The sequence below is a fragment of the Opisthocomus hoazin genome, chromosome 1 (genome assembly GCF_030867145.1).
Source record: "Opisthocomus hoazin isolate bOpiHoa1 chromosome 1, bOpiHoa1.hap1, whole genome shotgun sequence".
In the NCBI taxonomy this organism is placed as follows: Eukaryota; Metazoa; Chordata; class Aves; order Opisthocomiformes; family Opisthocomidae; genus Opisthocomus; species Opisthocomus hoazin.
In genome coordinates this window covers 110640357-110712445 of record NC_134414.1, presented here as the reverse complement: position 1 = coordinate 110712445, position 72089 = coordinate 110640357, and positions in this window count along the sequence as shown.

Below are 72089 nucleotides of genomic sequence, written 5' to 3'. Positions count from 1 at the left end.
GAATGGGTACCTGAATGTGACTTGAAATAATCTCTGCACTAAGGTGCTGTTTGGACTCTAAATCACCTGTCCTGAAGTATCATTCCAAGTAAAAGGAAAAAAGTCAGCGTAAACACTTGTTAGGTGGGTGGCTTATTTGTTGTTTTGTTTCTTCTGTCCTTATACTCACATGAAACCACCACAGCTGCAATCTTTTTGGTAAACATTATATCAGACCTTTATCTTGCTCCTTTAGCTATCTCTGTGCTAGAGATCAGGAAAGAGGATTTAAAACCTTATTTCAGAGGTGTATGAAAGCCTTATGCATAGAAAGAAAACCTACTATATGGGATTAATTAGCCAGTAACCCAGAGTTTGAAGCCAGCTAAATTCATGTGCATATGTGACATGACAGGCTGTTGTACAGAAGCTGATCTAATTATTGAAGAATCAAAGAGTTATTAGGAAGGCAAGTATTATTCAACACTTTATTCCATCTTGGTTTGGAAATGTTGGATATGCTGATTCAAAGCTCACATACAGTGAGGTATACTTACAAATTTGTTTTCTACAGTCACTGAGTTCAAAAGTAATGCGCAGCTGGTCAAAATTTTTAGCTCACAAGAAACAGTTTATCTGAAGCGGGCTGGGAGAGAAACTTTAATAACTGATTATACAATTTCAGTAAACACCACGGAATATTTCAACGGATTTTTTTCAGATAAAATAATGGAATTTCTCCCCTCATTTAGTAAAAAGTTATGTTGATAAGAAATATCAACAAACTTTTGAATGAAATACTTGTGAAATAGTAAATCCATCCAATGTATTAATGAGAGAGTGTGTGTTTGTGTCTATGTGCATAAATGCTTGTTCTGAACTGGGGTATAGGGACAATAAGTTTCAGGATTATACATATATATTCAGGATAATATGTTTTCATTTTTCAGAGTGTGAAAACAATGAAATAAACACCTTTTGCAATGTAAGCAAGCACTATGTATTTTGCTCCAACTTCACGTGTTATGTATTTTAGCACTTTGTCCTGAAATATGCCACATGTTTAGCAATAAGCAGAAAAACTGCAAACCAAAACCTGAAATTTTCTAATATTAAGCAGGCCTGAAGTTTACAATTTCTATCTACTAAACAGTAACAATTTTCTTGGTTATAACTTTTCAATAATAACATATTTATTCTAAGGTATTCAGCAATAAAGAAGAGGCACTGTTGTTTAAAATTTCTGTCTCAGCATTTTTCTCTTAAGTGCATAACATTTTGATTAGCTATGCAATATTTTATGATTATATCTGTTTATTCTTTCAAGTTTATTTTCTTTGTTGGTTATGCACAAATAGCCTTTGTCTTTTCCATTTTGCTTTTTCCCCTGCATCAAGAAGAATCTTTGCAGTTTGTGTCATAAGTGGAACTGTTAAAGCATTCTTGCACTGAGAATGCTCAATTCCTAACCCACTAATTTAAGGGTGGAACTATTTCTGGAAATGTTATGAGCCTGTATGCTGAAGAACCGCTTACTCTGTGAGTGCAAAGGCACTAATGCTTTGATACAAATGGTCTGTGCTCAGATGTTTTCCATATACTTGGTGAGTTGGCTTTATTAAAATTCTTCTAAAAAATACATATCTTTTATTAAGTTTGTGTGCTGATTTTGACATCCAGTTTTCAAATGCAGTCAAGGAGAAGTGTATAAAAATGCTTTACCTTTTTAAGTATTATTCGAGGATGGATACTACCTATTTCTTCAAGCCTGCAAGCAGTGTAAATGTCAGAGAACTTTGTCCATTTTACTATCACTTGAAGTCATTTAAAGGGAAAGAACAGAGCAGTGGGAAAAAGTTTGGGGTCTACGAAGCAGCATGTGCCATTTTCTGTCTCCTCCAGAGCTGGAACAGAACAGCACAATTGTAGAAAGAAATGATGCTACTGGAAAGCACATAAACCAGGACAAAGGGGCAGGTCACTGAGCAGGCATTTTCTCTGAAACACTGAGAAAAGAGAAGAGGAAATGAGGTAGAAACTGCAGGTAAAGTGTTCCTATGGAAATGGATTTTATTTGCTGCTGTCAGATTGCTTTTTCTGTAGAAGGATTTTCATCACTTTCATCCTACTCTAACATGGTTCAGAAAGACAAAGAGAGTGGCTGAGCAGAGCAGAATTCAGTCAGCAAAAAGAAATATAAGTGGTCTTTGGACAATATTTCACCTCGTTTGCAATACTCTGATAACAGAGATTATCAGAAAAAATATCCCAAACTTGTTTTTTGTTTAAAGTTTTATGTAATATAAAGTAAGAGACAGGGACACATATTGGTAAAACAGCTGAGCAGCACAATCTCCTCTCAGTTCTTGTCTGACAGTGCTTGTCATCTGGATGTTATCCTCTATATCTTGGCTTTCCACATTTCAAATGAGGATTTAATGCCTGTGAAAGGTGCTAGACTGACAGCCCAAGAAACAGAGAAATAACCTCAAATTGTGGCTGCATCACACCCTTTGTAAAAATATCACAGCACACAGTAAAATTAAATTAGAGTCCTTGTTTTGCCCACAGATCAAATACACCACAAGACAGAAGAATGCAGGGGATTTTTTCTCCACTAGCTTGAAAAAGTGCTTTGACATCAACTCACAAGACTTCCTCAAAGACTGTGGTTAATCCCATTCCATCTCCAGACCTCTTTAATTAAGACTGAAAAAAGTCATGTGTGGTCATAGCTAGTACAAGTTATGCTGGTGTTTTCTGTGATGTAAACATCTGATGGGAATTGGTCTGTACCAGTTTTTCCTCTCAAAGCTGAGGAGTCATCCAAATGGTAGTACAAAGCGTGCGTGATTCAAAGGTTGTTGCATTTGAATCAGAGATTTAAAAGAGGGGAAAGGCACCACAATAGAAAACCAGTGGCCTAATCCGAAGAGTCACAGTCAGGTTCACTCTAAGGAAAATATTTAGGCAATTTTTATGTTCTCCAGAGCTCCAGATGTAATTATAAGAGAAGAAGAGTAACATGAGCAAGCAATGCTTTTTTTGGGGGTTATTTTTCTAGAAGAACAATTAAATGTAATGTACAACACTTTAGTTTACACTGAAAAACAGAAAAGCCACTGGTGAATAGGACAAACTATTAGTTAGGACTAAAAAGTCAAAACTATCAGATTCCAGAGGTGATCACTATGGAGGAAGAATTGGCTACAGCTACAGCTTAGTAACTGCCCAGATTAAAACATCTGTGCTCCTATTAAAACATTCACGCTCCTATTTTTGTTTATAGACTTTAAGTATATTTTTGTGCTCTGGCAATACCCTCACAGGGAGGTAAAGAAGGTAGAAACCTTAAAACACGCTGTGGTCTAACCCTAACCAGGAATATAACTTTACACACTAATATCCTTGCCAATTCTCACCTGGCATCTCACCCACCTTTTCCTGGAACAAGGTTTTACGTCCTCAGATTCCTTGGGCTCCAATCAGTCAGACCACAGACTGGGGCAGATCACGGAAACAGCACTGTTCACTTTCATCTACAAGTTCCCCGGGGCAAAGAGAAAGAGAGCAAGGTGTTTTGAAGGTACTGCTTGGCTTTGTGCTGACCTTCCATTCCAGCCCATTGCTATTGACTCAACAGTGCAGTTTCCTCTGGCCGAACAGGAATGACCACTGGGTGGATCTCCTTCGTGCTCTGAGGAGGAGCCAAGCGGCCAGAACTGAGTCCTGGGACTCCGGGTGCCCCAGGGCTGTCAGCTGCTATGACCAAGATGGGCTCAGCGCCCAGCTCTCCTTACCTCCAAGATCAGCTGCACTGTGTCCTTGGGGAGAGCCTTGGAGGCAGTGCTGTGCATTCGTTCCTACCACCTCCATTTTCTTAGACCCAGATATATCAGACCCAGACATATGGAATGTTGTATTTTCCCCATTGGCTGTCTGAGATTAGTTGCTGAGTTTAATCTTTTAAGACTCTCATCAGTCTAAATAAAAGTGACATTCTCTGGCAGGAAGAAGTCTTCTAGATGCCTATTTGGTTGACCGTTGGACATTTGATGGCAGATATATCTTCAGCTGTTGTCCAAAAGGTGTGTTGGCGCTCTCATCAGTGAGTTTCAAAATGAAATACTGGTCCACAATTGAAAATTTTTGCTCATGACTTTAGCACAGCCAAAACAATATTAAATATACATCACTGAGTAAAAGCACTTTTATTTTTTGTTTGACAGAGAGTTTGTAACACTACTGACTTATGCAAGTTTGGGTATTCGTTGCCTTTGTACTTTTTAACTAGACTACCCGAGTTCAATCATGACCTTGGAGTCCCTGCTAATGAACACCACTATTACATGCTGAATTGCTTAAATTAATGAAAGAGAGCATATTCTGTGAAACAGAAAGGAAAGCAAAAGACAATAGTTTTCAGTAAAGAAATATTAAAGGTTTGATTGAAAAGAAAAGCTTCAACTTTTATTATATTAGGAATCCTTGTAGTTTTCTCCTGACTTTTTTCCACCAGAAAAGAGCCGGAAGAAAGAAGGAAGAAGAAAAGGAAAAAAATACAGAATGAAATAAAATAAAAGTTTTTTGTTTGAATCTAACTGAACACATATTATTTAGGTGTACAAATATGAAAAGGAAGACAAACACATAAACAAAGTATGAAGACTTTTCTTTTTGAACAAAACATTGGAAATGTTTTGATTAGCTCTACATAAAATTATTTGTGTGATTCAAGGGCATGTAACAATTATCAAGAACAACATATCTAGACTATTAACAGACACATATGTCTCTACTGAAACAAACTGAGTGTGTTGAACATGTACTTACAAAGTAACTGATCTAGAGAGACAACCGTGTTGTCAACGCAGCTAACCAAAGTACAGAGTTGTGTAAATAAAATGACAGCTACTCACATGTATTTATTAAATCAGCATATTCATGCATTTCAGTCTTCCTGCATCTTGTCTAATTTACACAGCAATTAGACAACCTGCAGATGATGATTGAAAAAATATGGAATCCATTATGTCATGCTTTATGAGTTGCAGAATGGCCTGTTTAATCTGGTTATTGCCCAATGAAATAAACTTTTTGTGAAATCCATCCAAGATGCAGATGGCTTTTTCACATGAGCTCAAAATTATTTTACTGTTGCAAGCAGGCAACCTAATTCCTAGTGAGGGGAGAGGTCTGAAAAGCAATATGGAAATAAGCCTTTCCCGTTTGGGGAGCCAGTGATCACATTCTCCTAATAAGAAGAAACCTGTAGTTGTCGTGGAAAAGACATTTTATAGGAGAAAGTTGCTTAAGTAAAAAAGTACAAGTTGTGTTGCTCTGTATGTATTTTGATGTCAGAATTTCATACTGACTCAGCAGAAATTAAAAGATAAGACTTCTCTTTTTACATTATGAAAAAATTTCTTCATTAACAAGTCAGCTACATCAGCTATGCTATTTTATATCAGCACAGAGTTTCCATTCCTGCAAACAGTTCTCTGAGCACAGGTAAGCACATGGAAAAGTAGTTAGCAAGACCAGAGATACAGCTGGAGATCTATATTTTCAGGCATCAATCTTCTAAGGATATACATACCCTAAATTTTAATTTGTTTCAGAAACACCGCTGATGTGAGAGGGATGGCTAGTGTGCCTAAAATTAAAACACTCATATGAAATGTTGGGTCTAACTTCTTTTTTTAAATGATCTATTTTCCAGTTTTATGCTAGAAGTATGTCAAAATCAGGGGAACAGAGTAGGAAGAACTCTCATTTTAATTGTAGTGAATATTATAGATGAAACCAAATTGCCTGGGAGTGTCGATCTGCTTGAGGGTAGGCAGGCTCTGCACAGGAGTCTGGACAGGCTGGATCAATGGGCCAAGGCCAATTGTATGAATTTCAACAAGGCCAGATGCCGGGTCCTGCACTTGGGTCACAACAACCCCATACAATACTACAGGCTTGGGGAGGAGTGGCTGGTGGAAAGCTCCTGACAGAAAAGGACCTTGGGGTGCTGGTCGACAGCTGGCTGAACATGAGCCAACAGTGTGCCCAGGTGGCCAAGAAGGCCAATGGCATCCTGGCTACCACTGCCTGAAAGGAGGTTGTAGTGAGGTGTGTGTTGGTCTCTTCTTCCAGGTAACCAGGATGAGAGGCAATGGCCTCAAGTTGTGCCAAGGGAGGCTTAGATTGGATATTAGGAAAAATTTCTTTACTGAAAGAATGGTCAGGCATTTGAACAGGCTGCCCAGGGAAGTGGTGGAGTCACCGTCCCTGGAGGTGTTTAAAGAACATGCAGAGGTGGCACTTCAGGACATGGTTTAACAGGCATGGTGGTGTTGGGTTGATGGTTGGGTCTGATGATCTTAAAGGTCTTTTCCAATCTTAATGATTCTATGATTCTATGATTCCGTATAAGAAATACAAATGACTGACTGGAAAGCATTGTTACTGTTGGTGTCTTTCTAACCAGATTCAGTGATAAGGAAGCACATGACATTTCTCCCACCAAAGGGTTAAAATTAATCAATATTAAAAGAAAAAATGGATAGGAAGACAAAAAAAATTAATGCTAACTACAAGCCAAACAGAAATTATATAAATGTCACTCCTTACTGTAGCTATAAAAAGTGTGGTTGTCTAGGGGAAATCACAGGAAAATCAACCACCATTATTAATATAGGAACCATGTAGTTTAAATATGTCAAGGAAAAAAAAAGATATAATAGACTTTCTATTTTATATTGAAGCACATGAAACGCAGTCCAAACCTCCTGCAGGTGAGAAAGCAGTATGGCATTTGCGTCTTCAGCACCAGGTTTTCATTCTGACCAAACTTGCCAAATGCACGAGACAGTGGATGATACCAGCACTTCTCACCATGTTAGGCCACTCTTATTTAAAGAAGGCACTTAGTTTCAAAAAGAAGATAACATGCTAAAACATTTTATGGACCATAAACTTGTAAATGAACCAGTATAAGCTACAGAACTTCAGCTTAATTTGTAACCTATTGGTTACTATCCTGTTGTAACATTAGACATCTTTGTTGAAATTGAAGTGAAAAAAAGGCTATTTTAAGGAATTCAAATTTTACAGGTTTTGAGGGAGGAAAGAAAACACATAGAATATTTCAATGCAGGAAATGCTGAGTTTCTAGAAGGTTAAAGAAGTAGGAAATTAATGGGACTTCAGTCATCAAGATAATCTTATTTGCAAAAAGATGTTTCATCTGGCAAAAGAGGAAGGTAAAAATGCCTAGCACTGGATCTTGATTTTTTCAAGTCAGAGGAGTCTTCCTGTAAATTTCAGTGGAAGTTCAATGAAGTTGTATGTTTTTTATGAGCAAGCAAACAACCCGCCATGTATACTATCCCTGCAGATCTTCTGTGAAAAGAAGAGACCCTGATGCTCCACTGGCTAAGGAGTGTTTTGGAAAAAAATATTTTTATTATGAAAATACTGGATAATCGCAAGAAAAAAACTGCCATGGATGCTGTCTTCTACCTTGATCCTTTACAATCATTTAAACCAGAGAATCACAGATGTGAAATATCCAATCAGAGCAGTCTTTTGCCCTGACTTTGAAAAGGTCAGATAGATGAACTAAAAACCCCAACTCAGATCCTTGCATTCTCATTTCAAATAAATCACATTCATGATTTTTTTTCAGTTATGGCTATAGTACTAATTCTTTTCCTCTTTATATTTGGAAAAGCTGATTTAGCAAATTCTCTTTTTTTTCTTAGGTTGGTAGAATTAATTTTAAGCAAATGCTAAAACATTTTGCTACATTTGGGTTAAGCACAGTAGTACTTTTAACAAATTATTGAAGGAAAAACAAAAAAGATGTTTCCAAGACACGGCTTGAGCAATCCCAGTAAATGCAGAGCACATTGCTGGAAGGCTAAAGGCTTAAATTTTTTGGAGGGTAGGGACTCATAAAGAAAGAGCATCAGTGATAAGGAATGCAGTTCCTTTGTGAATTAATGTTAATAATTACAAGTCATGCCAATATACATTTAGCATGGTAAAATTTTTCAGGTACTGCAAGTGAGCTGTGCTATCAGAAAATACTAACAATTTATAAAGATTAACACCACATATTTATCGTAAGTAGCTAAACTATAGATCAGATATTGTAGAAGGGAACTATAATACGTTTTTCAAAACTGAGTTGTATTTTGGAGAAAATCCACTGTCTAGTCTCAAGAGCTGAAACATGCTTTAGCAGGTCAGTAGTTTATACATACATATTTGGTCCCTTTCAGAACAACACAATATTCCTTCCTACCCCTACCACTGCAATTAAAAAAAAGTCATTAAAATAGCCGCTATTTATTAAAGAGATACATTGTTTGACCTTGTCTACAAAGAAGGAGAAGGTCTCATGTGGTTTTTGGTTGGTACTTTCTGATTTGCTTTCCCAAGCTGTGACTTCGGTGAACATGTCCCAAGCCATAGGTGTACACATGGCTAGAGAGGTGGATGAGTTCAGTCTCCACACCTTCTAACATTATAAAAACACAAATGGATTAAAAAAAAAAAAAAATGTTCCCCAGCTTAGAAAGACACTTTTTTCAAGGGAAGCCTAGAAGGTTAGTAAGTGAAGCTCTCACTGTCCGTCAGCTGGACTATGGTCTGTCAAGTGCTGGCTGTGGGAAGGGAAATGTTTCTCTTGCCATGGGCCAGGTCAGGTTGCTGGATGGGACTTGGTGTTCCTCTTCCCTTCAGGTGCTGTGTCAGGAGAGCCCAGGATGGGGATGAGCTTCTAGGGGGGAAGGAACATTCCCCATCTCTACTGTGATCTCTGAGGGGTGGGAGGCGTGCTCTGCTCCACGCTTCCAGGCTTTGCACAGACAACAGGGCTGAACACTTTGGCAGAAGAACAACTTACTACTTAATGTTCCTTTCAAAACATTTTGTCTTTGCCTGAATATAACAGCTGTCCATAAAATATGTTCATACATCAGTTCACAATTAATTAAAAAAATCTGGGTTTGCTGATCTTAATCTGGGTGCGGAGAACCTTGAAAACACAGAATTTACCACAGTTTTGCAGCATGGAGGTAGGTAGCAGAGGAAGTATTAAACACTGATTTCTGTCCATTTTCTGCAAGTGTTTTCACAGAATCACAGAATGGTAGGGGTTGGAAGGGACCTCTGTGGGTCATCTACTTCAACCCTCCTGCCGAAGCAGGGTCACTTACAGCAGGCTGCACAGGACCTTGTCCAGGCGGGTCTTGAATATCTCCAGAGAAGGAGACTCCACAACCTCCCTGGGCAGCCTGTTCCAGTGCTCCGTCACCCTCAGAGGGAAGTTCTTCCTCATGTTCAGACGGAACTTCCTCTGCTTCAGTTTGTGCCCATTGCCCCTTGTCCTGTCACTGGGCACTACTGAAAAGAGTTTGGCCCCATCCTCCTGACACTCATCCTTCAGATATTTATAAATATTTATTAGGTCCCCTCTCAGCCTTCTCTTCTTCAGGCTGAACAAGCCCAGCTCCCTCAGCCTCTGGAGAGATGCTACAGCCTCCTCATCATCTTTGTAGCCCTCCGCTGGACTCTCTCCAGTAGCTCCTCATCTTTCTTGAACTGGGGAGCCCAGAACTGGACAGAGTAGTCCAGATGGGGTCTCACTAGGGCAGTGTAGAGGGGAAGGAAAACCTCCCTCGACCTACTGAAGGTGGCTAGCAGGCACCAGGGTCAACAGTTAAGTGACCACACAAATCCATCTTCTTCTAGAGGATGTTCAGCAGGGTAATTTCACCATCAGTTCGTAGCACAGGAAAAAGATAACCCACCTCACTGTATTTCTCTCACTTGTCACATATTACTTACAGGAGCCTGAAACAAGTGTCAGAATTGAAGTTATAACATAGAACACATCACAAAGTTGTGTGAGTATGGCCCTAGAAAGTTAAGTTATACTAAATGGCACTTTATGAACAAACTTACTAAAGGGAAAAAGAAAAGCAGTTTTCCTTAGAGCTGCTGAATTTTCCAGATTAATAGATTTTTCTACTGGCAATCACAAATGAGAATAATTTGCTTTTATAAATGATCTGGCTATGCATTATAATGTCTAATTTCTGTTATTGGCAAATAGTTCCTTTCCTCCTGAAACAGTTTGACTCTTTCACTTGTTTCCTCTGTTTTGAGGGAAAAAAAGGAATATTTTTGTAGCTTAATAACACTGAGCGTTTACTTGGCCCTTGTGAGTTAGTGTGAAATATGAAAAGGGAGGCACTCGTGTGCGAATTGCTTCAGAGGTCCCTTGTTGAGCTTGCATGTGAGTATATTGTGCTCAGGCAGCCATGCGATTCTGCTGGTAAAGAAACGGTGGACAAGATGCTTGTTGAAGAACAAATCTGAGTCCAGGCAAGTGCCTGAAAACTTCGCTCCCCAACATACTCTAAAATATTACACACAGAAAAGGCAGTTGGCCAAAGCTTCTCTAGTTAATCCAAAACACTACCGGAGAAGACCATTGGAGAATTGTTATCTGGCTATTATACCAAATGCTGGTTTGGTAAGAAATTCACCTGCTTCCTTGTACAGACTGCAGTTTCATCGCAAAAGATTCTTTAACACAGAGGCCTATACATACACAGCAAATCAGGCTCCAAAAAAATGTAACAGGTGTTTATCTTAATCTGCTATATTTATCACAGAATCATAGAATCACAGAATGCTTGGGCTGGAAGGGACCTTTAGAGGCCATCTAGCCCCTGCAGTGAGCAGGAACATCTTCCATTTGAGCTTGCTCAGAGCCCCGTCCAACCTGGCCTTGAATGGTTCCGGGGATGGGACCTCCACTGCCTCTCTGGGAAACTTGTTCCAGTGTTTCACCACCCTCATGGTAAAATATTTCTTTCTTGTGTCTAGTCTAAATTTACCCTCCCTTAGTTTAAAGCCATTACGCCTTGTTATATCACAACAAGCCCTGCTGAAAATATTTTCCCCATCTTTCCTATATGTGTCTTGAACAGATGACTTGGGCACCATCATTTGTGTTTTTGTTAGCCTTCCCAGCAGCAGTTGGAGGCAGTCATCATATTGAACTATCTATCTCAACTTCTAAGCCTTCAAGGCAGTGAATGTAAAGGGGATTGCAAAACACGAAACTATGTAGTAGAGTTTTGACGTGACAACAACAAAAGCTGCTGAAATATTCTGTTTCCCTCTTTGCACCAAATTCTTACAGAGCTCCTTCCAGCACATGCTGTGCATCTGTAAGCCATGGGAGAGCGTGTGAAGAAAAGACTTAGCACAGGAGGCATCTGCAGCTCAGTCCCAGTTTTCCCAACCAGCAAAGTCCTTTTATTTGAATATCTACACCCTTCATAACATAAATTAAAGATTATAGATGCTGCTGAGCAGTTTGGGAGGTCTGGTTCCAGGTGTGGCAGAGGACACCAAATTTGGCCAATGTGCTACCATTTGACCAATATAACCATTCTCTCTGGTCGTTTTCTGGTGGCTGTTGGAGATGCCACAGTTTAGGCACGAGGGTTTCAGAGCTGTTTGTGGAGGCACTCCAGGGTACAGAAAGGCCGGTGTTATTGCGATGGATATGTCAGTAAGTGCTGTGCTGGCTGCATGGGCTGTGAGGCGTGCGGAAAGGGCCTTAGTGGAGGAGTTGGAAGTGACTGCAGCAGGCATCCCGAACTCCAGCTTAAGTTTCACACAGTCACTGCAGCTCATGTGGGTACTACAGGTGAATTATCTACCACAACTCAGAGACCCTTCAGTGGTGTCCAAAGACATGCACAAACTTTTTCTAGGTATTTAAAGACTATCACATGGGCGTAGAGAAAGGACTTGGACTACTGGAATGCATCTCCTTGACCTGTTAATCTCTGTGGCATGCCAGCTGTGAAGGACTTGTATAGCTATATTGTCCTTATTTTATCGACTACAGGGAGGAGAATACTTTTCCTTAATACCACGAGGAGTTAATTAGCAGGGCAAAAATCACTACTTTAGTCTTTGCCCTGGAAGCTTCTGCATGGTTTCCATCTCCCACTGCACACAACTCTGCACCTCACCCAGCCTCACTAGCAATTCATACTTTATTTCTGGAAATATTCTGTACTTTGTATGGGGTGCAGTGATTTAAAAGTAAACAACAGTTTAGTGAGAAGATATGCTAGAGCATCCAGAAACCAAATGTCTCAGGGTACTGCCTTTAAGTGGTAGACAGTGAAGGCTTTAAAAGGTTGTAGCATTGTTTCCTGATTATGTCAGCCTCCTACATGGAAGAGGGCAATGGCTGCAGCACTCCGTGACTGCTGTGCAGTGAAAGGGGACACTTACCATTTGCATCATTGATTAGTTTTTTGCCATAACAACTGCATTGGATTGACATGTAGAGATGGAATGTCTGTTAGCCACACTGTGTGTGCCTCTGTATCTCAGAGAAAACTGTTTGAGAGAAAGCTGAAATTTTCTGCAACTAACTTTAATCTCCGAATGGTTGTACCTCACTCACAAGATGGTTAAGTCTTCCTTAGTGCCTTGCATATTCCTATTCAGTCTTCCTTAGTTCCCTGCATTTTCCTGTTGTCCATGTAATCCAATTGGAATAGTTGGAGCAGCCCTGAGACTGCTCCAAGTCCATCTGACTGAAAGGGTTCCTTGGGATTTTTGCACAGAGCTGCATCCCAGGAGAACTAAACGTTTTGGTCATGCTTATTATCTCATCCACTCCTCCTGAGATGGCTGAGTGCCTGCAGGGGGGAGCTTTGCAGTGGGTGGTGAGAAGTCCACATAAAGCTGTACGATGCTGCAGCAGCATCCAGACTATTTGGAAAGACTGAAGAGCAATTTCTATTTTTTTGTATTTGCAGGTTCATAAATAAACATTAATAAAACGACTGTACTGAAAAGTCAAAGAAGGCAAATCTCACTTGCTGGTATACCCTAATGAAGCTGAGAATACAGAAATCACAGCATATGTTTTCTCTCTTCTTAAAGACTGTAGGTTATTACAGGCAGACTTTATTGTGGTCTATAATTTTGGTTTTCTGCTTCTGACTACGCCAAACAGCATTTTTTGTTTTGTTCAAACAGCAATCAAGAATGGTATGTTATCAAGCCAAAGTGCTGTGACCTGTGGATTTAAAGTGAATATTCTAGGTACTTGGAGCCAACACATATATTAAATTCTAAGGTTGGAGGAAGGGTGAAAAACAGATTACATGTTTTTAAGATGTCTTGCAACCCTGAAGCTCAGTTCTTAATTTCTCCTCAAGATTTATTGATCTTGGTGCATGACTACAGATTTTACAGAGATGTTATATCTAGGTCATTCCATTTATTTTGGTCAACAGCCAGACAGTTAAATTTCTAAACAGCTGCCTGGAACTGGATGAACACATGGACTCAACATGTCTTAAAATAAAGATATAAGAATGATTTTAATGCTGTTTCTTCTAGGATAGGTATGGCATAAATAAATAGTTTAAATATTTTTTGTTTTTACATACATAAGGAAGAAAGAGAGAAACTGTGAATGAAGCGCATTCCTGAAACAGAATAGTAAGTCCTACCTTCAGGATAATTAAATGCTTCAGTTTACTAATTAATTTCCTTCCCAGGAGAATGCTTAACAATGTTGAAGAACTTTCATGCAAAATGTCCAATCAGTTTTTTTAAGTAAACAAAAAAAGCCCACAGGGAAACAAATCGTTGATTCCTAAATATGCTGTAATCTGCTATCCTCGCAACATTTACTTTTGTCAGTCGCTTTCCCGTTCAGTCTCTTACACTGAAAGAAAAAAGTAACATCCAGTTTCTTTGTCTCCCAAAACAGACTCTGTTGACCTAACTGCATTAGGTAGAGGCTAGATATCTCATTAGGTTAGGTACATGGCATTCTTTTTTTCTGTTATGCACCTTGGAAGCAATGTATCTGGGAAGTACTGCTTGCATCAGTATGTAGCCTTCAGTTCTTCATATCCTGATAGCACTAAAGGTTAGGGAAGCACTGAAAATCTTTGAGCTATTAGCAAACAATGAAAAATTCAAAGGGAGCAGAGACCAGTGCACTTTTCCACACTAAGTAGCTGAATACCAGGCCCACAAGTACTGTATTAAAGGTAGACTAGAATGGGCTTTCATCCAAGCAGGCAGAGGAAGTTATTGAACAAGTATTTTTGGTGACAGCATGGGCATATGCAGTCAGTATCTCTCTAACTCTTGCTATCTATGTTGTGGCATCACAGTAATTTGTTTTCTTTTTTTGAGGAGGAGGAAAGGAGGAAATAGATTGAACTATATTTCAGTCAGATTAGTTTCCCATTACATCCCTCTGTGTACCACTACAAGCATTTGCTGCAGAATAATCTGAGGGATAATGCAGGAAAGAATACGTGGGTGGAAAAAGGGAGATTGCTTAAACAGGAGTCCAAGGACCACAAAAAACCCAGGTCAATAAAGACTTTACAGATTCCTGTACAAACACTCCTAATCTGGACCAGAGAAGAAGCAATGTTACAATTAAAAAAACAAAACCCAAACTTCGAACTCAATTTATTCTTATGAGTAGTGCTGACTGCATGTCTCTGTGAAGTTTGACAGCCACCAACTCTATTACATAGAGACGCGTCCGAAGAACAAAGCGAAAGTTTTCCCCTTTAGAACGACATAACCAAATGCTTCTGATTCTTTCTGTAGTTAATATGTATAGAGGCACCTCCCAAAGGTGGATTTTGAAGACCTAAGGTTTAAATTGCCACCTCTAGTTGCTTATTAAAAGGCAGTTTTTTAAAAGGTTACATTTTGTAGCCTTTTAAAGCATTCACTAGACTTTGATACTGTTCCTAAATTACGTACAATGTACAAACCAAACCAGATAATTCCAGACTACAACTTTGTTCCTGTTCATGATGATAGCAAAATGCCCTGAAGAATATTTATTGTCCTTTTCTCCCAAGTTCAGTTCACTCATTAGAACACTGTACAGTACTGAAGGACCTAGGCCTACAATGAGAGATAAGCAAGAAGACAGCTTCATCAAGGTCATACAAATTTTTATAGTAGCGAAATTTAGGCAGCTAACTCATCCTTCGGGCTTAAACAAGCTTTTGAACTGTTCCTACGTGGATTTGTTGCCTTTCCTTGTGCTGGCTGTTGAGACTAGTCAAAAAAGAAAGGTTTCATTTAGTGCCATTTGTGATAGGGGCTTTGGGAAGCATGATTATAATGAGTATTTATATGAGTCTGTGTGTAGATTCACTCCTTCTAATGAGAAGATCAGATTTTCAGATGTGAAGCGAGCTTTAGCCTGTATTCTTATCTGATTTTAGTTTAAGACTGAAATCGGTGGATGTGAAACTGAAATGCTTGGAAATTAAAATGCAGCTGTCTGTACTATAATCATAGAACTATACAGAGAAATGTTTTCATTAATTCCCGATCTGCCTGTTTTGACAGAAGCTTAGTTGTCTGATAACACAACTAGACAAATTAAATCCTGCTTCAGGCAGTACACAGACCACATTACTCAAAAAGAGAAATTAAAAACTGTTGAACATCTGTTATTACTGTGAATTTAATCTGTAGAACAGCTTCATTATTTTTCTTCACATATTTAACTTTATTATTGAGGAAAAAGAGAACGCCTTGTGGTTAGAACATTGCTTTTGGGAAAAAAATCTGTTATTTATTCTCCTATTTGCCATTGATTCCTGAGTGACTTTATGCAAACAAATTAGTCTTTTTGTACCTTACCGATCCCATCAGCACAATGGGAATCTTATTACTATTCACTTCATGAGGTGCTGGGAATATTAATTTGTTTCAAATTTGCCCCATCTGGTAATGGCACAAACTACTTCCCACTCTGAGAAGGACTCTGAGACTAATGAATGAAGAGTACTGTATATGGAGCCAAACATAAAGTTTTTGATGGTAGAGAGAACAGTTATAGCAGAACCTTCAAATGTGACAGAAAGAGTATCATGTATTTCACTGGCCTTGATTCTGTCCTTTTTAACTATAAGATATTTAGGCACAAACTTACTTTAAATAATGCAAATAATACAAAATTCCTTAGCTTTACTGAATATTTTCAAGATGGATTGCCATCATGTTCATTGATGAGACACTGGAACATCATTTCTGCAGTATTACTTGTCGTTTACTTTTCTGGATAGATAGTATTCATAACAAAAACTGGTAGTGGCACAACACAAAGAAATTCAGCACACCTCTCGACATCTATTTTGTAGTTTGCAGTCTTGCTCACACAAAGGTCTGAGGGTGAGTGAAACTCACAGAAGAACAAGGCTTATTAGCATGGGTATAGCACTGTAGTGATGCTCTATTGCTGTCAGAGCTTGCTCTACCGTGTTTACACAGTGCTCTGCCAAGCTGAGTTGATATATCATTTAAAATTGACATTAGTGGCAGCATTTCTGCACCTTGTGCCGTTGCACATCGTGGACATGTACCCTGAGAACTCCTCAGGAAGGAAAAGGATGGCAATAGAGCTGCACTGGGATAAAAAGGAAGAATCATTTTTTAACTGAAACCACACAGAAATTTTTAATGGCTAATTTCAGTCATTAAACACCACCCCAACCATACACACCATGCATACCGATATGTTTCTTTATTGACGTGTTTCCTCTGAGTGCAAACTTTAGCTGGAGCTGAGCACCACGCTTCAGGGATTCTCACAGATGTAAAGTGCACTCTTTCAGTACAGTTAAATGGAGTTAAACTATGAATTTTTGAAGTACAGAAAATATTTAGCCCCATTTTATAGAAAAGAATTATTGAAGATTGAATCTACCCACAGGTACCGACCAGAAGACATTCCAGAGACATAAAGGGAAGAAAACAAGACAGAAATGTGAAAGACAGGAATAAGAAAACTATAATTTAGGAAGTGGTATGAAAATAATAGGGTGCAGCTGTAACATGAAGAGAGGGTCTTCATTTTTGATGGAGAGTAGAGATCTGATGCACATCTTCTAAACGAATTCTTGAACGCGTACATTTGGATTGGCCTAACATGGTTAAATCCAGATATGTTTTGACTCTGTGATACGTACACATGGTACAGACTTGATAGCAAAACAACGTAAATCAAATAAATGGAAATCTGGTTTGGAAGGTAGAGATACAGTTGCCTTGAAGAAACAAAGACCATGACTTAATGAGAATCATAGCAAGCAGGTTTAAATGATATGTCCAGTAAAAAATACAGTAATGATAAGTGTAATTTTATGTATCATATAAAGAACGGGAAATCTATAAATGATACTGCAAAATAACAGATATGTGTATTCACAGACAAGGCTACTTTCTACTCCATGTTTTTGCTATTCAGTCACTAACACACAGTAGTTCAAATGAAACCAGTAGAAAGACTGCTGTAGATACCTATGCAATGAGATTTGGCCTTGCAAAAGAGAATAGATGACTTCCAAAAGAAATGGTCTTCCATAATTCTTGAGGGTAGGCTCTGAGATATTTTTCTAAGCAAATTAAAGTTTACATCCATCTGATTTCCTGTGTAGTTTACCTTAATACATATATACACTGTCTTTCTCAAAATACTGCTACAGCTCCTACAACTCTGCAGAATATTATACAGGATTTCATAACGAATGGTGTCATCAGCTGAAGAACACAGGACCTCATGGGATAACATTTTTGGAACAAATCATCATCTGTAAAGGAAGGATGAAACATTATGATGATTCTCCAGTGTTTGTAAGTTGTAATGCTGCTTTCAAATGGAACGGAATATCTACAATGAACTCCTTGTTTCAAATGAATTAACCATGCTCCTGCAGCCCTTTCTTTTTTCCAAAATGTAGACATGAATCAAACTCTGGAGATGTAATCAAGAACTGGTAACTCTTTCTTCCTTCCTCACCCCCTCCCCTCACCCCTAATCTCCCCCTTTTTGTTTTTTTGTGATTCTCAGAACTTCAGTCTCCTTAAAGAAATTTCTGTATTAACAGATCATTTGACAGTAAATGGTGATATGTCACATCTTGCTTCTTTATTTGCCATTTCAGCCACTTGCAAGCAGAGCCAAGCTACATTCTCTGCCTCAAAAACACCCGGATACCTTCCATTACTACCTCCTCACTGAATGAAATGAAATGCTTGCTGGACAACGAAAAAAGACAGTAGATTTAAGCATTTCTACTATATCTATAAACACATATACTATCTGAATGATATAATAATTGATTTTAACCATATCTCACTAAATCTCTATGCTCTCTGTGAATTTGTTTTTCTACATAAAATCAGAATGATCATCCCTTTTTAATGGTTGCACTTACTGTTTTTCTTTTTATGAGCTTTTAAGGAGTCTGGCAATTATTTGACTATTTATAAGAATGTCAGCTAATCCAAAGTAAAACATGGGTAAAAAGAGCAACTATTTCAGGAAAATTTAAAAGCTTTTCAAGCTTCATCTCCGGTATTTTAGCCGATAAATCATCAAAACCTGCTACAAAAATGTCATGGTTTCAGCTGGGATAGAGTTAATTTTCACAAGTGGCTGTGAGGGGACACAGCCAGGACAGCCGACCCAAACTAGCCAAAAGGGATAACCGATACCATATGACATCATGCTCAGTCTATAACTGGGGCATTGGCCAGGGGGGCAGGGATCACTGCTCGGGAATTGAATGGGCATTGGGTTTCTACGTGGTGAGAAAATTACATTGTGCATCACCCGCTTTGTATATTCTTCTATTAGTATTACTGTTGTTGTTTTCCCTCTTTGTTTGCTGTCTTATTAAACCCCCAAGTTTTATCTTTTTCATCTGATTCTCCTCCCCATCATACCAGGGTGGGGGGATGAATGAGTGAGCGGCAACATGGTACTCAGTTGCTGGCTGGGGTAAAACCACGACAAAAAATAAGGCAGAGGTGCAGAAATGTGTTCTTTATGCAACACGCTGTGAGACTGTTGTCAGAGCCTAGATGTTGTCCACGGATTCTTGACCATTCAGAGTCCCTGGTGTCTCAGCTGTCTACATCTGTTCCAAAGTCATCTTTCTTTTTCCTCTTACAGTCCTTGTATCATACAAGCCCATTTGAACCTAATACTTTATTTTGCATCCTAACCTCCTCACCACTGTCTTAAAACACAGAGTTCTCAATTGGCAGCTAATGGAATACACATCAAACAGACATGTTAACTCTGAAGCTAAGTTGGCCTTGGGCACCTCTTGCTAAAGCAGTGACCAGTAATAGCCTAATATCATAAAATCTTTACAAGTTTGGCAGGAAAGATTTCTCTTCATTTTTTTAGAACATCCTAAAGAGACTGTACTGCTGGTGGTTTGCCTGTATACGTAGTTATATTTACTGACAGGTTTTAAGAGGTGTAGCTTGTTAGCCATGTTAATTTCTTTTCTGTGAAGACCTTTGCTCAATAGTGTGCAGGCAATCAATGCGGATAGACACATAAGCCACAACCACTGCTTTTGTAGCCATTCCAAAATCAACCAGGAAGACTGCAGTCATTACTTCTTCAGCTTTCTCCTCTCATGTGATTCAAAATGACGCCTGTATTTTGCACACAGTGTACAGCAACTGGCTAGCAGTGATAGACTGTTCCTTCAGCATCTGCTCCTTCGGGAGCACCGTGCAGGGACAGTGGCTAGGGCAGACCAGTTATTAACCTACTGATATTAAGCACAGTTTTCCCTCTCTTGATACTGCAGCAGCAACCCTTCAGGGCCACTGAGTGTTGGGAGGATGAAGAGGACTCTGGCAGAGCACAAAAGGTGCTGTAGCTGTGACTGACTGAACCTTCCCAGGCACACACATGCCGTGGACTTTTAGTGAAAGCAGGCTCTGTCTGAGAGATGTACCTGTGTCCTGTTTGCCTAAGTATGAAGCAGCAGAGACCTACCTTGCACTGATATTTTATGCACTCAGAAAAATGGAAGAGAAAGCATTTATTAAAATGATGTTATTTTCTAGGATCTGGAGCAGTTTCTGACACAGTTTTATTCTGACACAACATAAAGTTGCCCTGCTAGCAAATGACTAGCTGTGGTAACTGGCAGGGGGGCAATGGTGGCCATTTTTTTTTATACATAGGAAAAAAATGACTGTACACCTTAGAAAAACAACATTTAAGCAGTTACATAATTTTTTTCTCTGCTAGAAGTATTCGTCTGTCTTGCTTAAGTTCTTCAGGGGTTATGAAGTACAACTCTTTGGAGACTGGCTGCTATACTGGAGCTGATGTTGTACTATTATGACACTGAAGCTTTGAGGCTTTTTTGCTGGTGTTTATGTCCAGGAATGTTTTAGGCTGACCTCCAGATATGACTGAAGCTCTAGAAATATTTCACTGGACAAGAAGCCTTTTCCTTTACTTCTTAACTGCAGCATTGCACTAAAATACATTAGCAAAACACATTCAAATTCTTGATGTATCCATTGTTTATTCCAGAAAAACTAAGATCACAGTTTTTAGAGCAAATATTATGGAAACTTTTCTAGCCATCCAATAAAGAGGTGTAGATAAGTGAAGAAATATAAGCTAACTGATACTGTGGGCTAAATTTAAGATACCAGCGTCAGTTATTCCCTTTTAGAGAAACTTATGATACAAACATATAAGAAGAAATTAAAGAAATTGGTGATGACAATAAATTTCTCCACATAAAAAAAAAAAACCACGGAAATTTCTATATAAATTCTTTCTGATATAGACTCCAGACAGATATCCAGTTCACTGATTGCCACATCAAAGCTGTAGAAACAGCTTTGCTTTCACGAAAATTTTTGATAGACCTATGAAACCACTTCTTTCTTATTTAAAATGGAAGCATTTTGCTATCATCCAACATCCTTTGTCCAACTACTTTGTAGTTTCAGTTAAGTATTGCCACCCATTGTATGTCACAGTATATAATTAAATATTCCTCCCTCCGATCTCCCTTTCTGCACAACCTTCTCTAAATATAATCTGTTTTAACATAATAAACTCCAAAAGAGGTTTAGTACAGTGGCAAGTACAGCATAAAGGAGCAGTTGATTGTTAAAAAAGATGACAGACAAGTCCTGATGCATGTGGTTCCAAGCAGAAACTCTACATAAAATCTTGCATAATTAAAAAAAAAACCAGAGGTGCATCATCCAAGGCTATCCATCACTCAAAAAAATTTTTAGCGGTGGCATCAACTTAAAATGACAATAAGCTCTCTTTTCAATCCTGTGCAATCCACTGAAACAGAAAAGGAGCATTTGAGCATTGCCAAAAGATAAATAGGTTCCCCCAACTGAACGTTCAAAGAATAGCACTGCCTCACAGAAAAAAATATTTTTTGTCCCTTTGCCAGATTACTGCAGAATACATCTTTAACCATCCATCAAACTAAATGTACACCATCTAGCATTACTTCAAGTTCCTCAGAGTGTTTCCAACTTGAACCCAGTTAACTGCAATTCACCTCTTGCAAGAGAGTTACTCTTTTGCCTCAGACGTCTTTGCAGATGTTTTATCACAGGATACTTACAACTGCTATTTGTTTTGAAAGCAGAGAACGTTTCTCTACTGAGCACTGTGTGAACTAGTTCAAATAGTCTCAAATCTAAGCTACCTGTAAGTTAATTTGCTACTGCAGGCCAGACCCCTAAATTAGCAGGGCTTCACAGCTATAGGAAACCTTGTGCTCTTCAAGGTTGGCCAAAGAAATCAGTTTAAACACATCAGCGTTACTTGAAGTTCTCCCTTCTTTTTCTCATTATATGTTTTAAACACAAGACTCGTTAACAAAAATTTGTAGGATGAGGGCCTGAATGATTATACATACCTTCTGTAATTATAAGTGAAATATAATGGCAGAACTCAGAGGGTTGTCATCAGCGGCGCTGAGTCTAGTTGGAGGCTGGTGACAAGTGGTGTCCCTCAGGGGTCAGTACTGGGCCCAGTCTTGTTTAACTTCTTCATCAACGACCTGGATGAAGAGTTAGAATGTACCCTCAGCAAGTTTGCTGACGACACCAAACTGGGAGGTGTGGTGGATACACCAGAAGGCTGTGCTGCCATTCAGCGTGACCTGGATAGGCTGGAGAGCTGGGCAGAGAGGAACCTGATGAGGTTCAACAAGGGCAAGTGCAGGGTCCTGCACCTGGGGAGGAACAACCTCATGCACCAGTACAGGCTTGGGGTGGACCTGCTGGAGAGCGGCTCTGCGGAGAGGGACCTGGGTGTCCTGGTGGACGACAGGTTAACTATGAGCCAGCAGTGTGCCCTGGCTGCCGGGAAGGCCAATGGGATCCTGGGGTGCATCAAGGAGAGTGTGGCCAGCAGGACGAGGGAGGTTCTCCTTCCCCTCTACACTACCCTGGTGAGGCCTCATCTGGAGTACTGTGTCCAGTTCTGGGCTCCCCAGTTCAGGAAGGATGAAGAGCTACTGGAGAGAGTCCAGCGGAGGGCTACAGGGATGGTGAGGGGACTGGAACATCTCCACTACGAGGAGAGGTTGAGGGAACTGGGCTTGTTCAGCCTGAAGAAGAGAAGGCTGCGAGGGGACCTTATAAATGCCTACAAATATCTGAAGGGTGGGTGGCAGGAGGATGGGGCCAAGCTCTTTTCAGTGGTGCCCAGTGACAGGACAAGGGGTAATGGGCACAAACTGAGGCACAGGAAGTTCCGTCTGAACATGAGGAGGAACTTCTTCTCTCTGAGGGTGACGGAGCACTGGAACAGGCTGCCCAGGGAGGTTGTGGAGTCTCCTTCTCTGGAGATATTCAAGACCCGCCTGGACAAGGTCCTGTGCAGCCTGCTGTAGGTGACCCTGCTTCGGCGGGGGGGTTGGACTAGATGACCCACAGAGGTCCCTTCCAACCCCTACTATTCTGTGATTCTGTGATTCTGTGATTCTGTGATAATCCCTACTGAATGTCTTCAAATGAAAAAACGAGAGAAAGCTCTCCATAGGGAAGATAGGCAGGAGAAACAAAATTGTTGAAGTAGTAGAGAGAAAAAACCAACCCAAAACAACAACCCCAAGAAAGTGGTTTGTTTCTTTTTATTCCTGAGGGCAATTAATCCATTAGAATAATTTTGCTAAGGACATAGCTCATTTTGTCTTACATGAAGTGTTAAGGTCAAGATCTTTTTCTGCAAGATGTGCTGTAGCTCATCTAACGGTTATGGGACAAACAGACTGTGGAGTTCACTTGGAGTGAGTTTACCACCTTTTTTGTATCAAAGATCACATTCTTTGGCCTTCCTAGTCTTAATATTTCTATGTTTTTAAACACAATTGTCTATAAAAGGACACAAGTGTCTAACTAAAATTTTATTTGGTAGTTTTCATAGCTTTCTGCAGAATATACTTCCTAACAAAACCCTTATACAAAAAAGAAATTTGGATATACTCCGCAGTCCACTATACAATTTAGAAAGTTTATTTTGTTATTAAGAAACCTAGATCCTCCACAGCTGAACTACTGAGGGGCACTTGCATTGTTTATGGTCTTTGCCTATTAATCAGTAAAAAGTTTGGAGATCTTGTGGTGGTGTTTTGTGTTTTTTTTTTAAAAAGGCCTATGGAGGGGAAGAAGTCTAAACCCATGCAACTGTCCTAATCCTTCATTACATTTTCTTGCATTTAAATCTCTTGCTTTTGCACTCCTATCTATATATGGGCAAACTCATTGACCTTTTTCCTTCCATGCATTTCATTGAACTATCCTGATGAAATCAAAGAGGACTAGAACTCCTGGGCCGTAGTAGGACTCGATTCTCTTCCCAAAACAGGGTAGTCGTGAGTGTTGCTCACTGTGAGATAACCTTTTCCTTGCAAAAGGTTTGTCTCTTTCTCAGTACACTTCATTTTTTTCTCTGTCTTGCCAGGAATAAAAACAAATACACTTGGTATGGAAAAACTTGTGTGTAAATACAGGAAAGAGGGATACCCCTTGGCAGTTCATGAGGAAGGTCAGACTGAGGCTAAATAAATAGGATACTTTCCTCTTCCACTCACAACATGAAATGCTAAGTGTGTTATGCCTTAATCAAATTAAGGAATTAAATTTGTGTTAGTCCCTGGACACTCTAATTCCAGAAAGTCTCCTTTCTACTGGGATTCTCATCAGTTCTTCAGACTGATGCGCTACAAATAAAACCACCCTTCTAGGAGGTTCTTTTCAGTGTTTTCACTCAAGCCATTTAGCTTTCAAAATTTGGCTGTTTCCTTAGTTACCAAACTGATGTGAATCATAACTTTTTTAAAAAAAAAAAAATTTCCTTTCCTCTTGGTTGGAGATGGGGGTAAGCAACCTTTTAAAATGTGAGCTGTAAGCATCTGAACATTATGAGAAAAACATTATGGTTTACAAATTCTTATTTTAGAAATCTCTACTATAAGCTACTATTAAAGGCTGAGATCTAAATCATGATGTCTGCATGGTCAGTGTTGGCGGTAGCACACAGTGTAGGATAAATCTTGTACTGGGTCTGGCATTAACTTTCTTCATAGCAGCCTGTATGGTGCTTTGGTTTTGATTTGTGACTAAAACAGTGTTGACAACACAATTTTTGCACAGCATCAAGATTGCCTCTGTTTCCCACTCTGCTCCTGCTCTGAGTGGGCTGTAAGGTGGGGATGGGAAAAGAGGTTTGTAGCGGACACAGACAGGGTAGCCAACATGTGTTGACCAAAGAGATGTTCCATACGGTATGATACCATGCTCAGAAATAGAAGCTTGAGGAAAGGAGGAGGAAACAGGGTTATTCATTGTATTGGTGTTTATCTTGACAAGTAACCATTCTGTGTGCTGAGGCCCTGCTTTCTGGGAAGTGTCTAAACATCTGCCTGCTGATGGGAAGCAGTGAATAAATTCCTCTTTGGTTTGCTTACGTGCTCAGCTTTTGCTTCACTTATTAAACTGCCTTTATCTTGACACATGTGTTGCTCACTTTTGGGATTCCTATTCTCTCCACCGTTCCACTGGAGCATGGGAGAGGAGTGAGTGAGTGGCTGTGTGGGTTCTTGGCTACTGGCTAGGGTCAACCAGCCACAGCCTCCACTTTGGTTCAGCTGAAGCAAGGTGTTCTCTCATCATAGCTGTCTCCTCAAACAGACATTGCAAATTTAATAATATTCTCAAAACTGCTCTGCAAAAATTTTGTCTCCTGTCTTTAACCAAATGTTGCTTTTTGTAAACCACTTTTACAGTAATGTTGAATTACAATTGTTTGGTTTTGAGAAATAGAAGAATGTGATTAACTCGATAAAATTTAACTTCTGTAAGAACAGTTTATGTAATTATGAGCAATAAAGATCTACATAAGGAGCTATTCCTGAAATGAACCCCTGTATTTGGAGTCTTTTGTTTGTTCATTTTTTTGGTGTTTTTTCTTTCTGTATTTGCAACGTGCTGCTAATAATTAAATACAAACAATACTGTGAAAAATGTTTATGTGTATTTTCTATTGGATATTCAAAATCTCTATGTATTTGCAAAAGAGAAGGATACAAACGTAATACAAGGAAACTCATAAATAAGAAGGGAAAAAATAATTTTGAAGAAAAGAGTTTAATGTCATTTGTTCAAAAAAATTTCTTCAGTTTCCTCCTTTGATCATATTACATATAGAGACATACTGCACTCCATGCTTTGGTTTGATTCGTTCTAAACTTCGAGGACCTGAGAGCCTGGAAAATGGAAATCCGAGTGATTTACTGACATGATTCTAATGTTCTTAGGTCAGTTCATCATGTTCCTGGCTTTTCTCTTGCTTTTCTGTGTAGATACACAGAGTTCAAATTTGTGACAAATAACATTTAATAACTTGCATCTGTCTGCTTTTGCTAATCTAGAAAGTTGTTGCTCCAGTTTGGCTAACAAGCTCCATGGTCTAAACCACTAAAAACACTCTTAGTGTTTTGTTTACTGCAATAAAGAGAAGCAATATGCAAAGTGTGGCATGTATTTTTGATTTCTGAAGTCAATACTTCCATCATGTTCCAAGTGGCAGCTGGCAAGTTCCAAAAAATTGCTTAGAAAGCTGCAAGTCTCACACTGGACTCCAGCTAAATTAATCTTCTTGATCAGACTTGTGTCAACATTTCGTTAATCATTAGCTCTATAAGCAGATTCAACTCTTAAAATGAGAAACACGGTGAAAACAATGTTGTCTTGGGCTAGGAGGAGAAGATAGAAAGCATTGCAATCACATGCTTAATCGTCATGGAAGATTTAGTAGAAAATATGGAAAGAAGATCACAGGCTGCACAATTGCAGGAAACTAAAAGATGGGAGGAGATCTTTCACAGTGATTAGAACAAAATGGGACTCATTCATCATTGCATTTCCCCTCTACTTTAAGGGCTTACAAGTGCATAATTGTAATTAGTTGGTGGTATCTCAGGTCCATTATCCTACTTAATTTATAAGAATATGTTTTCCTGACTTGGTATTAGTTGTGACTGCTGTCTATCTTGCTGATCTGATAGAAAAAGTCATGTGAACAAGGCAAAGGTTTCAAAGGAACCACATATCAAAATGTGTAGTTGTTCCTCTTTCAGTCATCCTGATTGCACTCGGGTTTTCGAAGCATGTTTGTTTTATTTCTCTGCTTTGCCTCCTAAATCAACAGAATGGAAACAGACACTGTTTTCATTTTGTGACATCTTGTGTTTTTCATGTTTCAGAAACCAGCAAACAACTTATGTCTGAAGAGTGCTGACACACAGTAATTGCTCAATAGAAACACTTTTGATGTGGAGAGAATTTGCTTTTTAAGGCAGTGGGAGAAAGGCAGTGCAAATATCACTTGTGCTCAGTGGGATTCCTAGTGGCTGACTAGCTACTGGACATTGCTGAAACCATCAAAGCCACTGAGACCCACTAGTCACTTCCCTAAAGAAATACAGGCAATTCCTAACCACTTTTCACAACAATGTTCTGAGGTGGGATTTAACTCAAGAAAAGTTGCTTAAGGAAACGATGGTCAGCTTAGGGAAAATGCCAGCCTTCTTACGCACATTAAACAACCTTTTGTGAATCTAGAGGGACCTTTTTTTGTTGGAATATGCTTTGCTCTATGCTGAGCTTATTGGAGAACTAAAGCTAAAGGACGTAAACCTTTATGTACCACAAGATGCAGCTCCAGGGGCAGCCCCATCTAATTCAGTGGGGATGGTTTTCATATGAGACATCTGAAGAGCAAATATTTGTTGAAAGGCTCCTGATTTTGATGAGCTCTATCAATCAGCACTCCTTTGGCTTCAGCCACTCTATCAGGTACTCACAGAATCACAGAATCACAGAATAGTAGGGGTTGGAAGGGACCTCTGTGGGTCATCTAGTCCAACCCCCCCGCCGAAGCAGGGTCACCTACAGTAGGCTGCACAGGACCTTGTCCAGGCGGGTCTTGAATATCTCCAGAGAAGGAGAATCCACAACCTCCCTGGGCAGCCTGTTCCAGTGCTCCGTCACCCTCAGAGAGAAGAAGTTCCTCCTCATGTTCAGATGGAACTTCCTGTGCCTCAGTTTGTGCCCATTGCCCCTTGTCCTGTCACTGGGCACCACTGAAAAGAGCTTGGCCCCATCCTCCTGACACCCACCCTTCAGATATTTGTAGGCATTTATAAGGTCCCCTCGCAGCCTTCTCTTCTTCAGGCTGAACAAGCCCAGCTCCCTCAACCTCTCCTCGTAGTGGAGATGCTCCAGTCCCCTCACCATCCTTGTAGCCCTCCGCTGGACTCTCTCCAGTAGCTCTTCATCCTTCTTGAACTGGGGAGCCCAGAACTGGACACAGTACTCCAGATGAGGCCTCACCAGGGCAGTGTAGAGGGGAAGGAGAACCTCCCTTGTCCTGCTGGCCACACTCTTCTTGATGCACCCCAGGATCCCATTGGCTTTCTTGGCAGCCAGGGCACACTGCTGGCTCATAGTTAACCTGTCGTCCACCAGGACACCCAGGTCCCTCTCCGCAGAGCTGCTCTCCAGCAGGTCCACCCCAAGCCTGTACTGGTGCATGAGGTTGTTCCTCCCCAGGTGCAGGACCCTGCACTTGCCCTTGTTGAACCTCATCAGGTTCCTCTCTGCCCAGCTCTCCAGCCTATCCAGGTCACGCTGAATGGCAGCACAGCCTTCTGGTGTATCTACCACACCTCCCAGTTTGGTGTCGTCAGCAAACTTGCTGAGGGTACATTCTAACTCTTCATCCAGGTCTCTGCTCTATTACCATTGGTAAAACTTGTAGCTAGAACAAAGACACAAAAATAATGTTTGGAAAGTGACAATTTAGAATTCTAAAGATTTTCAGACTGTTCAGGAAAAAAACCCAAACCCTCACATACAGTAATCAAATAGAAATCAGTTCTTAATAACAAAGGACACTCTTGCAGACGGAGCCAGATACAGTCTTTCAAAAGTACAATAATTTGATTTTTCTCATCTGAGAGAGCACTCTTGCGCTCTTCCCTCTATCAGTTGAGTAATCATAAACATGAAGGAAAACTCTAAAATCTGATGTAACCTGAAACACATCAGCAACTGATGTGACACTGAAAAGGTTGGAAATGTGGTCTCACGTCTTTTGTAGGTGTAGTTTTGAGAGATGTCTTTCTCTGCTAGCTCTATTTACAAAAGGAATAAGATAAACCAGGCAAGGAACTGTGGGTTAATGCATTATCTTTACAGCATAATTTGAGAGAGATGAAAGAATTAGAATGCTTCTCAATAATACCATTACACTAAACAAAAATTAGAATGAAAATGAGTGACATATTTCTTCATATGAGAAAAATAATTTGGTGGTAAACAAGCATGGATAAATCTGATTTTTGACAGCAGCACCCTTTTCTGATTTAACAGAAACGGACTTTATGGAGATTTTTGCTTCCTAAAAAAGAAGGTCATAAGGACCTCAGCAATGGATCCTGTCTTTTACTTCATACATATTTGGGCATTATTCTGCCATCCTTATATTCCCTAATTGTTTCGTTCTAAATATGCTTGCTAACTATTAGCCAACAACATGATTGCATACAGAATACTTGAGTGTGATTCATTTTAGATAATGCTCACATCAATTTGTTTTTTTAGTAGGATTTAAGGCTATACTTGTTTTGTAGATCTCGACTTTGAACTAGGTCTTAGCTGCATGAAAAAGTTTTACCTAAAAGTAACCTTGCGATAACAGAGACCGTACTAAGTTTGTGAGGAGTTACTTGTGTGCTGTTTACGTACTGTGGCTTTCTACTGACATAAGCCTTTTGGTTTACTAGTCATACAATGGAGATCCAAGATTTGTAAGTCAAATGAAAATCAGATATACATGTAGATCAAATAGATTTCCATAGTGGAAGACATATTAGTGATGTATACCTACCTTGAAAAGTCTCTTATTCTTTTGTAATTTTAGCATTTGTCCCTTCTTTTTAACTTACTGTTACACCTGTAGGATCCCTTGATGTTTAATTGTCCTCCTGAGTGTTCACCTTAGGCAACTGAAGTTAACTCCAAAGTGGATTGTAAAAATAGTTATTAAAATTGTTCTTGGTAGGCTCAGCTTGCTACTGCATACAATTCTTTTAGTCATCTAGGCTTGGCAGATCTGGAAGTTGTTAGCAGCAGCGAGGGCAGCAACCAGTACTGCTGAGGTGAGTTTAGAAGGGGATCCATTATTTGCTTGCAGGCTGAAGCCAGTCTGCAAATTGAAGTGCTCACTAAGTGTGAAAGTGAAAGGAAGATTTAATCTGCCAGACAAAATCAGAAAGATACCATTGAGGAACCATGCAGTAATAGCTTTGATTTTAGGTTAGTTTTTAGTTGCATGCCCTACAAATCCACATTTTCCTTCTACAATATCTATCATATGGCTATCATACATACTTGTTGTGTGTTTCGACAACTGCAAGAATGGCTGTGTACTGGATGATTCTTCCCATGGAGGACCTAGAGCTGTGAGGCAGGAAAACCCAGTGACTCGAGCTGCAGCATTTCACTTTTGCGAAATGCTGCCTCCTTGGAAACTGGCAACGCCATGCCATGGATCTGCAGGCATTGCCACTTAAAAACCAAGAAGTGATATTTCAGCTCAAGTAAGACAACACATCAGTGGGGTTGGTGCTCCTATCTTTCATTCTTCCACTTCAGATGAATAGCATCCAGCCTTCTGCCTTCAAAGACATCAAAATATCACTAACATATCTTAAAAAAGATTCAGAATCAAAGGCAAATCAAATCCAATGTGGTTTAATGTTTGTGGAACTCTGGAACTTCTTTAGGGTTCTCAGAGCTTGTTTTAACTTGTGAAATAAGTTTCCTCTAATTAAAACCCTTATTTCCCAGTCAGGGTGATTCAATTTTACATTCAGCTAAAGTGAGAGAGTGCTATGTGTTAGCATAATCCAAAACATGCACAACTGAATGGGAACAGAAAGCTGGACGCTCTAAATGTTTTCAGACATAAAAAAGCTAATTACTCATTAATAAGCAAAGTGAAATAGCAACTAAAAAGGCAGAACAAGACTAGACTACTCCTGCAACAAAATCATGAAGCAGAAGTATGAAGTCATTAACTTCCTTTAATAAGCAGTGTTGCCATATATGGGTGCTGATATTCAACCAGAGGAAATAGTCATAGACTTTTATAAACACTTCCAAGTTTGCATCAGCTGAAAGCGCCTCCTGAAAACACTGGACTCATTTCTGGAATTTTTGTTTTTGGGAGAAAGCAAGTAAACAGATCTCGGGGGGGGGGGAAACAACAGCCAAAAAACTAAGGGATTAACTCACAAAGTTAAACAGGTAGTGGTCTGCTGAAGTTACACTGAACTGAACTGAAGCAATGGATAAATCAAGAAAAAGGGAAAAGCCAGTCAGAACATTCTTACTCAGAGACATAAAAGGCTGTGGCATCCTGTCCTCTGGTTCACTCCAAGAGCTGAAACAGCAGCTATTTGCTCATATTCCAATTTCAGTTGAAAGATACCACTTAGATACGTCATTCCAAGGAGCTCACACTTGACTCAGCTGATTTCATTGGTCTGCTTTTATAGGAAGAACAAAAGAAGGATATGATTCCTGGTTAACTTTGCCAAAAACATTCTCATAAGCATGTAAAATTTATTATTTTGTTTACCTGGGTAACTGATAGCTACTTGAAGTGTGATAGGACAAAAATTCTTTAGAAATTAGAAGAATTGTCCCAGGCAGCACATACTAAGAAAAAGAGATTTACAATTCATCTGCTTTATAACCTTAGAAAAAACATTTGAGTGAATAAGAAACTTTTGGCCTTAACTTTCTTGCCATAGGGAACAGAGACTACCAACAAACATGAGAGAAAATGACAGACTATGATATCGTTCAATGGAAACAGAAATAGGATTCTTAAGACAACAACTATCGTGCTTTTGACCGTTCAGAAAAATCCACCTGGAGTGGTAGATTTCTCACTGTAATAAGTCAGCTTAAGAAAGAATGGGAGGTGAAAATTCAAAGAGATTTCCAGTCATGGAAATGTGAGTGTGGGAAACAACTGGAAAAGTTTTTGGGGGCATTCCATGACTTTATAGCTATACTGACAAAATACTGCAAATCTATCTAGATAGATTTGTATTTGGCAGAGGGGAAAAAGCTGTTCTGCAATATAGGAGAAAGACAAAGGCCTTGACTATTCTAGATATGCTGCTACACATTTAAGCTTAAACTGACCTTAAAACAGAGAAGCAAATAGAAACAGACAGAAATCTGCCTTTCTTCGTGAAGATTTGCCTTGGACATTGCCCTGGGAAGTGTCATCAAAAGTATCTTGTTGGATACTTCATTCTGGTGTTTTTAAAGCTTTTTGTTGGCCCAACAGACCACTGCTAGCTCTCAGCATTTCTTGCAGACCACACTGTACTCTTACTATCAGTCTTTTAACTATTTTTCTATACTTCTTCATGAGTTTCAGAGTAGGAATTATCCATGAAGATATGCAAACTACAGGGAAAAAAAAAGATTGGAAACCTTTGCTTTGTTTCACCAATGTCTATGAGAATTCTCACAGTTTCTCCTTTCTAAATAAAAGGTGTTACCATAGAGTAAAACAATAACGTCTCTACTACTGGAGTAAAGCAGCCTTTCTTCACCATCTTCCCATCTATTCCACACTACCAAGCTGTCCCCATTCATTTTAAAAACTTATTCAGAAATCTGAATCTGGATGGGGATAGGAAAGTAAAGTCAACATTAGGTAAGGAAACAGCGTTTGAGTTATTTATGTTGCACTAGGCTCACCTTTATTTATTATTACTAAACTAACTTTGGGCTGGAAAGAAGAGGAAAGCTGTAATCAGTTGCTTTTAACTCAGACTTAAACATTATAGACAAAGTTTTTCAATATTCTGGTTTCCTTTACCCCAGTGGATCTCCACACTGAAAACTACACCTAAAGAAGTCCAAAGAAGTTGCTCTTGTGGCAAAACTTTCTTCCATGGTAGTGAGTGCACAAAAAATGTAAGCACTTGCTATTAGATTTTCAGATAAGTGTGGGTTTTTTTTTAATGTGATATATTCATTTTAAGGATTGAAAATGTTTCAGCTCAGCCTTCCTATGGTACTGTGTCTTAGAAAGAATCAAAGCACTTTTGAGTATTGAGATGTAGTTACTCCTGCAGTACAAATGGTTGATTTGTAAGTTTTTTTTCTAGGCACTGTCAAACAACATTCCCAAGGCTGGTTGCAAAATTTTCTATAAAAGTCTGATTGCCAAATGGCTGCTTGATATTTGGTTTCTAGGGGCATGGGAGCTGTGGGACACTAGGTTATTCTTCATCCCTATCCTCTCCTCCAAGTTCCCCAGAAATGAGATTTCCAACGTTTTCTGTCATCAGTTTCTTGGAGGAAATTGAATCTATTTCTTTGTTATTAAAATTGTTGTGTTACCGAAGTCCTTGCACAGAGATGAGGGCAATTAGGCTTTATCAAATAAAGAGTCCTGTTCATGGCTCTTCTATCTACTGTTTCTCAGCTCTGAAGACTCAACTTCATTGTGCAGAGTTGTTATTTATGGCCAGCACATAACATGTTATCTCTTATAAAAAGTTGACAGACTTGTCAAAATGTTCAGCTGTTCCATAAATGTTTGCGTTTCTTGTAAGAGTAATGGCCACAGACACAGAATATGCAACACGTATCTTCAGTATTTTGCTGTGACATGTCATTCTAGTGGAGATATTAAGTGATAGAACTTGCTTGACACAGCATAATTAGTAATCTTGCTCATGTGTTTTGCTTCACTTTACTGCTACGAAAGCTAACAGTACAAAACCGATTATTTTTTCTGGAAGAAATAACAGCTCCGAATCCCAGGTTTCTCATCATCTGCACCGTTCAAGGATAACGTGGCAGCTCCACAGTTGTTTTTCTACTGGGATCTTATGTTGGCTGAATGCCCAACTGCTTCTCTCTGGTTGTTTGAGTATGTGTAGATTTAATTTTTTTTAAAGGGAGAAAAAAGAAAAAATAAAAGTAACTGTTGAATTTCAAAGCTTAAGGCCAGATGTTGTCAGGTCGCATTCAGGTACTACTGCAGGGCAGAGACAAAGGCAGTGAAAAGTATTTTCCTGACTCCCATTGCCTTGCAAAAGTGCTAACTAGAATCATATTCTTGACTCCCCCTAGAAATAATCATCTGCTCCAATTTAGCACCAGGCCTAATCTTCCAATGTGGGGAGCAGCTGGGTGTAGGTTCAGTGATGCCTGTTCTAGTACTGTTAGGAAAGACTGACCATGTGTTTTAGAATATTAGAAGTTAATAGAAGCAGAATCTCACTGTGAAGTCACTTGTAATTTTGGAAATCATTCTTTAAGGCACTTCACTGCAACAAGAATGCGCTCTGCCACCTCCCCTTCTGTAACACAACCTAAGAATGAAGTCCAAGGTGTTGCTGAAAGTCCGAACTTTATTGAATGGTTCTGCTGAAAACTTAGCAGTGTTAGGAAACCAGGTTTCCATGAAACACTTTTTAATGACTTTCTTGATACTGTTTCTGCAGGGGAACAAAAGAGACTGCTGCATCAAATCACAGAATCACAGAATCACAGAATAGTAGGGGTTGGAAGGGACCTCTGTGGGTCATCTAGTCCAACCCCCCTGCCGAAGCAGGGTCACCTACAGTAGGCTGCACAGGATCTTGTCCAGGCGGGTCTTGAATATCTCCAGAGAAGGAGACTCCACAACCTCCCTGGGCAGCCTGTTCCAGTGCTCCGTCACCCTCAGAGGGAAGAAGTTGTTCCTCATGTTCAGACGGAACTTCCTGTGCCTCAGTTTGTGCCCATTGCCACTTGTCCTGTCACTGGGCACCACTGAAAAGAGCTTGGCCCCATCCTCCTGACACTCATCCTTCAGATATTTATAAATATTTATTAGGTCCCCTCTCAGCCTTCTCTTCTTCAGGCTGAACAAGCCCAGCTCCCTCAACCTCTCCTCGTAGTGGAGATGCTCCAGTCCCCTCACCATCCTTGTAGCCCTCCGCTGGACTCTCTCCAGTAGCTCTTCATCTTTCTTGAAGTGGGGAGCCCAGAACTGGACACAGTACTCCAGATGGGGCCTCACCAGGGCAGTGTAGAGGGGAAGGAGAACCTCCCTTGTCCTGCTGGCCACACTCTTCTTGATGCACCCCAGGATCCCATTGGCTTTCTTGGCAGCCAGGGCACACTGCTGGCTCATGGTTAACCTGTCGTCCACCAGGACACCCAGGTCCCTCTCCGCAGAGCTGCTCTCCAGCAGGTCCACCCCAAGCCTGTACTGGTGCATGAGGTTGTTCCTCCCCAGGTGCAGGACCCTGCATTTGCCCTTGTTGAACCTCATCAGGTTCCTCTCTGCCCAGCTCTCCAGCCTATCCAGGTCACGCTGAATGGCAGCACAGCCTTCTGGTGTATCTACCACACCTCCCAGTTTGGTGTCGTCAGCAAACTTGCTGAGGGTACATTCTAACTCTTCATCCAGGTCGTTGATGAAGAAGTTAAACAAGACTGGGCCCAGTACTGACCCCTGAGGGACACCACTTGTCACCAGCCTCCAACTAGACTCAGCGCCGCTGATGACAACCCTCTGAGTTCTGCCATTCAGCCAGTTCTCTATCCACTTCACCGACCACTCATCCAGCCCACACTTCCTCAGCTTCCCTAGGAGGATATCATGGGAGACAGTGTCGAAAGCCTTGCTGAAGTCAAGGTAGACAACATCCACGGCTCTCCCTTCGTCTACCAGCCAGTCATGTCATCGTAGAAAGCTATCAGATTGGTCAGGCATGATTTCCCCTTGGTGAATCCATGCTGACTACTCCTGATAACCTTCTTTTCTTCCACTTGCTTCATGATGGCCTCCAGGATAAGCTGCTCCATCACCTTTCCTGGGATGGAGGTGAGGCTGACCAGCCTGTAGTTCCCTGGGTCCTCCTTCTTGTCCTTTTTGAAGATTGGAGTGACATTGGCCTTTCTCCAGTCCTCGGGCACCTCTCCTGTCCTCCAGGACCTCCCAAAGATGATGGAGAGTGGCTCAGCAATGACATCCGCCAGCTCCCTCAGCACTCGTGGGTGCATTCCATCGGGGCCCAGGGATTTGTGGACATCCAGATCACTTAAGCGATCCCTCACACAGTCCTCCTCGATCAAAGGAAAGTCGTCCTCTTTGTAGGCTTCTTCTCTTACCTCCGGGGCCTGGGATTCCTGAGGGCCAGTCTTAGCACTGAAGACTGAAGCAAAGAAGGCATTCAGTAGCTCTGCCTTCTCTTCATCCTCCGTCACCAGGACACCCGCCTCATTCAGCAGCGGCCCCACGTTGTCCCTAGCCTTCCTTTTGCTGCTGATGTAGTTGAAGAAGCCCTTCTTCTTGTTTTTGACATCCCTTGCCAGCTTCAATTCCAGGTGAGCCTTGGCCTTCCTCGTCGCATCCCTGCATGCTCTCACCACGTTTCTGTACTCTTCCCAAGTGGCCTGTCCCTCTTTCCACATTCCATGGACCTTTCTCTTCTGCCTGATCTCCGCTAGAATCTCCTTGTTTAACCATGCTGGTCTCCTGCCTCCTTTGCTAAATTTCTTTCTCAGGGGGATGCATTGCTCCTGTGCATGGAAGAAGTGTTGTTTAAAGAGCGACCAGCACTCATGGACCCCCCTGCCTTCGAGAGCCCTGGCCCACGGGATTCCTCCCAGTAGCTCCTTGAAGAGGGCAAAGTCTGCCCTCCTGAGGTCCAGGGTTTTGATCCTGCTTATCGCCCTGCTTCCTCCACGCAGGATCCTGAACTCGACCATTTCATGGTCACTGCAGCCGAGTCTACCTCCAACCTTCACATCCTCCACCAGTCCCTCCTTGTTTGTTAACACGAGGTCCAGCAGCGCGCCTTTCCTTGTTGGTTCCTCCACCACTTGCATCAGAAAGTTATCATCGATGCTCTGTAGGAACCTCCTGGAATGAATGAATATGTCTTCAAAGGATGAAGACATATTCTCCTGAAAAAATGCATATAGTGACCATTTTAGGGGCTGTGTTTGCATCCACAGTTGAGGATACATGGAGACCTGATCTGAAATGGACAGTTCTTCTTCAGTGCTCTTGGCTCTGTCTCTTTTTCTCTAGTAAATATACACCTGCAAGTGAAAGATTTCTTGCATGTGAGAATAACTGTTTGCAAATTTAGTTGAAAATGTAGCTTTAAATCCATAGACTGAAAAAGACTTTGTTCATGTCAAGAATCTGCTGAATACTGTGTTATCCATCTGCCCATGCATAATTTAATCTGGCACCATTTCCAGTGATGTCATGCCTGGAACGTCCAGCCCTGTGGAGAGATACTCGCTGGGACGGAGCTGCTGCATGAGGTGGAGAGATTAGCAGATGTGGTAATACACTGTTGGAACAGAAATCATATCAAGTTGCATATTTTGAGTAAAGACAGTTTCTGTTCTTTAAACCATGTAGTTTTGGAGCAGGCATGTGTTCACAAGACAGGTAGGTGACGAATTCTATAGCCAGTTCTGGCTGAATATTTTAATTTTAAGGAAAAAGTGTTCCACTATGTCATTTAATTTCATGTCATTTCTAGGCAGTTGGCTCTGCAGCTGTGGTATAAGGGGTGTCTGGCAAAACCTGTTCCACGTAGATAAAGTTCTGCAGCATTATGATTCTTCCCCTTGCTATAGCTAAGGAAAACTCTTTCGTTTTAGCACCATGTGTAGCTAGATGGCAGAGTCATCATTCAAGTGATGATGAGTGATGGTGATGACTGACTGCCTATTAGTCAGAATCTCCCTGCTAAGCAGTGGTCCTGCTGCAATGAATTTTGACAATCTTCAATGCAATAATGTTTGTAAAGAAGCTTGCATGAGTTAAATTGTTGGGGCTACAGTTTCACAACAGACTCAGTTCTGGTATCTTTACCAGGACTGCCTAATGCTTTGTTTTGTGAGCTGACCTATTAAAGGCAAAAACATCTAAGCAGAGTCAGGCAGTAGTCAGTATAGATGCCAATGTTATAATCTTGTGGTTTGTGATACAAACACAGTCAGATGGTTTGGTCACTCAGTATTTACAGGGAAATTGAGCTTGTATAGGGACCATATGGGAAGAAAATATAGTTTTTGATCTGGGACCTGTGGAATAACTCAGATTTGAGACTAAGAAGAGGCACAAGGTAAACTGCAGTTCATCTGCTACTACCTGGTAGCTTCTCCGGTGATCTCTTCTCAGTCTGTGATCTTCCCAACATGACTATGAAACTACTAATCATGAATATGTGTTTCCACGACCCCACACATGCATTCCCACCAAGACAATAAATACAGCTGCAGATACTAGCCAGCTATCTTTTTTTTTTCTCCTGGGGCTTAGTTACAATTTATAGCTGCCACTTTTTGACAGAAGGTGTGTGAAAAGAGCAATAGACTCTCTGCGACTAGGCAGCAGAGAACCATTAGAATATCATCACTCAGTGGCTACATTTGGTTCCCTTTGTCAGATCAGCCATCTAGCAGCAGCTAGATAAAACAAACACCGCACAAGAAAAAAATGCAGCCTTTTCTTTCTCCTCCTCTCTCCAGCTCTAAGGGGCATTCATACTTTTCATGTTTTGGGTTTTATAAATAATACCCAGCACTTCTTTCTCATGCATGGCTAACATCCTTTAAGCTAAGAAACTACTAAATAGGTTCACTCAATCCATCCAAAACACTAGGTTCTACAGTTATTTTAATGCATTATCATCGGCCTCAGTGAAGAAATCCAACTGCTTTTAAGTCAGTCTTATCCAGGTCCCTGAATGGAACTCACTGTTTGCCAAGGCAGCTCCTGTTATGCCTAAAACCTAACACTGTAGAGGAGGTCAAATAGGAAATATTATAGGGACTTCCCCAACCCACCCACTCAAAAAAAAAAAAAAAAGCATTCACAGATAAGCTTGGATAATTATTTTATCTTGGTTAAGACCTCTACAGAATAACACAGTGTTTGGAAGTGCTTTCCACATAAGGCCTTCTCAAAGGCTGTCTCTGAAGCAAGGAGTAAGGACTCATCACACTCTGCTTCCTACTTGTCAAGTTTAGGTTCTGAGTTGAGCATACCCTGGCTCCTGTCTGGTCTATGTTCTCAGGTTCATTTCCATTGACTTTGATATGTCGAGTGCAAAGAGACAAGTTAAGGTGCAGTTCTTGATTCAGGAGTTTAAAGACACTTCTGGCTCCATACAGACAAAGTCAAAGTTTTGTTCACAGATCGCTCTTCCGGAAGTATGACCTCACACTGAAACTGTCTAAAAATATTGATCTGTAATGCAGCAACAGGGTAGCCTCAATGAAAAGATAGATGCAAATTTCCTGTGGGCTGGAATTCCATATTTCCTGCACTATTTGAGAATTATGCAGCAAACTGATAGTCATTATTGATTCACATAGACTCCCGAACCTCTCAAAATCTGTAACTTACACTGGAGGAAGAAACATGACCATCATGATGGTAAAACAGATCAATAGCTCCCCTCCTCTGGTAAGTTGCCCTCAATAGTAGATGACAGCAAATAATTTAGAGAGCAAGATAAAAAACACTGAAAACACTTAAGTAGTTATACAATAGTAATACATTTCTTCTTCATTTCATCTGATAATTGCTTAACCTCTGAGTTCTGTGCTTACTCATCCTTCATCACATGAAAGTAGTAGGCATGTCTACTTTACATGCAAATATCTAGTTGTCAGGCAAGTAGACTTTCAAACCCAAGTTAGCATTAATGTGACTTCTAGGTTCTGGGTGAAGCATAATCAAGGTAGAAAACTCTTAAGTACTTAGTCAACATTGCAGCTAAGCATAGACTTTGAAGCCTGTATTGAAAGCACACAGACTGTCTGGTTGAACAATTAGCTCAAGGACAACTGACATGTCCTTTACATCAGAAGGAGCATAAATGGGAATTTGTCAAGTAGTTATGTTTAAAAGTCTGTTGAGAATTGCAAAAATCTCGTTGTCTATCTCTTCATCTTGTTCAGAAGAAAAGAACCATCAACAAATTATACTGGAATTTTTATGTATTATGCATAAAAGCAATGATTTTAAATAACAATCTGCTAAATAAAGAAGAGATTTAAAATCTTAGACTCATGTTAAGGAGAATTTTTTATTACAACCAGACTACTGAATGGAAGCAGACAATCTCTATATATTTCTACAACAGTTCTACCAGATAATGTCAAAATTTTTTTGAAACAAGAATTGGACTTCCACAAGAAAATACTAATCCTTTCACATTTGCAGATAGAATTTGAAGCTACAATTTGGGATTAGCTCTCAATATTTGATATAGTAAGAGAAACCTACCCAAGAATAGCTGAAGGATCAGCTCAAGTATGTGTACCTTTGGATGCAGTCCAGGCACTGGGGAGAACCTTTGTAGACCGGATTCATCTCTTCTGGGTTCCCTTGAGATGTTGGTGCAAAGCAGTTGATTTGTAACCTAGAGGCAAATGAAGAGTGTGGTCTGTTAGAAAACAGCTGATTTCTTGTCAGCATTACATTTTGAAAGGATTCTGCAGTGATGGTAATGTAAACACTGTCTGCTGTAAAACTTTATCAGAACACCAATTTAGGAAAAGTTTATACATATTTATGTGTTACAAACAGAGCATAGTTATAATTATGATCTCTGTAGATCCTGTTCAAGACAGAAACTTGTTCCTGTTCAATATGAGACTGTGGAGGATGGTCCTAGCCAAGTTGGATTGCCTGGACTCCCTGTCAGAAGTGACAACTTGTACAAGACCTATGCCAACAAAATCAGAAAGATGGAACAGAACACAACGTCCAAGTCTTCCAGGTTCTTGCATCTCCTTGAAAAGTGAAATATTCCATATCACTGAGCACCACTAGCACAAAAGGTATCTCATTCCGGACTCACAAACACTTCCTCCAATTTCTAGCTAACAGAGTTTTCCCACAATCCGCCAGCTACTGGAAGTCATTATGGGTAATCAAAAATCTGATGCAGCATGCACTTCAAATGTTCATAGTTACGTGGTTGTCAATGACCAGAGAACACAAAACACAGATGTTTTAAATCTGTTGTATCTTTACATAATAGTGTTTGCTTTCCATATTTTTAAAGAGAAAAACCTTACTGATAAACATTTGTTTCAAGTGTAGTTACAGACAAAATAATGAGCTAGGAAAAAATAAAAAATGAGTTCAATATTTACTTTCTCAAAGATTCTCATGTTAACTATAATTGTATTAGAAAAATATGGCAAACAAGATACTGAATGCCTATATATGGAGATTTAATTATATACATCTGAGTTCTTAGTTCTTGTTGCTCATAGAATGTTTTATTTCAGAATACTACGAAGGCAAAAAAACATTCCGTCAAATTAATGGTTTGAGATCTTAGTTCTTGAATTCAAAGAAAGACTTTTGTTTGACAATATATCAACAAAGAAATCACCTGTGAGAAAACACACTGAATTCTAACCAATATTTAAAGGCGATCCAAACAATTTGGTTTTGAGAGTCTGTAATTTGTAATTTGTTTCCAGTGAAACTGTAAACAAATCTACAGCTCACAACAAATTCCGAAGTTACAACAAAAGTGACTATATAATGGGACTTTTTTTCTCATGTTTTTATATTGCTGAGAAGGGTGCTCAATCAGTGCTAGCATGATATATGATTTAGGAAATGAAAAGACACCCAGGAAGAATATGTATTTTTCCGTGCTTACGCTGTAAGTCTTTGCTGCTCAATTGCTGACGTGCACTCTATTCTAGAAAAGCATTGACCAGTTCAGAAACTTAATGTGTCCCTGAGAATACACTTTGTTCTTCTTGAGGGAAACTTTTCAAAATGTGTGGAGAAACTCCGACTTGCATTTGTTCTTTTGTGACAATTCATTAATTTCTATAGCATTTGCCCAGCAAAATTTTAAATGTGCCAGCATTATGCTGAGAAGTGTAAGAACCCAAGATGCTCCAGTATTGTTATCCAGAAAAACCTGGTGATCACAAAGTTGTACCCAGAACTGAAACAACCATTTATCATTTTTAAAAAATGTACCAAAATACAACAGTCAACATTTCTTTGAAAATTTTCTGTGAATCTTTATAATATCATAGTTAACATATCATGTGCCATTATGCAAATCCTGCTGTCATAACAACAACTGTATAGAGATATGGAAAAATTAAATACTTGAATATTAAAACCAAATTCAACTGTCAGAGTAAGTTATAAGATTTAAGCTATGCCACTTTAAAGGAATTCGCAACAAGAGTGTTTTAATTCAAGCCATTAACATTAAACATTTTACAAAACATAATATGCTGTTACATAGCGGTTTAGAAATGTGTCAGTTCTGAAGATTTTTTTGTAAAATTTCTCCCTCCAGGTAGAAGTCTGAACAGGAAGACCTTTCAGGACAACAGTGAGGGCTATGGAAATTCAGGTATTTTTCAATAGGGATAATTATGCCATTTCAAGTATTATGCTAATTCACGTATTTTTCTAAAGGGATAGTTATGCTAATTATAACAGACATAAACTGATGATTTTTTAAGGATTGGTTTCTTTTCTGTGGAGGATAGGTAACACTTTCACTTTAGTGGAATTTTATTCTTCAGGTATCTGCAGAGTCACCAAGGTTCAAGATCCTTTGCATGGCTGTTGATAAACAAGCAATACGACAATACGTGATGAGACAGAGGAGGAAAAGGCAGGAGGACTGAAGTGATTTTCCCCACAGGTCTGAACATAACTTTTGACATCCCAAATGATGACAACTTTTTTGGCTACACTTTATGATTTAGCTGAAGGTGATATTTGAGGTCATCATATCATTATGTTGCATGTCCTCTGAAGGCAGGTACTACTTCTGGTGCAAACTTAGCTTGAACAAGCTTTTAATGAGGAAACCTGAAAGACCAGGCTCCCAATAATGAGATTATTTACTCCGAATTTTGACTAGCATCGCAACATATCTACATGTGTGGAAGTATTTATGTATGATGTGGACATGTCTGTATATGTTAACTCAACAATTTCTCTGCTAGACTCTACACAGTCCTCCTGAATTAGTAGGAGCCACAGAGCTGTCCAACAACTAAACATTTGATGGTTAGAGCCAAGTTCAAGCACAATGAGATGAGTTAACTGTCAGGATTTAGCCATAGGAAATTAGAGGAGTTCCTAGCTGCTATAAGTTTTCATTCAGATCATTAACATTATTTTAATTTACAATACCAAGAACTAAGGAGAAAAATAGTATTCGTATGGGACAGAGCTGAAAATCCCATTTTGCTTTCCCAGATGTAGTTAGTGAGAAACTCCAGCTGTCAACCCAGTGGGAAATTTCAGGGGGGTGGTTTCTTTTTTTTTTTTTGTTCTGTGGTTGAAGATACACAGTGCTCCTTTTAGCAAGAAAATAGAGAAAAGAAAAAGCTCTTGCTAGCAGATACTTAAGTTTGAGAAGTCTTCTGGAATGCTAACATAGATAAGAGAAGTGACAGACATGCACTTGATATTTACAGTTTTCCTCATTTATGTGGGAAATTTTGACTTCATGACGTTTGAATCCATTACTGTGAAATGGATTCAGATGTTGCAAAAATGCACCAAATTTTCCAGAGCATAAAACTAATTGTCTCTAGGGTATAAAGCTGCTATTTTTGTTACACATGATAAATAAAAATCAATATTAGACTGCCAATAAACAGAAATCAATGTTAGACTAGGAATAAATAAAATTACAGTCATAAAATAATCTCTTCCCTTTGTTAGGTTTTATGCCATATTTTTTAAGAGAACTTCAAACAAATCCACCCCAAAAGTTCTGAAAAGCTGTTTCATGTAAATTACTTTACTCCACAGTGAAAAAATACATTGGAATGAATCTACAGTGATCTACCGCACTGAAACATAATTCCACTCAGTGTAAGGGAAGAAATCTGATGTTACTTGTATATTTTCTTCTGTGCATGATGTTTCAGTGGGTTAGAGAAGATCTGCAGTATCCTATCTTGCAGGCAGTAGGTGTTGAAGTGATCAGTTCATTCAGCAGAAAGGTCTGCTGACCATGCAAATCCAGAAAGAAAATAAATCTGGCAGCTTCCGTGACCTGTCAGCTGAATACCTAAATGGAATGCAGAGATATGTTTCCCAAGATTTTGATTCTTCTTAAATATCCAATCCATAGTTGAAAAAAGATATGTCCTGCAGTCTGAAGAGCTTTTCTCTAGGACAGGGATCACCAGGGACAGACAGAGATCAGAATATTCACTTTCTTGAATATTCTTAGTCCCTCACATTAGACATGAAAAGGTAGCAGGGGCTAGTTTGCAAAGAAAAGGAGTATCTTTGCCTTTATCATAATCTGTAAGGTCTATTATCTGGTTTAGCCTTTACTATAAATATATAGTTCATTTCCTTGTTTTAAGGTCAGCCAGAACTATCTCTCCATTTATTACTATTGTAGTATATAACCCTTCCACCTGAACTCTCAAACCAGCCTTAAAAAAGAGCAAAATACTAAAATAAGACCCCCAGAAACATTTGAGCCTTGTGAAAATCTTGTACAGAACAAAAAAATTCTTTCACAGCCTTTTTCCACTATAAGACTGACACTGTCCCATAAGCATAGAAATTCCATTACAGTAGAACTGGTTCAAAAGAAGTCAGAGTGCTCCACAAAGAGCACATGTGAATGACATTGTGTACTTGTTCTTAACTCACGCCAGGTGAGAAAAAAGTGTTCATGAAGAGAAGTCTCTGGAGAGCAAACAGGTTAATGGTGCAAGAAATGAGACTGTAAGAAGGGAGAATTTCTGTTTGAATGAGAGCTGCTTGATGAAGTATGGACCACTGTTTCTTTGTATACCAGCAAAGCTGTGATTAAAAGGAGACACCTTGATTTACCAAGTGTTAAAAAGTCTAGAGCTCAGTCATCAGAAAACATCAGGTGTATCACATCTTCAGACTCTTGCTGGCACATGCTGCCAGTCTCATATCCCATACTGATGTCAAGTGCCTGCCTTTGGTAGGACCTTCTAGCAAGAGGCAGGTTTGATATCAAAAGCAGAACTGGCCCTCTTCCAATATGCATGCACAACTTCTTCACACTCCCCCTCTCTTAGTGATGCAGACATGTAAGCTTTAGTTGTCCCCTTTCCCAGAGCGAAGGAACTTTCTATGTCTTCTCAGTTTACCACCAAGCACCAGGCAGACAGGTCACAACAATTTCATGAGTAGTTCTGCTCAGTTTAAGTTCTAACTTCTTCACTATATATCAATCTCTAATTTGGAGGGCTTGCCTACAAGATTTTTGCAGGCCATTGCAAGCTTGTTCTGCTCATATCCTTAGCCAGCCAAAAGCCATGTAATTGTAGTTAACTCTATGCCAAGTCTAAACTGAGAATCTCTTTTGAGAGTGTGAAGTACCTTAGCTTAGAGACGGTGTCACCTAACATAAATATGTGACTGCATTTTGCCTATAAAAGCCTGTGTAGATGGAACTTGCATAGATATTTCTCTCAAGATCTTACTCAGAATGAACTCTTTCAAGTTTCATATCATGGATAAATTGAGATGATTTTCCAATTTTGACCTCCAAGTTTCTATAGATGGCACACAGAAACACGTAGGTTAATCCCTGTGTTTGTAGGCCAATTTAATGTCTTGACACATGGACTTCTGACTGTCTGTGGAGTGTCCTTTGAAATGCTATAGCCTTCTGAATCTTCAAAGAGCAGTAGAAACATATCAACTTCAGCACAAGAAGAGATGCATATTCAGGTATCTTCTGATTGCTAAGGGATTCATTTTCATAGATCTGATTTTCCCAAACCTGAGCTCCCACTGCTGGAGATATTCACTCACATTCTTTACATTCAAGGTGGAGTTTAAGCAAGCCACTTCTTTGTACTGTCAATAGCTAATCTACACCTATACGTATAGTTTGTCAGCTTTGATTGCAGCAAGTAAAGGAATAAGCCTACTAGCCTACTACTGCAGGTCAAATAAAGTCTTAACAGATTGGAGGGGCTGGGAGGATTCAGTAGACAGAAATAATTAAACTGCTTAAGAAACATAATAGACTCTACTGACCTAAATCCCATTGTCCTGATTCCATGGGTTTTCCCCCAGTGGTTTTGTACAGATCCATTTGAAGAAAATTAATTTCTTATAGATTAGGTGGTGACTGAAGGTGCAGTGGAGGCAACCATTTATAAAGAAAAAAAACGTGAAAAGTAAAAGCTGTAGGGGAAAACTGATTACATTTCAGGAAGAGTATCTTCATTTCCAGCAAGATCTCTGTGGTTTCTCACAGTCTTGGAAAGATTTTCTGGTGACAGAATGGATTGTTTTTCCTGTTGCACTCTTTCCTTCAGTCTGTCTACAGGCAGTTGTTGAAACGGATATAGATGTGCAAATGGTATTTTGAATAGAATCTGGAGACTGTAACACGTCAGAAACGATGAAGAAAAAGCTCTAAAATGGGAAAGAATGCAAGAGAAAGCAAGCAACCGTGCCAGTTGTGAGAAGAACAGCAAAGCTCCTTCTGGTGTTAAGTGTAGCAAAAATTGAGTTTCTAGACATTTATGTACACTGGTAATTATATATCACTCATTAATGTTTTCTGAGTGACAATGGTACACATGCACCCACTACATATGTGTCTTCATGTACATGAACAGGTTTTCCAGAAAGCAAACACAAGTCTTCAGAGTGAAAACACTCTCTGACTTAATTCAACTGATACACTCTTTTGAGATCGAAACTTTTTGTCCTTGAATATGTTGATTATTCGCTTTTGCAAGTTGTAATGTTTTTCAAAACTCAACAAAACCTTCAAAAAATGTCTACCCAATAGGAATATGCGGTAATTCGCTAATATCTGTAATGAAGTAGTACAGGATAAATCCACTCTCCATGTCCCTTCACAGAAGTCTCCAACCAATTCCTGAAAGTTACACAGCTACCCCAAGAATTTAAGGGGTTTTTACTATTCCAACAGCACCAGCTCTTGTCTACAATGTGTCTGCACAACTTCCTTGTCTGATTGGACCTGTTCCTTTCCTAGCTTACGCATCAGTTGCCTGGAAGACAACATTACAGAAATCTCATGTCTAAAGTCCAAACTAGTTACTGGGGGTCGACATTATTTCTCTTTCCCCATCTGGATGAACATTAAGACTGCCATTTCCTAGGCTTGCTGGATACAGACAAGCATCAGACTTCCTTGTACAGACCTAATAGCTTTGCAGATGACAAAAAATTAAATTTTTTTATATCTTTCCATAGAGAAAGTGAATAAGTAATTCTCACCCAAGTTCATTAAGAGTTCTGTTAAAGAGACACTACCATACAGCTTTTGTGCTAGATTTCATTAAACTATTTCACAAGCCATAGACAATTGGACTAATAATTAATTTCTCTGAGACAGCAGGGGACACTGAGACTGGCACCTCTGGCTTCTTTAATGGGTAGAAAAAGCTAAACACATCACCAAAGCAGCCTTCGTGGGGCTTTGCGGTCTCTGTAACTGGGGTTCAGCTGGTTACTCACATTGCCTAGTTTCCTCATGAAGGTACTTAACATCATGCACTGAAAATCAGAGCCTGTGAACAACAAAGATTTGGATAGACAATACTCAGTATAAAAGGTCTGCATGGAAAAATAAAATTCCAAGCAGAACCTCATTCACTGGATCCTCACAAACAAGACTACAGAGGGGAGAAAGTGGGGAGCTATGTGATGAAAATTAAAAACATCAGTATATTCAAAAGGAAACAAAGGCATAATCAACTCCCTCAGCAACCCTGTCCTCACTACAGATACGGTGTTAGTAAATTCCTCTAAACTAACAAAAGCAATTATATTTGCCACAAGGGGACATTGAATTGTTTAAATATAATTGTTCTTACTTTGCTGCTGTACATTGCTGGTAAAGTAACCATTGCGTGCTAATTAACCAATGCTAAGAACATTTACCATAAACAACTGCAGCAAGGACCCAGTGTTGACAGAGAGTCTGCTAGCGCACTGTACACTGGCATGTCTGGCTGTTCAAGAAGTCTGCCCTGAAAATGCACACAGGCTCTGACACATCGTTTTTGCTAACTGCTACAGTCAGGATGTTCTTCATATCCTTTCAAGTCTTTGCTTACACAGCATATGCACCCCCACCCCTCAAACCTAGGGCAAGCCGCTGGGCATCATTTTTCATCAGTCAGGTATTTCCCCAGAAGCCTGAAAATTCTTCGGCTCTATCTGTAGATGGATGCTTTTGAATACTTCTTTTGAGTCTTTCAGCTATACCCAGCATTGTTAATAAGATGATGCAGTGCAAGAGGTCCTTATAAAAGAGCAAGATACCCATTAAAGTGACCTACTGGCTCCTAAATGTCTTCCATTAAACAAAATGTTTGGCCTACTTGCTTATGAAACAGCTGAATAGGAGCAACAAAGAAAGTTTCCAGAAGGCTGTCTTGAGTCAATTATATCACAGGATCTGTTTCAAGGGTTTCCTCTCCCATTTGCAATGCATTAAGAATGTTGGAACCTTGACAAAGTGCTTGAGCTGGAATTGCAGGTACCAACTATATCTCTCAACAAATCTCCCTTCTACTAAAAGGAATGTGGAAAGAGGGGCAGGCCACTTGGGAAGAGTACAGAAACGTGGTGAGAGCATGCAGGGATGCGACGAGGAAGGCCAAGGCTCACCTGGAATTGAAGCTGGCAAGGGATGTCAAAAACAACAAGAAGGGCTTCTTCAACTACATCAGCAGCAAAAGGAAGGCTAGGGACAACGTGGGGCCGCTGCTGAATGAGGCGGATGTCCTGGTGACGGAGGATGAAGAGAAGGCAGAGTTACTGAATGCCTTCTTTACTTCGGTCTTCAGTGCTAAGACTGGCCCTCAGGAATCCCAGGCCCCGGAGGTAAGAGAAGAAGCCTACAAAGAGGATGACTTTCCCTTGGTCGAGGAGGACTGTGTGAGGGATCGCTTAAGTGATCTGGATGTCCACAAATCCCTGGGCCCCGATGGAATGCACCCACGAGTGCTGAGGGAGCTGGCGGATGTCATTGCTGAGCCACTCTCCATCATCTTTGAGAGGTCCTGGAGGACAGGAGAGGTGCCTGAGGACTGGAGAAAGGCCAATGTCACTCCAATCTTCAAAAAGGGCAAGAAGGAGGACCCAGGGAACTACAGGCCGGTCAGCCTCACCTCCATCCCAGGAAAGGTGATGGAGCAGCTTATCCTGGAGGCCATCATGAAGCAAGTGGAAGAAAAGAAGGTTATCAGGAGTAGTCAGCATGGATTCACCAAGGGGAAATCATGCCTGACCAATCTGATAGCTTTCTACAATGACATGACTGGCTGGGTGGATGAAGGGAGAGACGTTGATGTTGTCTACCTTGACTTCAGCAAGGCTTTCGACACAGTCTCCCATGATATCCTCCTAGGGAAGCTGAGGAAGTGTGGGCTGGATGAGTGGTCGGTGAAGTGGATAGAGAACTGGCTGAATGGCAGAACTCAGAGGGTTGTCATCAGCGGCGCTGAGTCTAGTTGGAGGCTGGTGACAAGTGGTGTCCCCCAGGGGTCAGTACTGGGCCCAGTCTTGTTTAACTTCTTCATCAACGACCTGGATGAAGAGTTAGAATGTACCCTCAGCAAGTTTGCTGACGACACCAAACTGGGAGGTGTGGTAGATACACCAGAAGGCTGTGCTGCCATTCAGCGTGACCTGGATAGGCTGGAAAGCTGGGCAGAGAGGAACCTGATGAGGTTCAACAAAGGCAAATGCAGGGTCCTGCACCTGGGGAGGAACAACCTCATGCACCAGTACAGGCTTGGGGTGGACCTGCTGGAGAGCAGCTCTGCGGAGAGGGACCTGGGCGTCCTGGTGGACGACAGGTTAACCATGAGCCAGCAGTGTGCCCTGGCTGCCAAGAAAGCCAATGGGATCCTGGGGTGCATCAAGAAGAGTGTGGCCAGCAGGACGAGGGAGGTTCTCCTTCCCCTCTACACTGCCCTAGTGAGGCCTCATCTAGAGTACTGTATCCAGTTCTGGGCTCCCCAGTTCAAGAAAGATGAAGAGCTACTGGAGTGAGTCCAGCGGAGGGCTACGAGGATGATGAGGGGGCTGGAACATCTGCCCTACGAGGAAAGGTTGAGAGAACTGGGCTTGTTCAGCCTGAAGAAGAGAAGGCTGCGAGGGGACCTTATAAATGCCTACAAATATCTGAAGGGTGGGTGTCAGGAGGATGGGGCCAAGCTCTTTTCAGTGGTGCCCAGTGACAGGACAAGGGGCAATGGGCACAAACTGAGGCACAGGAAGTTCCGTCTGAACATGAGGAAGAACTTCTTCCCTCTGAGGGTGATGGAGCACTGGAACAGGCTGCCCAGGGAGGTTGTGGAATCTCCTTCTCTGGAGATATTCAAGACCCGCCTGGACAAGGTCCTGTGCAGCTTGCTGTAGGTGACCCTGCTTCGGCAGGAGGGTTGGACTAGATGACCCACAGAGGTCCCTTCCAACCCCTACTATTCGATGATTCTGTGATTCTGTGAAAAGAAGTGAATGTATACAAACCACTTTGCTCCCACAGTTCCTTAGGAAAGAAACAAATGCATTCAACCAACACCCCCCCCCCAAAAAAAAAAAACACACACCCAACACAAACTAACCCTCAGTATTACTTAGATACATTTCCCTGCTACTCTAAAACTAATTCAATTAGAAGCACATGGAAGAACACCTGTGACATGTTTATAATGGCTGTGAGGTACTGTTTGTGATATGTATGTATATATATATAAGTGATATCTAAAATGAGAACCAGTCATCTATGAAATTTCATCTGATGTTGACTTTTAGCTGTTAGGAAGTGCCTCCTTTCTCTGCCCTCGAGGTGACAGAGAGCAGCTGAACATCTTCCTCAGGAAAGGGGAATCCTATCTTTCTACCGGCTCCCAAGATAAGGGTGTTGTTCTCCCTGCTCCCAAGCAGAAATCAGTGTTACAACTTCATGTGCATGTTAACCTTTCTCCTCCTCCTCTCTCCATGAAGATGGTAGTGAACTTGGTATTCTTGCATCTATTGTTATACTTTGGCACTTAGAATACTTAGGAAAGCATAGAAGAATGAAATGTTACTTTTCTTACCAGACTCCTGCAGGTGCAGAATGTGCTGTGCCTGATATATGGGTGTATATCATGTTGATGATATGTCTAAGGTGAGGAGAAACAGTTTTCAAACTTCCTGAACTTTGATAGTTTTATAAATTTTTACTCCTCAAGAAATTATAATTTTCAGGAGAACAGACTGCCTACTTTGGGCTTTCTAAATTGAACCACCAACACGGGCAGTCAGCCTCTGTCAATGCTTCTGTCTTTCAAGGCCGTTCTTGCATATTGGAAGCTATCTATCTAAAAACTGGCATTTCACTCCTCTGTAGCACAACAAAAACTCAGCCATAGCTGGAGAATAAGGTTCTTTTCGGCTATGCATTGGCCTTTGCTTACCTAGGGAACTTGTTTGAAACTACTCATAACTTTCCAAATATAATTATTTATTTAAAATAGTTTGCATTTTGATTTTCGTCTGACTTTACAGTGCCTTATCTGGAATAGACTCAACATTTTAATTTAGTGAATGAAAAGGTCTGTATTACAAAATTTCAGGTACTAGTTTAATATAAAGAGGAAATCAATAGAGAGCAATACGAATTCAATGATTAAATAATAGAAAACAGAGGAAATCAACTCACAGATTGTACACTACTTAAAATAAGTTCCAAATCATGCTGTCTTAAATTCCACCCTTTATTTTAAGAGACTTTAATGTTAATTATTTCACTTTCCAAATAGCTAAGTTGATAAGAAAACTGATTTTTCTCTGACATATATCAGATGAAATACCCTAGGGTTCTCTTCTTTAGCATTTTAAATACTAATTCCATTCTGCTGTTTAGCATTTCAGATTTTTCCCATAGACATTTATTTTACATCAAAAATACAGACCAAGTATAAACCAGGTTTACAGAAAAAAAAACCAACAAAAACCCCCAAACCTGATGAGAGGTGTCACATTATGCTGAAGTTGAACAATCAGTAATTAAAATGTAGGCAGATTTGGCCCCATTTCTATAGGCTAGTCATGAACATTGTACCTGCCATCATTCCTAAAAAGCATACAACTGTAAAAGTTGCAAGGATGGGCCTTTCAAAGATGTGTTTCATAAAAGAATATAAGCATTGGGGATTGTTTTTGATATGAGAGTTGTATTGCTTACAATTGTGTAACAAATTCAAAATTCCAAAGAAAATCCCATGATTAAGGCTGTGTTTTCAAAGGTCTATAAAAGCTTCATATGTCTTGAAACAATAAAGGAAACTGCATGTGTACTAGACCTTAATTTATTGCTTTGTAAAATGAATTGCTTCCATACAACTTTCCTGTCATTAAGATGTAAATGTGAGAAATGAAAGGTAGAAGCTGAAAATATCACAGAAGATATCATCTCTAAAGGAGGAATCTGAGATGCGTTCTTAGCACCTGTGAGATATTAGCAGCAAGTTGTGAAGAGATCTGACAAAACTAGTAGGTACTGGTAGGATAATGCAGCTGTTGCAACGTAACTTTTGGCTTACAAGAGGCTTATTCATAATCTATTTTTATGATTTTCAAAACCAAGCAAAATAAAAAAGGACCACTGTCTCATTGCTACTGTATTGTTGATTCAAAAGCTATTTGCAGTCCAGTCATGGAGCAATTCCCTCTTATTTCCTCCCCCTCTGCAGCCCTTCTTCCTCCAGCGCTTGAGTGCTTCTAGTTATAGCATTTGATTTCTAAAATTAATTTTAGGTCCATCTTAAAACTCATAGTTAAGAACATTTAGATAAATGAAATGCCATTTAAAACAATCTGATGCCATCCATTTCCTGTGCTATCCTTTTCCTGTACTGCAGCAGAGTATGGCTTCTTCATTGTCTGTTTACTCTAAAGCAGCGTTTATTTTTATGCTTTTCTTTTTTTACATTACTTTTTTTTTATTCAAATATTTACTTTTTTTCTTATCATTCTGTATATACAAGAAAGCACAAGTGAATTCTATATACGCGTGCTGATGTGACTTGTAGTGAAACAAATACATTTGCAACTAAAGGTGACAAATGGACCGAGAACTTTTCTAATTACACCATTGTAAGATCATCAAAATATACCAATAGAAGTCCTGTTGCCACTAGAATAACTTCAAAGATTACACAAGTGGTTCCAAGTAGATTTAATTTGTAAGTTTTGTTATATATTCTCAAAGTAATTGTAAAATTCCCATTTATGACTTAAAAAGAATGTGTGTCTTAAGTAATTCCATGAATTATTTGACTGTTTTCTAATACCTGTTTGATTTACCTGCTATTTCATATCTGGATAATTTTACTGGAAAACAAAGATCTTCCTAGCTGTCTTTCTATTTATTGTCTTTTAAACCCATTTTTTAAAATGGTAGAAAGGAGGACCTTGGGAACTACTGACCTGTCAGCCTCACCTCAGTGCCTGGGAAGATTATGGAGCAGATCCTCCTAGAAGCTCTGCTAAGGCACATGGAGGACAGGGAGGTGATTTGAGACAGCCAGCATGGCTTCACCAAGGCCAAGTCCTGCCTGACCAACCTACTGGCTTTCTATGGTGGAGTAACTACACTAGTGGACAAAGGAAGAGCTACGGGTGTGTCCTGGTTTTGGTTAATAGAGAATAGATTTTCTTTTAGCAAATCTTCCTTACAACTAAGTTCCTCTAAGAAACTGCATTTTTCTGAAGCTGGCTGCATATTTTACGGAGCGTGTCCACTCCAAAGCTGAGAACATCTAATGTTTATAGTTATACTGAGATAATGGTAGGAAAGGAACGCAAAAAAGGCCCATGTTTATAATTAAAAAGCAGACAAGGTCACTGATAGATCTTTTAGTTTCTGCAAATGAGGAGTTGTAAAGGCTCATAATTGCAGGGAGGGGTGGGCAGAACACATATTGACCAGCGAGGTATTCCATGCCGAACACATCATCCTCAGTATGGAGCTGGGGGATCATGAAGGTCTTGCTCTCTTTGTTCATGGCCAGCTTCTGAGGAGGACCCTGCTCCTTGTCCTGCTTGCAATCCTGATCCAGATTCTGAGCCATGCTTTCCTGAGTCCAGTTCCTATCTACTGCAGAGGCCAGTCCGGGATTGCCTGATGCTGCCTGGCAGCAGTTGGCGGGACCCCAGTGCCCCGGCACCCAGCTCCGGGAAAATAAGTATCAGTTTTGTATATTTTGCATTATTTCTCTTTTTAATCTTATTACTAGTATTATTATGTCATTAGTAAAACTTTTAAAATTCAGTTTGTAGGTTATCTCCCTTTTCCTCCTTTTTCCCTTCCTGTGGTGGAAGGGGCTGTGGTTAATAGAGAGAATCTGCTGCTCTGTTTATTGATGCCCTGTGCTAAATGGTGACAGGAAGTCATCTATCCAGAATTCTGTAAGAACTTTGACATGGTCCCTCACAAATCCATCTCTCTAAATTGGCAAGATATGGGTTCGATGGGTGGACTATTCAGTGGCTGAGGAATTGGTGGGAAATGGTCACATCCGGAGGGTAGTGGTCAACAGATTCATGTCCAGATGGAGATCAGTGGCAAGTGGTGTCCCCCAGGGGTCCGTATTTGGACCTGTGCTGATTAATATTTTCATCAAGGACATAGACAATGGGATCGAGTGCACCTTCAGCAAGTTTGTAGATGACACCAAGCTGAGAGGTGCCTTCAACACACGTGGGGGATGGGATGCCACCCAGAGGGACCTGGACAAGCTTGAGAAGCGGGCCTGTGTGCAGCTCATGAGGTTCAACAAGGCCAAGTGCAAGATCCTGCACATGGTTCGGGGCAACCCCCACTATCAATACAGGCTGGGGGATGAAGAGATTGAGAGCAGCCCTGCTGAGAAGGACTTCGGGGTACTGCTAGATGAAAAGCTGGACACAAGTCAGCAATGTGCACTCGCAGGCCAGAAGGCCAGCCGTATCCTGGGCTGCATCAAAAGCAGCATGGCCAGCAGGTCGAGGGAGGTGATTCTGCCCCTCTGCTCTGGTGAGACCCCACCTGGATTCCCGCGTCCATTTCTGGAGCCCTCAGCACAGGAAAGACATGGAGATGTTGGAACGGGTCCAGAGGAGGCCACAAAAATGATCTGAGGGCTGGAGCACCTCTGTTATGCGGACAGTCTGAGAGAGTTGGGGCTGTTCAGCCTGGAGAAGACAAGGCTGCTGGGAGACCTTATTGCGACCTTTCAGTACTTGAAGGGGACTTATACGGAGGACATAGACAGGCTTTTTAGCAGGCCCTTTGCGATAGGAGAAGGGGTAGTGGTTTTAAACTGAAAGAGGCTAGATTTAGACTAGGTATAAGGAAGAGATTTTTTACAGTGGGGGTGGTGAAACACTAGAGCAGTTTGACCAGAGAAGAGATGGTAGACGCCCTATTCTTGGAACCATTCAAGGTCAGGCTGGATGGGGCTCCGAGCAACATGATTTTGTTGAAGATGTCCCTGCTCATTGCAGGAGGGCTGGACTAGATGACCTTTAAACGTTCCTTCCAATGCAAAACTATTCTATGATTCTATGATTCTGTGATTACATTAGCCTCACAGCAGACACCTGAGTTCAACAGGCACTGTGAAAAACCCCAAAAGTGCAATCTATGTACTAAGAAGATATTCTTCATCTGGCTCACACCTGAGTTGTAGTCACACAGGTGTCAGAATCTCCTTCTCCTTATTGTTATCATCCTAAGAATACCAGTCAATGGAGTGGGTACTTTATTTGAAATAAAACTGTATGGTGTATAAACTGATTCACAGATACCAAGTTCAGTTTTATCACAAGTTATTTTTTATCCTCTATATCCTTGTCACAATTTGCATGTGCATACTTACAGACACATCTTACAACACACTAAAATCTAAATTGTGGGAGAGGACTGGCTTCTGGGTTGATCTGATGGAGCTGAAAACTTTCTTACAGTCTTAGAAGTTTCATGAATAAAACACCCAAGAGCCACGCATTTTCTATGTCGTTCACATCATGTGGGAAACCACCTGAACCTGGTCCCACCTGACCTGCATTTTTACAAGCCAGACGAAGCAGTCATATACAGTAGTTCAGAACAGACAGAAACGCTGATCCATTTCATGGAAGCACTGCAGGGATATTGCAAGCAAATACTGTAGTATTTTCATTATTTCCAAATGCTTATTCTGTTCTATTTTTGTCATATGAAAATACTTAATTTCCTCTCCAGAGTCATCTGTAAAATAATTTTTTGATGTCCTTGGTCCCCTTTTTGGATAATTTGTATATTCCAATGTCTGTGTCCTATTTAGTTACTTGTATAATGCATTGTTTTGCAGTTACATTAACACTCGCAGTCTAAAAATACAAAGTCTGTTCACCAGCTTTCTTGAGCCTTTGCCCAAAACTATTTCTCATACAATAGTAGATGAACTTAGCACAAGAAAAGTAGGAAGGGTTTCTTTGTCCCACTTTTTGTTCTAGTGTGGGTAAACCAAAATTTTTATCTATTGTGAAGGATGATCCTCTTAGAAATAGTCAATTAAGCCTTAAGAAACACTATATAACTTAATGTTGCTGTTAAAATTAATTAGAATTAAACATACAACGTGTTTTAATAGCTTTGACCTTTTGGAAAGCATCAGAAAATTCTTTATGAAATGTTCAGTGCTATAGTTCTTTAAGAAATATCTCTGTGTCTTGATTTTTGATCTCTAGATGTCTCAGATGTTAAATTGATCTTTTTTTTGTATTTCTTTTCAACAGTCTAGGGTAAATAACTCTTCCTGTTGAATGAGACATAATACTTCATTGGAACTAAGGCTTTGAACTCACTTCCATTGCAAAATGACTGCTGACTAGTTCAAAAGTTAAAAGTATATTCTGCAAATATTAGTTGGAATTAAATGTTTTCAATCACAAAGTGCATTTAATTAGTGCAAACTTTGCAATGATCTTGTCTTATTGTCACGAATGAATGTGGAAAAGTAGTTTTATCTTGTTGACTTATTTACTTGTAAAAACACCTTTTACACTTATGCACAAAAGTATTCATGTCAAAAACAGTGCTGAATTTCTCCAATGAATATGAGGAAATTTTTTATACTCATCTACCAACACACTTCCTACTAATCGCTGAGAAAGAGACTGAAGTTCAATCCATAACATTTCAAAAACCTCAACAAAATAATATGGAATTAGTCTGAGAAAATCACAACCTGCCTACAGGTACTGAGTGAGGAAAAGCAGACTCTACATATGCAGAATAAATTGTTCACCACACAGAGCTCAGCATCAAGGCATATTTTATCTTACTCTTATAAAGGAATCTCATCACATACATAAAGGCCTAATCCAATGTTGTTTAGTACTCTCTGAAAGGAAGTGCACAATCATAAGTCATTGACTTCACACGCTTAACATTTCCTTGTCCAATAAATCACACAACTATACTTGCACACAAGACACACATAGCTGCTGGGTTCCATTGCACCTAGTAGGACACTCCTAAAGTGAAGCTAAGCAGATGCTCAGGTTTTGATAGGCTCAAACTCATTTGCAGTACTAAAAGAAAACTGAATGAATGAAATAGCTCTTATCCAGCAGCAAAGCTCTTGCCTAGAAATACTGTGAGAATATTTCCCTTATAAGAAGCATTTTTATTGGCAACACTTTAGAAACAGTCTGTTAGAAGATGTGATATGGAAATGTCTGAATCATAGGATTTTAGACAACAGTTTTTAACCAAAATGCGTGATGCAGCAGAACTTTACATGTACATCAAGATGAAAAATACTTTGTTACATGGCATGCTGTTTTTATCATGCACTGAATTTTGATGAGCAGCTCATTTATGTGCCAGAAAAATTAAGATCAAGAGTATCTCACCCAGTCCTGCATTTCAAAATATCTGCTTCGTGTTGTTCCAATACTCCTAGATGTGCCTTCATGGTATAGAAAGGGAATTGTAGAAATGATTATGGAGTGACTTGAATTCTTTTCAGGACAGCAACAAAGGGGGATTTTCTGCCTTGTTAGAAAGAAAGGTTTTGGGGGAGGTAATATTGGGAGCAGACTATGAACTATTTCCATGAATCCACAGCTGCTGGAGACTGTGGGATGGGTGTTTAGCAGTCTGTGAGGAAAGATCAGCAATGGAGAAGAGCTCCTTGTTTTTCAAGAGAGACTGTTTCCAACACCTACAGAGTATCAGAATTGGAAAGAGAACCTGAGGACATCTGAGCCTCCCTGTCTGTCACACTATGATTTCTGTGCTTTGCTTCTAAGAAGTGTAGAAGAGATTTCCCAGATAAGGAAAAATTAACTTTACAGTACTTTCTGCAAAATTTATCCCTCTTTACTAATTGAGATTCACAGAGCTAAAACAGTCTAAAGTTTTGGATTACCTCTTGGGCCATAAGTTACAGTTATCTGTTATCTTAATACTTTGCAAGTGCTATCAAACAGACATTACAAAGAGCTTATATTTAATCCATTCTGAATATATTGCCAAATGTGTAAACTAAGAACAAAATGTTATGGTTAAGTCCCTGATTCTTTGGGATATTTTTTAGTGTCTTCAATACCTGGCAAGAGAGTTGGTAGCACTGGCATAAAAGGTAGGTGAAGTTTTCCAAGCAGCATTCAAAAACTAAAGTCTCCCAAATTAGTCACTTCAGAAAACTTTAGTGCAAAACATTTTACCTGGCTCCAGAACACAGAAACTCTCCATTACTGCACTCAACTCCTGAGACTATAATAAGGTCATAATGCACTGAAAATTGTGATCAAGGATTGAGGTCATCATCTCTTCTTGGATGGAAAGAATCATTCCTAAGAGTGCTCAGTTCTCTGACTTGGACTTCGGCTTTTTCTGCTGAACCTTGGGATGAGATTCCCAGCTGGTAATGACTGCAAATATACTTAGAGCTGTGCTTAGAGCAGCTACAGAAGATAACAAAAACAACAAAAAAATAAATGCATGGCTTATAGAAACCAAAATGGTCTGCATTTGAACCTCTATGTCATGATGAATTGATCATCACTGAAACCTGTTATGAATACCTTCCCATAAAACATCCTTTCTTTTGAAAGACATTATTAGAGTACAGCCCTTACTTGTCCTTTTTTTTAAATACTCTGAGAATTTTAAGAATAAATAATGAGTTTGAATTTATGCAGAAGAAACAAAATATTTCTAAATTTCAACCCATAAATCTAGCGTATTAGGTGAATCAAAATATTCATGTTTTGTAAATCTCTCAGCAGGAATAATTCATTTGTTTTAGGATAGCATTGGGTATGTCAGACTGCAAATTTTATTCATCTGACCTCTGACATATCTGCTTACCTTTTATGTTTCATCTTTTACATCCAGTGACCTGAGACAATAAAGATTTTTGTGAATTTGGTAATTATAGCAATAAAATGTTTTTAAATGAGCTATTTTAAACAGTCTATAACTTACATTTCTTCATTAGTTTTACTGCTGATTGACATATATTAATTTGCCATGACTCTTGATTTCCTGGGCTTGTGGTCAATTTCATCTGTGACCTACCGGTGCTATGATACTGAATTACTCTGAATACTAAAAAAAAATAGAGTTTTTTATTTCTAAGCTCAGACTACTTTGCCTAAACAAATTCAGAAATCTGTCTCTTACACACCTAATACATAAAGATGAGAAAAGAATTCTTATAAAGTACAAGGTATATAAATTTCTCAGCAACCGATACAAGATTATTATAGATAATCTTCCTTTTACTTATATATGAGATATATGAGACAAATAGATAGTCTTTTTTATATACTTATATAAGTAAAACAAAGTGGAAAATAATGTGCTTATATTTGTTACATGCACATTATATACACAGACTTCAGAAGAAGCAAACTACTATGCCTGTTTTTAACTAAGTAGTTATGGATGTGGAAATTCTGGAGACAGATAAATATTAGTCTTTTACAAGCCACAAAATTTGATTAAGCACCAGAATTTACAATTGTACATTGCATTTGGGGGTTACTGTTATGAATGATTTGAAAGCATAGCTTTTGTAACATTAAATTTGATTCATGTGTTCAGAAAAAATAGGAAAAGCGTACAGGTTAAGCCACCCCTGCCACAGTGCAGTGATAATGTACATGTGTTTTCTGACAGATGACTTGCAGATGATTTCTTGTAATCAGGAAAATTGCTTATTTAGAAAGAAGTACCATTTATATAAAGAAGTAGAAGAGACATTTCACTCTTCTATCTTTGTATTATTTGCAACACATGTTTTTAATAAAAACTGAGTAATGCATGCTGATTTTTCCATCCCACCTTTGCAGAAGGAAGCAGTGAGTTCAAAAAACCACTTCCTTGGTATTTTAGTAACATGACGAATGACTTTGCCTTTTGAACTCTGCATTATCCTACTTCTAATGAAACTTTGAGTTAAAATAAATATAAAAAACAAAGATTGTCCCACCTGCTGGAGTTCAAACTTTTTTTATCTTCTGATTTAGAAAGATATAAACTTATCACTGTGGATAAAAAAAAGTCAGAGGAGATCTGATGAGTCAGTGGTAAATCTAATTAATGTTTGCCACAGAGCAATAGGAGTAAATTCTGTTCTGACAAATTTAACAGCTGTGAATCTCCAACTGACAATAGAGTGCTTTTTAATGCACACAGGAATAAATCAGGTAAGACTCAATCCCTGAAGGCCCTCAAGCAAATCCCAGTATAAATCTTACATCTTCACTGGGATTTGAATCACGTGTTTAAATAAGGTGATAGACAGAGCTCCAACAAGTGCTATCATCTCAGATATGCAATTGTTAATGTAATCACTGCATTCACACAAATGAAACTCCATTTACTACTGGATAGCTCCTTCTGAGTGCATGCAGATTTAAATTGAGAGTCCTGGAGTCTTCATCTTTCTCTTGCCCCTTCTGCTCTGAAATCACATATACCACCCCTCCATCCTCCCCACCTGCCCCACTGTACAAACTTGATGCAGTATAGGTCCAGAAGAGTGGACAGCCATGTCTCCAGAAAAATAGTCATGTCTCCAGTACTTTCATGTATTCTCTGGAGAAGCCATATGTATGAATCAATGTTTCAAGCTTCGCTTCTGAAACTCTAAAGGCTGGAAACATTTATGCATGTACTTTGTTAAAAAGAAACTTTTAAAACAATTTGTGGCTCTGGAGCTCAAGGGGTGCTGGGACCCTCACTTAAATGTTACTGAGATTAAAGGGAAAACCATCAATTTTGGTGGATTTACGATCAGACCATACAGCTCTTGCCTGAATGTTAGCTCTACGTAATCCTGTGTGTAGCTGTTCTAAAGTACATAAAGAACACATCTTCAGAAAGGTATCTGTATCTACCACAAGTAGTCTACTTTATCCTGCTTGATTATAAAGGAAACAGGAGTTCAAATTACAATTTCTTTCCCAGGTTTCTTTCACTATTCTATTTCTAAAAGGTAACAGCTTGTTTTATGGTGGGAGCTGGGCACATCAGAAATTGTAGCAAAGAAAGTTGTTCCCAAGGCAGTGGGCAGGAAGAAGCCTCAACCATTATTCTCATCTCACTGTATATCTTTCACAATGGCATTTTCAGTTTCCCTGTGAGACCTCCGTAGTGACCCAGGCATTACCTACTCAGGGAATAGACTCATGCCACGTGAACTAGATAAATGACCCACAATCACTTAAAATATCTGAACTAAACCATTTGCAAGCAATCTACAAATGGGATCAGACTGTCTTGAAACAATTTCACTTATGAATTTAGGGGAAACATACAAAAAAACCCAATGGTGAAACTGTATATCCGTATAAGTGGAAACATCCTGAAAGAGAAGACTAACAATGAGAGAATAAGAATATAAATGCAAAAATCTTACCCTGTTGTAACAGCAAAGGATACTTAATGACATCCTGGTTATAAACACTTCATTTCAGGAAAACCTCTAAGTACGTTTTAGATGTTAGAGCATGAAACTGTTCTGTCTTTTCTCTAGTTCTTCTTTCATCTTCTTACTTTCAAGCTCTAAAAAGGTACAAAGTGTGTTGAGAAGAACCCTATTGTAAGCTGCACATCACTAAATCATTCGAACATGAGTTTACTGCAGTAAGGGGAAACATTTCCCACTGTGAGGTTACCAAGCATGAGTACTGGGGTAGCAGGAATGCACCAGGAGTGTGGAGCATGACAGAACATTTTAATTTGACACCTTTGTCAGGATCATGGTGCCTGCGGAACAAAAACACCGAACACTTTGTATGTGAAATCTGGTCTTCTGTGTAAGCTCAGTCTGCTGGAAAATGTACATAGATGCATACATACAAACATAGAGCCATAGATCTCAAGTATATCTCATGAGTATTACAGTGTGTGTTCTGTTTAAGGTTCATGTATATACAGCCTGGGGGTAGGAGGAAAAAGCAGTCTTTCCCTTTTACTAAGCAATCTGGGAACTACAGAAAGATTCTATCCCCCAGGTAACCTCCGAGGAACAGTTTTTAAGGACATATGAAACTTGCATAACACAAAAATGCTGAAGAACTATTCTTAAAAGAAGAAAAAATATTTATGCAATTTTTTCAGAAAAAATTGTGGCCAGAATTTAATGTAACTTCCTTCTGCATAATGAAAAAATGTCAGCATATGTCTTTCGGGAATTTGCAAGAAGGGGTTTTTGTTTTAACAGCAAAATACAGTTTGCGTGATATCTAGGAAATGTATTCTATTTAATCAATAATAAACATTACCAGCAGACCCAGTTACCATCAATTTTTTTTCCATTTTAGCCTTTTAAAAGTAAATCTCAAATATAGGGAAGTTCAGAACAGAATGGCTCATTGAGAGTGTAATATTTCATTTAGATTATTCCTGCAATTTCCAAAAAGTACAGGCTATCACTTCTGTTAAATTAAATTTTCAGTACTGATGATATGGGAGGAAGCTTATAAAAGGTGGGAGAAATTATATATAGCTATACCAGAGATTAGTATAAAGCCACAACATACTTCCTTGAAGTGAATTTGATGTCACATCCTATTTATGTCTGAAGAATGGCTAAAAGTCCTGACTGTTTCAAGATTAAAACAAAGAACCAGGGGCCCTGAAGGGAATTTGGAGCATGTTATAGTCTTCTGTTTCCTTTAGGATCTTCCTCCAAGAGCTACATACAAGTGTGCAATAACCCAGCTCTCATGAAATCTGATTACTTTGTTTTCTGCAAAAGAAAGCACTTAGGCTAGGAGGATCATCAGAATAAATTTCAAAGATCAAAAATCAACAAGGCAAAAACTTGGATGAAGTCTGCTGCTGCTGCAAATGTGTTACTGACACGAGGAACTTAGTTAAAGAAAATCAAGCTACAGAAGACTATGTTATTTCTATTAGCAATTAAGAATGTTTGTGTAAAAATGTCTGTACAGCAAGGAACGAATCTGCATGCATTCGTCCACTGCAGTTCCGTGAACATACTGAATCGTTGAATTACATTTCAGTGGCATGGCAGCATTGCTCTTGTATGAACTTATCTCATTATAAATTGATTGCTTCTGGAATCTATAATGACTATGTATGAAATGCTTTGCTGTGGCCTGGAACACATGCTTTCTTTATGTAAGCTACTTTTTCACCTACATTGAAAATGTGTAATTTGTTGTTATTACTACCACTTGAACTATCAACATGCCCATGAATTCTAGTTATGTACTTCTTCCTTTAACACTGTGTCCCCAGAAAATCTTAAGACTTACAAACTTTATAATTCAGCAAAGAAATCTTGATACAACATATCTTCTGTCTCCACATGACCACAGTAAAGTAAAGATTCTCAGGAATAATATATATGTGTGTCACACACCAAGGATGCCAATGGTATCCTGGGGTGTATTAAGAGGAGTGTGGCCAGCAGGTCGAGGGAGGTTCTCCTTCCCCTCTACACTGCCCTAGTGAGGCCCCATCTGGAGTACTCTGTCCAGTTCTGGGCTCCCCAAGTCAAGAAAGAAGAGGAGGTACTGGAGAGAGTCCAGCGGAGGGCTACAAAGATGATTAGGGTCCTGGAGCATCTCTCCTACAAGGAAAGACTGAGGGAGCTGGGCTTTTTCAGCCTGAAGAAGAGAAGGCTGAGAGGGGACCTTATAACTGCCTATAAATATCTGAAGGGTGGGTGTCAGGAGGATGGGGCCAAGCTCTTTTCAGTGGTGCCCAGTGGCAGGACAAGGGGCAAAGGGCACAAACTAAAGCATAGGAAGTTCCGTCTGAACATGAGGAAGAACTTCTTCTCTTTGAGGATGAAGGAGCCCTGGAAGAGGTCCCTTCCAACCCTGAACATTCTGTGATTCTGTGAGTGCATACATGTGAATGCGTGTGGCCATTTGTTATTTTCCTGTTCCTGACATCTAGACCTGTAAATCCCTGTCTCCCTTGGTATGAGTTCAAGCTGGGGCAATCAAAAGGCTGTAGACTGTGTAGTAGATACACATTTTAGAATACAAGCAAGAGTTTAGTTCCTGTGCTCATTTTAGAGCACAGGAAACAGACATACTATTCTACATACTTTGTGTTTAATATATTTAAGACATACATGTAGATAATATAAGATGCTTAATGCATCACCACATAGGATGATTACCAAGCAGAACTACATTTAAATGATTAGCGCTGTCCTTTGAAGAGGAAGTCAGAGTGCCTTGATGAGATATTTACTCATTTTTAGGAACCTCACTTGTACCTAGGATACTGAGAGAAAGTTGAGCAGGGAAGCATGATTTTTCCATCGGTTAACTCACCTTTTCTGTTTTTCCTGGAAGTGCTCAGGAAATTTGAGTGCTTGGTGCTTTAGGCTAGATCCCACATCCATAGGCACCTCTCTTAGTTGCAAAATGCCACACCGCTCAAGATCTTTAATGATCCTGCTGACTGGCTATCAAATTTAAATAAAATAAGATATGCTTTTGTTAGTTTAACTTACTGTCACTAATGAAAAGGCAATATTTCCATGTCTGGTCCCCAAAACCCTGATTTGCATGCTCCCAACTCATTTTCAGAAGTTGGAATAAGAGGCTAGTAATGTTTATCTTCGCTTACCTCTACTAACATTCCTGGTTCATTACTGCCTACTCACCTCACTTAAGCAGCACTTTACAAGGCTGTTGAAGATTACTTTGCCATTTGTTTGCCAAATTAGTTCAGCTAAAATCTAAATTTGATACAAGTCCCCAGTCAACAAGGTGGAGCCAAGCAAAAAAAATATTGAGATAAATAAAAATCAACTTCAGAAACAAAAAAGCTCACTGACAATAAGCCTTTATCTCCTTTAGATATCTTTATAGGCTTGACAAAGGCAGATTCAGAAAATGCTCTGTTTAGTTTTACTTAATTAAATCTCTGTGAATTGTTCCAGGTGTCAGTTATGGTCCATGCCAGGTAGGGTATTTACTTCTGTTGCATTTGTAGCAGTGTATGACACAGGTAGCTGAGTAATAGCATTGGTGAGGCTGAGAAGACGGGATCCCTCTGGGTTCAAAATGCCCAAAAGACCTTTGCTTATGTGACATAAAAACAGATGCGATAATCTGCAGACTCTGGAAGAACCAGTGTCACTTATTGAGAAGCAGAGCAGCAGGGCAATGACTAGTGTGTGTGAGAATGCCATGTATGTTAAAACAAGACTTAGAAAAACAGTTGGCTATTAAAACGAAATACAATACTGCTGCCTCAACATTAGTATGAACACATGTTGTACAAGGATAACAGAAATTGCTAAATAAACTATGAAGCAGTTTCACTGTTTGAAATGAATAGAATCCAGCAAAAGGAGTGTTTAGTACAGCTCCCAAACAAAATCTCTCACTTGCTGGAATGTGTCCCTGAGTTGTTTTGCTTAGCTGTATCCAAATGCCATGAGTGTGTTTGTCTACTCAAGTTTCGAGCCTCTTTTCAAACACTGCTTGTCTGGGTTGAGTGTATTAAATATTTTACACTTTACCCAAGGTGGCAAGTTGTGTCAGGCAATGATTCATATCTCTCTCTTTCAGAAGATTATCATTGTAAATATGCAACTGGAAATGAAGTTGTCAAAATCCAAATGAGTGACATTGGTCTTTATGAAAAGATCAGACCTTTAAGAGAACAAATCAAGCTTCTAGACAGTACCCCAGTCATTGTTTGCAAATGGAGTAATAAACTTCCATAATTACGCCATTTCCTTGTCTGGTCTGGCAAGTATACCTTGTGGTGGGAGGTAAATAGAGGAATATAGAAGACTGAGGAAAAAGCACTTAGTCCAAAAACTTCTGTGTAGCTGGAAGAATTTTATTCAAATAAGGCACTACTGCTGCAGTAGATGAAGGAAGTAACTGAAAAATTTAGAAAAAAATTTAAGGTCAGTTGTATTTCTGTGTAGATATTTCTACTGCATGCCTCATGGGGTCATTGGTCCCACCTGAAACTGGTTAATCTGGTGTGTATCATATGCTGTAAGGGGTTAGAGTCACTTACAGTTTTGCAACAAAGGCCTTCAAATCAAATTTACCATGGGAATAATTTACAAGATCTAGGTTACCCTTAGAAGTGCTTCTGAAACAAAGTCTAATTTTTTTTTCTGGTTTTGTTACCCAGTCAGCATAAGTAATTCTTTGTGTATATACACATATATGATCTATAAACACCCTAACATGCTATAAATTGAATATGCGGAGAATTGAAAGGAACAATCTTAACAACACTTCCACTGCCTTCTTCCCTTTAATTCTGTCTTGAAATTCTAACGCATACTATCAAAATATCAAAAAATAAAATTCCCTGTCTACTTTATATGAAAAATACAAAATCTAGACTGCTGACCTACCAAAATGCTTAAGCATAGGCCAGACTAGAAAGTCTTCTGCTAGTGAGTTGAGATCACTTAAAATATTGAACTTTATAAAAGTATTCTTCCTCAATTTTTCATAAAATTTTCAGGATATAATTCATAAGAAACTGCTTTTCCTTCTTTTTTTTTTTTTTTTGTTCTGTTCTTAACCTTACCTCCAAGACAGTTTGCAGGTAAATTGTGTGCACAAGTGGAGGCAAGCATGGGGATTGGCTTACAGGCTTGCCCTGCGGTGCAGCTGGCAGTCCTTCTGATCGGCTCTGTGATGTGGTTAGTCTTTCCTCTCCTAAGAACCAGATTCCTGTTTCTGCAACGTGCCAAAAAAACCAGCTGGGTTTTAAAGGGAAAACTTCTGTGAAAGTGCTTCATCAGATCTGAGCTGCTGAGGAGGTGAGGGGAAGCAGGGTAGAGAAGTCAGGAAACTATGGCAAAAATAATTTTTTCCCCTGTATCTATTTTTGTAAATGAATTAATATTTATTATATTTTCATGCCATATGTAACATGAGATACTGTGGCAAGTAAGCCAATCAGAAAGGGACAAATCCTGAGAGAGGACAAGTGGTCCAAAATGCATCTGTAGAAGAACTGCAAATTGGGAGTAAAACCACAGAAATTTTAAAGGACAAAAACATAAATCCATTACAGCCAATCTAAAGTGCCCAGATAGGATAAACAAGGCCAAAAATACCATCAGAACACATACTTTTAAGTATCTTGGCAATTTTCCCTCCGACCTGGCTCTGACTGGAAAAAGTAAATAAATATGAATTTAATAATAAAAAAGGGAACCTAACATTGTAATATAATTCCTCCATGGAAGATTCATTTCACATTTGGTATATGGAACAAAGTTCAGGTGTATCAGAACTTAATCAACCAGCACTAGATTTTGACAATGATGTTGTTAGGTGAACACATATTCTAATTTTTCTTTATATCTGTTTTTTCATTTTCTGTCTTCAATCATTTCACAAAAATTGACAACCATAAGCATTGAAAACCATAAATGAAGCCTCAAAATAATCAAAATCCTGGCTTAAAAATCCTGAGTGTTAAAAAGAAATAGAATTTCAAAAGGTATGTTGTGGTCTCCTTTTTCTTTGTGTGGTTATTTCTGCGATTATAAAGTACCATCTGGTCATTATTTTAGGCTTTTTTGTGTCAATACACAGGTAAAAAGCATTAAGTGTTTTTTTCCTCACTTTTTTTTCTATTAGAATAAAAACTAGCATCTTCACAAAATATCTCAACTTCTGGAGCTGAGCATAAAGATCAGCCCTCCCTCCGCTGATATTATGCAAGACTTGGAGTGAAGTCACAATGATAGAGAATGCTGGTTTTCCTTTTCACATGGTGACCACTTTAATCTCAGTAACCCAGTAAGTACTTGTGTTACAGATGAAGCTACAAAACATGTAAATCTATGTATGCCTCACCACTAGCTGTTTAGGCACTTCTGGCTTCTACTTGAACAAAATTAGATATGCTGATGGCACGTCTGGATTTCCTGTATTTTGTAGATTTGTTTCTAGTACTTATGTATCTCAGTAAGATTTCCTCCTGGGTAAGGCAAGACTCATTAACAGCACACTGTTCTTTCAGTCCCCAAACTGTTGCCTAACTGCTAAATCTTTGAACTTGTTAGAATTGTTCCTCTAAAACTGTAGATTAAGTAGTAACGCAACATTACCTAGTACCAGGGAAGAGTAACAAGGAAGGTGTTTCCTTTCTTGACACTAAATATTTGCAATCATGCACTATCTTCATTTCACTTGCATCATTAAACTCATTGTATTACATTTCATTAACATAGTTTACCAGCACTGTGAAGCTCGTATCCTTTCCAAAGACAGTTAATCCATAAATAATTTCTAGTTCTGGGTGGTTTTTTACTTTTTTTCACAAAGATGAACCTAATAACATCTTCTAGCAATGAAACATAACGGTGATATATTGACTGAATTGTTGATCTCAAAGTGTAGGGGACTAAAAACTAGTCCTCACCTGGAGGCTCATTATACGTGGTGTTCCTCAAGGGTCAGTCCTGGGACTTGTTCTGCTTAATACCTTTGTCAGTGACATAGAGGAGAAGATATGTGCTCCACCAAGTTGGTTGGCAACTCCAAGTTGGACATAATAGATGATGCACTCAAGGGCAAGGCCACGTGGACTTCGGCAAGCTGAAGGAATGGTCCAGCAGGAACTTTACGAAGTTCAGTCAGGACAAATTCAAAGTCCTGCACCTGGGTCAGAATAAACCCCCACAACAGTACAGGCTAGGGCCTGGGTAGAGTCTGAAAAGACACTGTGAACAGGGAGCTAGACATGAATTAGCTGTGCAGCATTAGCAAAGACAGCCAACAGCGTCTTGTGTTGTATTAACAGGAGCACAGCCAGCTGATCAAGGAATATGATTATTTCTCTTATTTGTGGAATACTGTATTCAGTTTTGTTTCCACTCCCCAGTATATCAAGACATCAATAAATGGGAGCAAGTTCAACAGGGCCACCAAGGTAGTCAGGGCTGCAGCACTAGGTCAGCAAGGAAAGGCTTGTTAGCCTGGAGAAGAGACTGCTGCAGGGGAACCTATTGGCCACCCTCCCAACACTTATGGGGAGTTCATCAAGAAGATGTTATTGTCAGTGGTGTATGGTGGGAGAATGGCAGACACTGGTTATAAATTGAAATGGGAAATTCTGACAGATTATAAGGAAAAAAAGTTTTCAGCGGGAGGACATTTTCCCTACTGAAAGATTGCACAGACTCTGTTTTTGGAAATTCTCTAGACTTGAGTGATGAAGCCTTGAGCTACCTGGTCTGAATTCAGTCTTGACCCTGCTTAGTACAGGAGTTTGGACTAGAGACCTTCCGAGGTCCCTTCCAACCTGACTGATTGTGTAATTCTACGTATAAATATTTAAACCTCTCAACCCAAATCCACCTAATACCAGAATGTCCCTAGGTAATTCAGTTTTATTCATTGTAGTTTTCTTAGGAGTCAAACTTTCGCTTCAGAGGGAATATTATTTAAGCATTTAACTATGTGTAGTTTGAAAAGCTTCTGCTGTATGGTATTATATACATAGCTGACTCTCCAAATTAGTTCTTTTGAATAGTTTTATTGAAAAGGTTATTACCAAAGGTGAGAGAAATTAAATTATTGCAGTAATATTAACAGAATTACTTTAATGTTACTAAGAAAAATCTAGACTTCTGAGGAAAGCAGGCCAAGTGGGACTAGGCAAGGCAGGTCACTAAAAAGAGTATCTTCAAGGGTTGCTTTTCTTGAAGTGTAAAGGGTGTGGTAAGGTCCCTGATTTTTGCATATTCTGGAAGAAATTATGTTATTAATTTGAAGGTTGAAAAGATTAATACTAGAGGGCAGTATCCATTATTTAACTCAATATTACGTTGATTTATTTAATAGAGACCAAATATTCTCCATGTTAGTCTTACAAGCACACAAACTACTAATTCCACGTACATGGTTGCTGTGCCATAAACACACTGAGAAAGGCAAAGCTGGCTGAAGGGTAATTTGAGAAAATGGAATAAGCCTGTAAATAATGTGCAGTTAATGCTAATTAACAATGATCCCTGTTTTTGAGTATAAAAACAATCCAGCATGACTAACAGAGGATATCACATATTTCTTGAGATACTGTACTGCACATTTTGTTGTTCATGTGAAGTATTAAGTATATTTAATGGAACTGAAGAAAATAAATGCCAGTAGCTATATGGGGGAATACGTTATGACTGAAGAAGTGTGCTTTTTTATTTTTGAATTTTTTCAGGCTAGATGATAAACTTTTATTTTAATATGCAGTGCATATAATCAGAGAAGACAAGTCAGATGAGTTGTGCCAAAAGTTAGAAAACCTTAATTGACTGGAAGTACAGGAAAACAAAAATAAAAATCAGCTTTGCCACTTGGAATTTTCAGTATGATCACACAGACTATGATAGACATATTAGTGCTGCTTAAAAGTGATAAATCTTAGAGGCTCTTATCATCTTTCATGCATGCTGTGCTGACATTGAGCCAAGAAATTCTGAACTTCCTCTTCATGCACCTTTAATTCTTTCAGTCATTCTTTTTCCTTTGAGTGGATATCATGTATTATTTACCTAGACATGTTATTACTACTCTGGTTCTAGCCTGTTTTATTCCTTGCCATAGCAATGTCCATAAATCTTTTCCTTATCGTCTTTTTTTTTTATCTTTCTTTTCTCCTTATATCTGTTTGTGCCCTCTCTCCCTTCTTGTTCTTTCTTCTGTTCTCTCTGCTTTGCTATGCCTCTAACATCTGTCTATTTAAACCACTTAAGCTTTCTGTCCTTTGAGCAGAGACCTTAAATATCTGTATGTTTATGCATTTGGAGGGAGGCAGGGAATTCCCTTTACTACTTAGAATACATAAGCTAACTAAAGGTGCCTAGAAAAAATTCCAAACAGAAGCTGTGTGTTTTTGTTTGTATATCTCCAAAGTCACTGGGTTGCCTTCCCTTTTCTGGTGAAACTCCTCTTTATTTGAATGAGCTACAAGCAATATCCTGAACAAAATATTGCTCCTGATGTCAGTTTCCTACCCAGCAGCTATACAAACAATCATTATCCATTTGCAATTCAAGGACAATGTCTGTACAGTAAGGTATTTAAATGAGTAGAGTGCCTTTCAGAGGTCCCTGAAAATTTGAGACGTGGAGATATCTCTGTAGTCCTGAGATAAGGGCTACCTCAAAGTGGAGGAAGAGTTTAAAAGAACTCATCCGTGAATAGGAAGAATTTCTTCCCTCAGCCAATATGAATAAAATCACCCATCCATCCCTCTGACTGGACGTGCTGCTACATATCTTTTGAGGCTTCTTGTCACCACTTCTGATTCAACCACAGCTAGCTACTTCAGACACTGAAAAGACTTGTGCTTTTGCCACCAGACATAAGGATGTTATGGGTCTACGTCTCCTGATTCACTTCTAGCCTCTCTACAGATAGACTGCTTTAAGTGCATTTATGCAGTTCATTTGTGTCATCTATTGTTTGACAGTTTCTGAAGTACAGACAATAAAAAATAGATCCTTTGTAGGAAGTTGTCTCCTCTAGCCTTTCAAAACAGGATGATGATATTCTTGGTGACTCAAAGGCATTAATATTTTTCTTAACAAAGTAAAACATCAAGTTCTGTGATGATAATCCTAATGGCAGTGGCTCCTTAATTGCATTTCTCACATAGGTTTTTTTTCCTCTCTTTGGCAACATCTAAAAAGATAGCAATCATTTTACACAGACATGTCCCTGTAGGCAACTTCACCAACAGAAGAAGGATCTCATTAATGTGACATCGAGACATGACTGTGTGCTTTGATTTTTTTCCCCTAGATAATTCTCAAAGCTCTCAAACTTATCCTTTCCCCTAAATTATTTTGTCAAGGATACTTAGTCCAGCTGTCAGTTCATCCTTGTAAATGCCATCTGTTACACAACTCAAACCTACTGACTCTTCTGTGGTCCTTACCGCTGTGAATGTGTTACTCCTTGCACCTGCCTCAGATTCTTGGAAGGTAGCTGTATTCAGTTGACATGATAGCCATAATTATTCATGATATCCATCAGTAAG